This window comes from Triticum aestivum, chromosome 1A (assembly GCF_018294505.1).
Source record: "Triticum aestivum cultivar Chinese Spring chromosome 1A, IWGSC CS RefSeq v2.1, whole genome shotgun sequence".
Lineage (NCBI taxonomy): Eukaryota > Viridiplantae > Streptophyta > Magnoliopsida > Poales > Poaceae > Triticum > Triticum aestivum.
The window spans coordinates 98,263,528-98,335,616 of NC_057794.1; positions in this window are offsets into that span (position 1 = coordinate 98,263,528).

Sequence of the window (72,089 nt, forward strand, 5' to 3'; positions counted from 1 at the left end):
GCCGGAGGCGGCTCGTGGGACGGCGGCGCACCACGTGGCGGCCCGCGATTGGTCGCGGCGGCCGAGCGGACGCGTCCGGTCTGAGAGGATGTGTCCGGCGGCGGAGGAGGGAGATGGCTAGGGTTTGGACCTGAAATTCGGGGGAGGGGCACATATTTATAGGTAGAGGGAGTTTGGAGTGTCTAAATGAGGTGTAGTTTTCGCCCACACGATCGTGATCCGACGATGGAAGACATGGAGATGGATTAGATGGGTTATTGGGCTGTTTTGGAAGGGTGTCGGGCTGCAACACACAAGAGGCTTATGCGGTTGCCCGGTTAACCGTTGGAGCATCAAACGGCCTCCAAATGGAATGAAATTTGACAGGCGGTCCACTGTTGGTGTACCAAGGCCACTTGGCAATTCTTGGTCCATTCCGAGAATGTTTAACACCCTCTCACGAAAAAAGACAACAGGGGTGCGCTGGTACATGTGGGAGTGTCCGATTGCGAAACGGACAACGGGGAAAATGCTCGGATGCATGAGACGAACACGAATGCAAATGCATGACAAGAACAAAATGCAAAACGAAGAAAAAACCCAACCACGAAGGGAATCTCATAACTTAAAGCCGAAAATGGCAAGAGACGGAGTTACAAATATGGCAAGTTACATCCGGGGTGTTACATGAGCACAACCCACCAGGGCGCGCCTGGGCTCCCTGACGCGCCCAGGTGGGTTGTGCCCACCTGGTGGGCCCCCTCTGGTAGTTATTTGCTCCAATATTCCTCAAATAATCCATGAAAAATCTCCCTGAAGTTTCAGCTTGTTTGGAGTTGTGCAGAATAGGTGGCCTGACGTAGTTTTTCCGGGGCCAGATTTCCAGCTGCTGGAATTCTCCCTCTTTGTGTATACCTTGCATATTATGAGAGAAAAGACATTCTAATTACTCCAAAAAGCATTATTATGGATCAAAACATTATAAATAACAGTAAGAAAACATGATGCAAAATGGACGTATCAACTCCCCCAAGCTTAGACCTCGCTTGTCCTCAAGCGAAAACTAAAATCGAAAAACATGTCCACATGCTTTGAGAGAGAGGTGTCGACAAAAACAAAATACGGACATAGAACGAAGCATCATGTAGATTATCATAACAGCAACAAAATTGAACATAAGACTTTTATCATATACTTCTCATGAATAAGTAACAATTTATCACACAACTGAAGTATAAAGCAAAAACCCTATTAGAAACCAACAAACTATGTTGTCAGTAAACTTTGCAACTAAAATTCATCATCTTTTCAAAAAGGCTCATGTATCGGAGCCTTTAGGCAAGTCCACATACTCAACCATCATATAGTCTTCTATAATTGCTAACACTCACCGTGTACACATGAGCAAAACGTTTCAACCGGACACATAGAAAGATAGGGGCTTATAGTTTCGCCTCCCAACGTATACATGATATGTCTCCAACGTATCTACTTTTCCTAATGCTTTTCCTCTTGTTTTGGACTCTAATTTGCATGATTTAAATGAAACTAACCCCAGACTAACGCTGTTTTCAGCAGAACTACCATGGTATTGTTTTTGTGCAGAAATAAAAGTTCTCGGAATGGAACGAAACTTTGCGATAATTTTTTATATCAATAATAAGAATTTCTGGAGTCAAGACCTGTCGGAGAGGGGCACCTGGGTGGGCATAACCCACCAGGGCATGCCGCCCTCTCCTGGCGCACCCAGGTGGGTTGTCCCCACCTGGTGGCCCCGCTGACCCTAAAACCAACGCTATAAAATCCTATTTTCGGAGAAAAAATTAGGGAGAAAGAATTATCACGATCCACGAGACGAAGTCGCCACCAAGCCATGTTCTTGCTTGGGAGGGCAGATCTATAGTCTGTTTGGGGCTCCGAAGAGGGGGGTCTTCGTTCTTCATCATGACCAACCCTTCTCCATCGCCAATCCCATGATGCTCCCCACTGGGAGTGAGTAACTCCTTCGTAGGCTCGATGGTCGGTGAGCAGTTGGATGAGATTCATCATGTAATCGAGTTAGTTTTGTTATGGCTTGATCCCTAGTATCCACTATGTTCTTAGATTGATGTTGCTATGACTTTGTCATGCTTAATGCTTGTCACTTTGGGCCCGGGTGCCATGATTTCTGATCTGAACCGTTTATGTTATCATCATTATATCCATGTTCTAGATCTGATCTTGCAAGTTATAGTCACCTACTACGTGGTATGATCCGATAACCCCGGAGTGACAATAACCGGGACTTCTTCCGGTGATTACCGTAGTTTGAGGAGTTCATGTATTCACTGTGTGTTAATGCTTTGTTCTGGTTCTCTATTAAAAGGAGGCCTTAATATTCCTGGGTTTCCAATGTGGACCCCACTGCCACGGGAGGGTAGGACAAAAGATGTCATGCAAGTTCTTTTAATAAAGCATGGATGACTATTTACCGAATACATGCCTACATTATATCGATGAACTGGAGCTAGTGCTGAATAGCCCTAGGTTATAACTGTCACATGATGAATATCATCCAACAAGTCACCGATCCAATGCCTACAAATTTATCTTATATTGTTTCTGCTAAGTTACTACTGCTATCATCATTGTTACACTTGCTACAAAATTACTGCTATTGTTATTACTGTTACTATTGCTGCTGCTACTGCTACTACTATCAAAACTATCAAACTACTTTGCTAGTGATCACTTTGATGCACACACTACTGGGAAAAGGCATGCTAGTGGCGCACCAGTTTTGCCTACTAATGGCGCACTACTGGTGCGCCACTAGCATCTCGCCATTAGAATTAAATTCTAATGGCACCACCGGTGCGCCATTAGTATCTGGTGTTCTAATGAAGCACCACGTAGTGCGCCATTAGTGTAGCCCACAGTGCGCCATTAGAATACCTCCCAGGGGGCCATATGTACCCATGTGCTTTGGCATACTAATGGCGCACCAGTGGGTGATGCGCCATTAGTGTGATTATCACAGTGCGCCATTAGTGTCTTGTGTGGTGCGCCACTAGTATGAATATTAGGGATTTTTTTTCATTTCTGATATTTTCACAGGTTACAAAATATATTATTGTACATAATTTAGACAACAGCACACAGCAACAGCAGATTCATCAAATACAATAGAAGATTAGTCTCCGAATACAATTCATCATATTAGTCTCCGAATTCAAAAGACCGAACAAAGATAGAACATTACAAGTCTCGAGACCGCGAGTAGCGAGTTTGTCTTCACATTACAAGTCGATATCGATCATCTAAACTACCATCACATAGAAGAGAGCTGCAATCATTACGATGAGCATCATCGCGATGAAACTGGTCTTCATCCGGTTCCTCCAACGCTCCCTCCTCTCTCCCGCTAGATAGCGGGCGTATCTAGATTCCGCCTCCGCCCTAGTGGTGTACCCTTTGTAACTGTTACCGCTGAAACGGTGAACCTGTCTCCGACACTCCTCCCAGTCGTCGTAGACTCCGGGAACCTTACCCTTGTACACGACATACGACGGCATCTCTATCACAAGCCAAACAACAGACAATACATAAGCAATATATAAGTACGCAACAAAAGGATCGGAAGAGAAAAGCAAGACATTAATAGCATGATTCATGGTCCTACTAATAAATAGCATCGATTACATCTAAGTTGAATGACTGTCCAAACCAAAGAGACATACAAGTTCATTAAAGTTTAATTACAACATGAGCCAATCAATGTTTCAGAACTACACATAGCATCACTACGGTCGACTCGACTCATGGGACTGGAGCGTGGATGAAGCCGCGTCTGTCGTGATGGTCATGAAATCGCGGGCGTTGTCAGCCTGCATTTGTAGCGTTCCGTCTATCTCACTGTTGGATGGTTGATATCTGAGGTAGAACTGCCCCGTGGTATGAAGGACATCTTGATGGATGATGTCCGCAAACTCCGACTGGATGCGAAAGAGTTCTTGTCTGATGTCCGTTCCTGGATTGCCGACAAGCTCGCAGCCCAATCTTTGAGATTATCTGGTAGCAGAAGTTGATGATGGTCCCTTACGATCGCCCGCATGTGATGGAGGGCGTAGTAGGCATCCTTCTGACCGCTAGGCGGCTGCTTGACGCAGAAGAACTTCGTATTGTGGGCGAACACATGCTTGCCGTACTTACGAACTGCCCTGGTGAAGGTGCCTGCAGATTTGGCGTAGCCGGGGAGAACATCATCAAGAACTTTCTTGATATTTGTGTAGTCTATCTTGGAGTCACGGTTCGGGTCGAGATACGTGGCCATGGAATATTTCGGGCTTAAGAGGATGAGTGTGCAATGTGTGTCACTGCATAGAACACGGAATGTTAGAAAAAAAGAACGATCGAAATCTAAGAAATCATATGTTACGGGGCGGTTAAGGGATGACTTACTCGATAAAGTAAGCCACGAGGAAGTTATCCTTATCTGGATTTTCCAGAATGACACCTTCGAGGTGTGAACTCGCGACTTGGTGGTCCCCAGCGCTGCCCAAGAGCTTGGCACGCATGTAGAAGGGGTCAACTATCACGATGTCTGGGGTCTTGTCTCTAATGATCCGCATCTCCATACTCAGCGAAAACAGCCGAACGAAGGTGTAGTGCAGCGGATGAAGGTTAAACATAGCAAAGATGTCATCAAACCGCAGGACGATCGTACCCCCGATGGCGCCATCCACAAAGCCCTTGCCCTCTGGCACCTTGGCCATGAAAACCGGGTATGCCACATCATTCTCTCTGAGACGCCGCTTCTCCAAAGAAAGAACACTGTCATGCAGACTCCGCATAGCACCGGTTGCAGGATTGAGCATATTTGTCGGTAGCATCGCCCTACCTGCCACATGCACCCTCCTCGAGATATCCTTAGGTGAAGGTGGCCCGTCCTGAGCACGGATCGTACTCGGTGCCGGCTGGCTCGCACCCTTGTTACTCTTTCTTTTCCGTCCCTTCTTCTTCTGTTGTAATGGGACCGAGTTCTGCTCACAGACCGCCTTCTTGAGTGTGTTGGGGCTGATAATATTTGGCACCTTGGCTATCTGAGGCTCGGTGAAGTCGGCAGCTGGAGGCGTCTCCTGAGAACTGAACGCTACACGACGCCTGTTGCAACTGGGTTTCTCTGCCGTACCAGCTAGACCGCGGTCGTCTTGGTTGGGTTCTTGAGAAAGAGGCCTGCAGAATTCGTCATTGTACCCATGTTCGGCAAAGTACTTATCGACGTTGCTAAATGTATGGTCATCGTCGTTGTCGTCGTCATCCAGATCTTGTGCCATATGCATGTTCGGATCCTGTGCCATAGGGATGTCCGACATGTCCGGTAGCGTTGCGGCGGTCTTGCCATGGCTTGGCGCCGGCACGACTGGCGGTGTTGTCTTTGGGGTGGTGTCCCCCGCCCCCAAACGAATCTGGCTCTTTAGCCAAAGCAGGGGCCAGCTTAGGCAGGCGCTGAGGGTCATCAAATCATCTTCATCGGCCCCGGCGGGTTGAATCGGAGGTAACAACTTGTCGCAGCCTGGCAGCACCCGAACCAGTTGAACGCTATACACGGTGGGTGGCATCAGTTTACCGTGGAACATGGGGTTGCCCGGTTGAACAATTTTGCCCTTGGCGACATCAACCAACTCGTCGTTCACGAAGTGCAGGAGAGTGCACGGAACGTCGGCGACGCCCTGCGAAAACATGTAGGGTGTCAGGGATGCCCAGTCAAAGGCAAGGAGATGAAGTCCTCGACCGAGAGGCTTAATTAGTTACCGTGATGATGGCGTCGAGCTTGGCTAATGTCAAGGCACCGCCAACGGCGGGCATGCAACTAACAGAGGGGCCGCTTGCTGGCGAGGTGCCGGCCGACGTACACTCGGGTGCATTAAGCTCCAATGCCGGCCGTGCTGGCGTCGGAGACACCAATACCGCCGCCGCCGGAGACACCAATGGCGCCGCCTGTGCGTTGTGTGAGTTGCTGTCCATGAAGCTGGGAATCGGGGGCGGCCCCTGTTGGCCACCCGCAATCCACGTCGTTATCCCATGAATCAAGGTAGGCATAATGCCGGTGAGCGTCGATCCCAGTTGTTGTTGCACTTGCTCTTGGACAATCTCCGGAATCCGCGCCACTTGTGCCTTGAGTGCTTCAACCTCGCGTGACTGGCTTTCCGAGCTGGTCTTTTTCTCCTTTCGCCCACTAGCGGTATAGTATGACAAACATTTTGTGGACAAGCCTTTGTCGGCCACACGACCAGCAGACGACGGCTTAGTGAGCTTGTCCTTGTTTTTCATTACGTTCAACGCCCTATTTAGAGTGCTGTCCCAAGCAGGGGTGCTCTGAGACGACCCCATGCTACTGCTTTCAGTCTCCTTCGCCAGAACAAGCTCAAGCGCCCTGGTCTTTGGATCCGTGGTAAGCTCCTTTGTTATCGGGTCCTCCTTGTACCGGGCCCTGATATGGTTCCTTGTCTGCTTGTCACTGCTGTATTTCTCGAAGCAGGGCGGTAGGCCTTGCTCGGCACGCTCCGCGTCCTCCTTGTCCCATATAGGCTCCGCCACTTTGTAACCGCCGGGACCGAGTTTGTGTTCCCCTAAGTTCAACTCCCGCGTTTCTTTCCCCCACTGACTTGATTCAGAGGTTGCGGGGCTCTCGCACTTGATCTTGAACTCCTTGTAGTCCTCTTCACTGGTCGAAGGATTTTTCGCCTTGATATTCTCATAACTATCACCTTTCTCAATCATTCTCTTCACCGCGCTTCTCCAAGTAGACATGGTCGTGCTCATCCTCGCGAGGGCGGCACTGTTCACTTTATTCCCTAAGAGGCATGTGTTTTCAAATTCAGTGGGGAACTTGTATCGTTCGTGCAGCTTCGTGAAGAGGAGGCTGCGTGAATTCCCTCGGTCCTTATGCCTAAGGTTCTCGGTGTTGATCGAGACGGTGCTCCGGAGAATGCACCCGAGCTGAACCGAGTACCCCTTGACTATATGTTTGGGCTCCGTTGGATGCCCGTCGGAGTCCACTTGAGTAAATTCCTCCTTGACGGTGCGGAGCGCGTTCGGGCGACGGTCCTTCCGTTGCTTCTTCGGTTGGCTGCCATCTGTGCGTGCACCGCCATCATTAGTGGTGGCATCCTCGGCGGCACCATCAGTGGTGTCATCCCCGACGCCACTAGGGGTTGTGTAGTCAGGATCGGTGTCTTCCGCGGCGTCCTCATAGCGGTGAGGTTGTTCCTCCATCTCCTGGGACAGCTCCCAGAATTGCTTGCCGCCCGAACCACCGGCCTCATCGTTGTGGGCCATGTTTCGCTCTAAATAGGAAAAAAGTTTGGTCAAAAAGTTGGTTATTGTCAAGGAACAAGATCATGGTCTCATCATTTAGGGTTTGTCGACACCGAGGCATCCTAAAAGCTAAGCTTTTATCATTTAGGGTTTGTCGACGCCGAGGCACCCTAAAAGCCTAAGCGTACATCATTTAGGTTCTCATCGACACCGAGGCACCCTATAGAAGCCAAGGTTTCATCATTTAGGGTTTGTCGACGCCGAGGCACCCTAAATGCTAAGTTAAGTTTTCATCATTTAGGGTTTATCGATGCCGAGGCACCCTAGGTTGGGCCTAATCACTTGGCACTAATCACTTGGCTCTATTGCCACCTATGCAGCAAGAATGTCGGGGCAGTTGATCCTACTTAACTAAGTACTAAGATACCCCGGCCCATGCATTAGTCGCAAGTACCCCATATGTCCTATTTTTAGCAAAGTCATGCTAAAATTCACGGAAAATTTCAGCATGACCTTTGCTGAAAATAGGACATATGGAGTTCCCGAATTTGCCGGAATGGAAGGTAATCGACATTCCGGCAAACTCAAGGGCCTCTCGGGGTACCTGCAATATCATTATCCCCGCGTAATGAAGTCGCCAATGGGTCATTTCAGAAGATCACAAGTAGCATCATCACAAGTACAACATCATCTATAGCTTTATATTAACAAAGCATCAACACATATACAAAAGACCACTTATGCCAACAATATGGTTTATATCAGATTCAGAGTTAGAAACAGGAAAAAACGGTGCTTCAAAGCCTACTGGACACAATTTACATCTATCAGTACGGGGTGTCCTGACTAATTTCAAGTGTTCACAGGTGAACTTGTACCATGGATGAGCCTAGTGCTTCATTAGTCAACTGAACAGAGATAACAGGGCATAACACCATACATAAAGTGATGAGCATACATACTACTGTCCAAGCAAATTAACCGAATAGTATTGCGTCAAGTTCATGTTTAAAAAATTCAGTTACTGCTTGAGTGATTTGACACCAAAAATTACTCCCAAAAATTACAATGACTGTATATTGACTGCATATATTCACTGTACAAGACTGAATTCATTCAAGAAAACCTGTCAATTTCTGTTCACTGCATATATTCACTGTACAGGCTGTCAAGTTCTATTTCAGCTCAAGTTTCATTACAACACAAACACTGTAATTCATCTGCTCATAGAAAAATTAATAATAAAAATCAAATTACAATAGGGGTCCCAGGTTTGACCCCATGATACGTGCTATCCTGGGATTATTCCTCTTCTGAACAAACCATCATGCATCATTTTCTAACCAAGGCATAGCTCAGGAAATCCACTTGCTTTGACCAGAACTAGATGATTACCCCAAATCTCATGGTAAAATTAGCAAGGCAGAGCATTTCTCTTACATGACCATACCAAGAATGACACACTCAACGTCATTGCTTCAACCACATGGACAACAAAGCAAATGTTGGAAGTTGACAATACACTTTAGATTCACACATGCTCCCCTAATTATTTTGTCTGTATCTTTAGATTATCTACTTTAGGCACAATCATACACAATTCTGACTAATTCATCACTGTAGGCCAGCATGAAACACACTCCTCCAAAAAAGCCTAAAATTTCACTATTATTGCCTGTAAAAAGGCCTAATATCCACTAGTATTGCCTCTAAAAATCCTTAAAAGTCCACTATTGTTGACAATCAAAATATGATCTGAACTATAAGGAGTTAACTAAAAAATGAGTGGTTGTTGGCATGAGGGAGTAAACTGATTGTTGGCACAAAAATATTGGTTCTGCAAACATGAAAACAGTCACAAAAATAATGCACTTGGTTTGTGTTGAGTTTTTGCTTTCAGGGATTGGGTTGTGTTGAGTTGTTAACCTAAAGGTTCGGCAGTTTGAATCTCCTTTAGCTAGTTTGAATCCATGGACTACCCTGTTAGATTGGGACTGAAGATAGGTACCTGCTTATCTTTCTATTCCGTCACCAACAGTGGCTTTTCCAAGAATAATATCCCTGCATGAACATAGGTGAGAGGTTAACTAACTGCCTCAAAGGCATAATCAATGGGGAATGGTGGAGAAAGGGAGGAAGGAGGAAGGAGGAGAGGTACCTAGTCATCGGAGGGGTCAGGGTCAGGGTCGGTGAAGGGGTCGGGGTCGGGGTCCAAGCTCGTCCGGGTCCTCGCTCGCCGCGGTCGAAGGAGAGCAGGGGCGGTGGCGGAGGACAGCAGGGGCAGGCGGGGTGGGTGCGTCGGGGCCGCACTCGCCGGCTACTGCAGGGGCCGGAGGAGGCCCTCGCTCGTCGGAGGAAGGAGGAGAGGAGAGGAGCGGGTGGCGCGCGCTTGGCTGATCCCGTTCGGGGGGCGCGGGGGCGGCGGGGTGGAGTCCCGCGGGGGTCGGGGCGGCGGCGTCGGGGCAGCGCAAGACCACAGCGGCGGCAGCGTCGCCGACGGCGTGCACGCGCGGCGAACGGAGGGGGAGGAGCAAGGGGGCGGCGGCGTACTATTGGGGTCGAGTGGGGGATCTGGCGAGGGAGGGAGGGAGGCCACAGTGCGAGGGGAATAGGTGGAGTGGGGGAGGGTTAGCAATGGCGCACCTCCCCCTAGTGCGCCATAAGTATGACGATTCTAATGGCGCACCTCCCTGTGGTGCACCATTAGAATTTTGTTTTAATTACTAGCCCGACTGGTCAGGTTATATTCCACCTAACCCTATCTCCATCAGAACACGCCCACTAGCCCGACTGGTCAGCACGCAGCACACACACTAGGAGGTCGTGGGTTTGATTCCCAGGCTCCCCAATTTTTGTTTTTATGCATTTAAAATGCTGTTTGATATTTATTTGTGTTTAAATATGTTCAAACTTGTTTAAATCATAACAGCAATATTTTTTTTATAAAAACAGTAATATTTTTTTAAAAAAATATCATCAAATTTTTTATTTGAAAATATTTATGAATATGAAAAAATATCATCAAATTTATTATTTGAAAATATCATTAAATTTTTTATTTGAAAATATAATCAAATTTGTTTTTTTTGCATTTTTAGTTGCATTCATTTGTGACGGTGGAGCGGGCCAGGGAGGGTGCGGGGGAGAGGGTGCGGGGGGCCGTCGGTGGCGATGGAGTGGGGGAGGGTGCGGGCCGGGGGTCGGCGGCGGTGGCCGGTGGAGCGGGGGAGGGTGCGGTGGGTCGTCGGCGACGGTGGAGTGGGGGAGGGTGCGGGCCGGGGCTCGGCGGCGGCGGCCGGTGGAGCGGGGGAGGGTGCGGTGGGTCGGCGGCGGCGGTGGAGTGGGGAAGGGTGCGGGGGGTCGGCGGCAGCGGCCGGTGGAGCGGGGGAAGGTGCGGTGGGTCGTCGGCGACGGTGGAGTGGGGGAGGGTGCGGGGGGTCAGCGGCAGCCGGTGGAGCGGGGGAGATGGTGCAGGGGGTGCTCGGCGGTGAGGGGGACTGGATCTGGCGAGGTGGGATAGCGATCGAGATGGAGGGGGGTCGAGATCGAGTGTCCATGAAATTTAAAAACATTCATGAGTTCAAAAAGTGCCTATGAAATACAATCGAGAAATGAAGGCTGCGATTTAAATACAATCGATCTTAGCTAGCTATCTGTTCACAATCTTCTTGCCCTTCTTTTTCGCAAATGGAGTTCTTCTGTGGAACGGACGTCCTTTAGGTAGGGTGGTCCTGCTTCTTCTTGTGGTGTATGTGGCTACTTCATCGTCGTCGTCATGTTCGATCTTCGGGTCGCCGTACTTGTCGAAGTCTTGCTCATTGGCTACTCCATCCATTCCGATGATCTTCCTTTTGCCTCTCCTCACGACAACACGACTGGGCTTTGACGGGTCGGTAATGAAGAAGCATTGGTCCACTTGGGAAGCCAGTACCCATGGCTCATTTTTCGCGGTGACGATTTGGCTTCGGGTATAACCATGGTGGTGAAATACCGGTCTTCTTTTAGGACGCTCTTGGCCCATCTGACACGGAACATCGGGACCTTCTCTCCAGCGTAGCTCAGCTCCCAGATCTCCTCGATCCTTCCGTAGTATCTGTCCTTGTCGTTACCGGTGTAGGATTCCATCGTTACCCCGGAGTTCTGATAACCATCGCTCTTCATGTCCTTGTCCTCGGTGTAGAATGTGTAGCCGTTGATATCGTACGCCTCATAGGTCATCAGGTTGTGCTCGGCGCCCTGTGACAAGGCGAATATGAGTTGTTCTTCCGCGGAAGAATCCTCATGTAAATGGTACGACAGAAGCTTCTGCTTGAACCAACGCATGAAACATGAGTTGTGCTCTTTGATTATATCTCCGTCCGTCCTCTGTTGGCCTCGGTCATTGTACGTCTTCTCAATAAAGGTTTTGTGCTTTACCACCCAAGGATCGACCACGTCTATGTTTTGTAGCGCGACTAGGTTTGCTCTTTCAAAGTCGGCGAGTCGACCCTCGAAGTCGACATGCATTTCGCGGCGACCCTCATGGTGATCCCATCTAGCGAGCCTGCCGAGGTGCCTGTTGACGGGCAGACCAACGGGGTCCTCGATGCCTAGATAATTCGTGCAGTATGATATGCACTCTTCGGTCAGAAAGCCCCTGGCTATGCTTCCCTCTGGATGTGACATGTTGCGAACGTATCCTTTGATGACACCATTCATCCTTTCAAACGGCATCATGCTATGCAGGAACGTCGGCCCGAGTTGGATGATATCCTCCACGATATGGACCAGCAGATGCACCATAACGTCGAAGAATGCGGGTGGGAAGTACATCTCAAGCTCGCATAGTATCGCCACGATCTCTTCCTGTAGCCTTCTGAGTTGCCTCATGCCAACCGACTTCTGAGAGATGACGCCGAAAAAGTTGCATAGGCCAAATAGCGTTTCACGGACGTGCACGTCCATGATCCCACGGATTGCAACTGGAAGTATCTGCGTCATCAGCACGTGACAGTCGTGAGACTTCATCCCACTGAACTTCTGCATTGCTGGGTCTAGGTATCTGCTTATCTTCCCCACGTAACCGTAAGGAAGTTTTACTCCTACGTGGCAGGTGAAAAACTGCTCGATCTCCTCCTGACTTAGAGTGTAGCACGCGGGAGGGTAGTCATTTCCGGTCTTCTTGGCCTTTTTGCCTTTGCGACGACTTTCCATGTCCTGCTTCGCCTCATCATCATCATCATCATTAGTGTGAAGCTCCTCCCTGATGCCCATTGATTTCAAGTCTGCCCTTGCTTTCAGCCCATCTTTGGTCCTCTCTAGCATGTTGAGCAGGGTACCAAGCAGACTCTCACACACGTTCTTCATGATATGCATGACATCAAGGATGTGAGGCACACGGTGGATCTTCCAGTACGGCAAGTCCCAGAAAATAGACCTTGTTTTCCATACCTTCAGCAGCGGCTCTGGCGCCTTTCGCTTCTTTCCCGGCAGTGGGCAATCTTTCCAATTTTTCAACAGCTGGTCTATTTCCTCGCCACTCCTCGTACGCGGGCGTCTTCGGGGTTCGGTTTCACCATCGAACAGATCCTTGCGTTTCCTCCACGGGTCATGGTCGCGAAGCCACCTTCGATGTCCCATGAACATGGTTTTCGAAGACCCGGGATCTCTATCTAGCTGGCGATACGTTGTGTCATCCATGCACCTGACGCATCCAGAAAATCTGTGGACCACCTGCCCTGCGAGATATCCGTAACCGAGATAGTCGTGCACCGTCGTGAGCAGTGCGGCTCTCATAGGGAAATATTCTTTCTCTACGGCGTCCCACGTATTGGCTGGCATTTGCCACAGCATGTCTAGCTCCTCTTTTAGCAGCCCCAGATACAGATTGATGTCGTTCCCTGGTTGTTTCGGCCCTTCAATTAGCATACTCATGTGAATGTACTTCTACTTCATGCACAACCAGGGGGAAGGTTGTACATCCACACAAACACAGGCCAGGTGCTACATGTGCTTCTCTGGCTGCCAAACGGATTGACTCCATCAGTGCTCGCGCCCAACATGATGTTCCTTGGATCCTTCCCAAATTCTGGGTGTTCGAAGTTCAACGCTTGCCACTGGCTCGCATCCTTTGGGTGACTCAGCATCTTGTCTTTTTTATTTATCTCCGGGTCATTTGCGTCATCTTCTCGATTCTTGTCCTCCCTATCCGCGTGCCAACGCAGGAGCTTTGCTACCTTAGGGTCCGCGAAATACTGCTGCAGACGAGGAGTGATCGGAAAGTACCACACCACTTTTCGAGGAGCTTTCTTCCTCTTCTTGTATCGAGTGACGCCGCACACCGGACATATGGTAGACTCCGCGTGCTCGTCCCGATAAATGATGCAATTGTTCATGCACACATGGTATTTCACGTGCGGTAAATCCAGAGGACACATGATTTTCTTCGCCTCCTTGAAACTGGTCGGGCACTTGTTCCCCTTGGGAAGACGTTCGTGCCAGAATGACATGTTCTCGTCGAAGCATGCGTCGGTCATTTTGTGTTTTACCTTCATCTCTAGAGCCATGAGCGTTACTTTCAGGCGGGTATCCTCGGGCCTGCATCCTTCATACAATGGAGTAACCGCGTCTATCTCCAGTTGATCCAGCTTGGCTTTCTCTCGGGCGGCAGCTCTTGCGTTATCCGTCTGCTTGAGAAGCAGCTCTTGAATATGAGGGTCCTGCACCCAGCCCATCGATGGTCCATCGTTGTCTGCTCCGCTGGCATCTTCATCTTCATGATCATTCCCTTCGTCTGCTCTGGCATCTTCCTCATCATCATGTCCGACATCTTCTACATGATGACTGTGTATAGCATCATCGTCGTGATCATGTCTCGGAGATTCTTCATCTTCTCGCCCGCCCGAGCTGCGGTGGTTGTCTTGTTGCCCTTCCTCATTTCTTGCCCGGGCCCCTTGGACGACTTCATAGTCATCTTCATCACCTTACCACTGATAGCCATCCATGAAACCACGCAAGAGCAGGTGGTCCCGCACCTGCTCGGAATCTGGGTCCGCAATAAGGCTCTTCAGCTTGCATCTTTGACATGGACATCTTATCTCCATCTCGTTCTTTTGAAGCATCTCGGCCTTCGCGGAGCTCAAAAACCTATTCATGATGCCTTCGGTCATCGTGCGGACCATGGTTGCCTGCGGGGTAGAGCAAAATGATATTTTAGAACCAAGAAAAAATTTGGCATGACTTTCCCTAAAAAATAGGACCAAAAAGAATGCATAGTGCCAAAATTCTCGCCGAAACGGAAATGAATCGACATGCTAGCAAAATATTGGCAACTATCGCATTTCAAATACCGGTACCTGCAAACACAAACATATATGCAACACAACAAACAAATGCAACACCACGAACATACATAGATCTAGCTAGGCCACAAAAAGTGCATGTGCACGTTGTTGGAGTGAGCTAGGGAGAAAAAAAGTAGATTTACAACATGAAGATAGCTTTCCCCTTACTTACCTATATAAAAAAAGGTAATTTCACCACTTAATTTTGATGAATCTATGGTGCAAATGAGGTGAGGAGGAGGAGGCAGCCGACAAGCTTGGAGAAGGAGGTGGAGGGAATGAAGTGGGGAAAGTGAGTGTGTAGGTGTGGCTGTCCAAAATATCTAGCTGGTCCCAGGTTACTAATGGCACACCACACAGCCATGCGCCATTAGTAACCCAACATACTAATGTTACTAATGGTGCACCTGCTGCTGATGCGCCATTAGAAGTTTTGCAAAAAATAAAAAAAATATTCTAATGGCGCACCGTGGCATAGTGCACATTACTAGTTTAAACTAGTAATGGCGCACTATGCTACGGTGCGCCATTAGTAGTTTTGCAAAAAAAGAATAAAAAAAATAGTAGTGGCGCACTGTGTGGTCGGTGCGCCATTACTAGTTAGCACTAGTAATGGCGCACCGTGCAGTGATGCGCCATTAGTATGTTTGGAAAAAAAATTGTTACTAGTGGCGCACCATGTGCCAGGTGCGCCATTAGTGTCTTCCACACTAAGGGCGCACCAGCACATGGTGCGCCACTGCTATATAGTAGTGGCGCACCACATGACAGGTGCGCCATTAGTGTCCATTCCATCTATAGCCCTTTTCCTAGTAGTGACATAATTAATCTCCAGGTGTGGTTGAATTGACAACTCAGCTGCTAATACCTTAAAATATTCTTTGGCTCCCCTTGTGTTAAATCTATAAATTTGGGTTGAATACTCTACCCCTAAAAACTGTTGTGACCCCCTATACTTGTGGGTTATTAATTCACCTCAAAGGTGATGTCAACAATAATGACTCATGCTATCTATATTAAACTAGACATATGTGCCTAGATCTTTCCTCGCCACATGATGCTTGCCAAAGGAGAAAAATAAAAAGGAATAGAAGAAAAACTTTGACTCTTTGCATAAAAGTAAATACATAAAAGTAAGAGATAGGCCCTTCGCAGAGGGAAGCACAGGTTGCCATGCGCTTATTTGTTTGTATGCTCAACCCCTTAGTGCAAAAGAACATCACGTTGCAATGCTCCTTGTGATGGCGACCTTTATTATGCAGTCTATCACTTTTATTCTTCACCATCACAAGTTCGTGCTACGCTCAATTTTCTCTTACACTGTGTGATCTCACACTTTTAGAAGCAATTTTTATTGCCTTTTTGCACCGACAACTTACTTGAGGGATCTTGAGGTGGATACTTGAAAGTAAGATTTGGGTTTAAGGTTTTTTGGATGCACAACTAGTATCTCTTCTTAGTTCGGAATTTTTGGCCAACAAATATAGGGGGCAAGCACCACATGTTAAAGGATCCATGACAATGTGACTTTTGTGTGAATATAAACAAATATAAATCATTTAGTTGTCTCCCTTGTCCAACGTCAACAATTTTGGCATATAATATTTTGATGAGGGCTCACAGTCACAAAAGATTTCTAGGATAGTACTCCCTCCGTTCCATATTACTCGTCGCTGATTTAGTACAATTTTGTACTAAATCAGCGATGAGTAATATGGAACGGAGGGAGTATATTTATATGTGAATCTTCTCTTCCCTTATCAATTCTTTCATGAGTGGCATCATTGACTAATGCTATGTTTGTCAACCCTCCGTTCCATATTACTCGTCGCTGATTTAGTACAATTTTGTACTAAATCAGCGATGAGTAATATGGAACGGAGGGAGTATATTTATATGTGAATCTTCTCTTCCCTTATTAATTCTTTCATGAGTGGCATCATTGACTAATGCTATGTTTGTCAATCTCTAATAAAATTTTCTACTTATACTTTTCCTTGTGTGGTGTCATCACCTACCATAAGATCAGTATATGATCTTTTTGATTTACATCCTTCCTTTTATTTACTTCTTTTCTCTTTTTCTTCCTAATTACTTTTCTTTTATTTGCAACATGAAAGTAAAGAAAGCAAAAACTCAAACTAAACTTTATTATATAACTTGCACACGATTACAAGGATAGATCACTAAGAAAACTCTCAAGGAAGAAAGGATCGAACTAATTTTTATTCATCTAAAGCAAAAGATCGAACTAAAATAAGTAAGGGAAAAAAGATATTGGGATGATATGATATGGGGGCACCTCCCCCAAGCTTGGAGGAAGCCAAGGGGAGTGTCCATACCCGATACTCAGTTCTCCTTTGGTGATGAAGAAGATGATGGTGGAGATGATTGTGCCTTCAACTTTTTTATATTGTAGTTGAGCAGAGCAATTTCCTCCTTTAAATCATCGACTTCCAATTCCAGCTTCAAGATCTTGTCACATATATCCCCTTTGCTTTTCTACCTAAAACTAAAAGGAATAGATTGGTTTTTAGACTGGTTAGCTCTATTAGGGAGACTTGACTTCTTGAACTCCACGTGCATATCCCCAGGCCGAGGTTGAGGAACATTCTCCTCCTCGGAGCTTGAATCATAAATCCTCATCAAGTGAGCATCCTCCTCATAATATGTAGTTTGACCATAAGGGGATAGCTCCCCGTAGGTATTTGGGTCAACAATAAGATGTGAGACATAGCTCTCTCCGTCGGAGTCTTGGGACGGCATATTTCCAGAACTGCGCAGAAAACCACAGTAAAAGAAAACGGAAGATTTCTTCGTGATACGGTGATCAATAGGTTCAAGTATATATACATAGATTTTTTTTATCTTGGGGGACAAGCAAACGGAAGAAAAACGGAGTCCAGAAGGTGTCCCAGGTGGGCACAACCCACCTGGGCACGCCAGGCAAGCCTGGGGCGCCCTGGTGTCTTGTGCCCACCAGGGTGCGCTTCCCGGTAGTTTCTTATTTTCCTATTTTTCTAAATATTCCAAAACTGATAAAAAATATTTTTGCGGATTTTTCGGAGTCTGTTTACTTACCGTATCACGTACCTCCTTATTTTCACGATCCTGGAGTGCTCCGGAAGGACTCTTTTATGTGTTCTTTTTGTGTCAAAGTTTGGATAATGTTACTTTCAACATTAATGGGCGTACGTGAGATATAATGCTTTACTTTTGCCCATTGACAACCTTCGGGTTAGTACCTTCAGAATTATTTATTTTGATGGCTCAAGACCGATAAACCTCCTCAAAAATGTAGGGGCCTTCCCATTTTGAGAGGAGTTTTCCTACGAAAGAATCTGAAACGATAGTTGTTCAAAAGAACATATTCTTTGAATTTAAACTCATGCTTTTGGATTCTTTTGTCATGCCATCTTTTAACTTTTTCTTTGAATAATTTTGCATTTTCATAAGCTTGGGTTCTCCATTCATCTAAAGAGCTAATGTCAGATAACCACTTTTCTCCAGCAAGTTTGAAATCATAGTTGAGCTCTTTGATGGCCCAATATGCTTTATGTTCTAACTCAAGAGGCAAATGACAAGCTTTTCCATAAACCGTTTTATAGGGAGACATACCCATGGGATTTTTATATGCTGTTCTATAAGCCCAAAGTGCATCATCTAATTTCTTAGACCAATTCTTCCTGGACCTATTGACAGTCTTTTGCAAAATTAACTTTATTTCTCTATTGCTAAGTTCAACTTGACCACTAGATTGAGGATGATAAGGTGATGCAATTTTATTGTTAACATCTTACTTGGCAAGCATTTTACGGAAAGCACCATGAATAAAGTGTGAACCACCATCAGTCATTAAATATCTAGGGACTCCAAACCTTGGTAAAGTAACTTCCTTAAGCATTTTAATAAAGGTGTTGTGATCAATACTACTGGCTGGAATAGCTTCTACCCATTTATTAACATACTCAATGATACATCCATTTTTCATCATGCTTTTATATCAATATTTATTGCATTATGGGCTATTATTACACATTATGTCACAATACTTATGCCTATTCTCTCTTATTTTACAAGGTTTGCACGAAGAGGGAGAATGCCGGCAGTAGGAATTCTGGGCTGAAAAAGGAGCAAATATTAGAGACCTATTCTGCACAATTCCAAAAGTCCCGAAACTCCACGGAATTCAGTTTTGGAATATATAAAAAATATTGGGCGAAGAAAGCACTGGAGGGGGCCACCAACCATCCACGGGGGTGGGGGCGTGCCCTACCCCCTGGGTGTGCCCCCTGTCTCGGGGGCACCCTAGCAGGCCTCTGGTGCCCATCTTTGGCTATATGAAGTCTTTCGCCCTGGAAAAAAATCATAAGCAAGCTCTCGGGACGAAACTCCGCTGCCATGAGGCGGAACCTTGGCGGAATCAATATAGGGCTTCGGCGGAGCTGTTTGGCCGGGGAAACATCCCTCCGGGAGGGGGAAATCATCACCATCGTCATCACCAGCGATCCTCTCATCGGGAGGGGATCAATAACCATCAACATCTTCACCAGCACCATCTCATCTCAAACCCTAGTTAATCTCTTGTATCCAATCTTTGTCTCAAAACCTCATATTGGTACCTGTGGGTTGCTAGTAGTGTTGATTACTCCTTGTAGTTGATGCTAGTTGGTTTACTTGGTCGAAGATCAGATGTTCAGATCCTTTATGCATATTAATACCCCTCTGATTATGAACATGAATATTCTTTGTGAGTAGTTATGTTTGTTCCTGAGGACATGGGAGAAGTCTTGCTATAAGTAGTCATGTGAATTTGGTATTCGTTCGATATTTTGATGAGATGTATGTTGTCTTTCCTCTAGTGGTGTCATGTGAACGTTGACTACATGACAGTTCACCATTGTTTGGGGCTAGGGGAAGGCATTGGGAAGTAATAAGTAGATGATGGGTTGCTAGAGTGAAAGAAGCTTAAACCCTAGATTATGTGTTGCTTCATAAGGGGATGATTTGGATCCACATGTTTCATGCTATGGTTAGGTTTACCTTAATACTTATTTTGTAGTTGCGGATGCTTGCAAGAGGGGTTAATCATAAGTGGGATGCTTTTCCAAGTAAGGGCAGTACCCAAGCACTGGTCCACCCACATATCAAATTATCAAAGTACCGAACGTGAATCATATGAACGTGATGAAAACTAGCTTGACGATAATCCCATGTGTCCTCGGGAGCGCTTTCCTTTATATAAGAGTTTGTCCAGGCTTGTCCTTTGCTACAAAAAGGATTGGTCCATCTTGCTGCACCTTATTTACTTTTATTACTTGTTACCCGTTACAAATTACCTTATCACGAAACTATCTGTTAACGATAAATTCACTGCTTGCAGAGAATACCTTACTGAAAACTGCTTATCATTTCCTTCTGCTCCTCGTTGGGTCGACACTCTTACTTATCGAAAGGACTACAATAGATCCCCTATACTTGTGGGTCATCAAGACTCTTTTCTGGCACCATTTCCGGGGAGCGAAGCGCCTTTGGTAGGTGGAATTTGGTAAGGAAAATAAATAGTGTGCTGAAATTTACTGTCACTTGTTACTATGGAAAGTAATCCTTTGAGGAGCTTGTTCGGGGTATCTTCACCCCAACCAGTAGAGCAAAGAGTTGCTCCTTGACCTACTGAACCTACTGAAAATGTTTACTTTGAAAGTCCTTCGGGTATGATAGATAAACTGCTAGCTAATCCTTTTACAGGAGATGGAACATTGCATCCCGATTTGCACCTAATCTATGTGGATGAAGTTTGTGGATTATTTAAGCTTGCAAGTATGCCCGAGGATGTTATCAAGAAGAAGGTCCTCCCTTTATCTTTGAAGGGAAAGGCATTGACATGGTTTAGGCTATGTGATGATATTGGATCATGGAACTACAACCAATTGAAATTGGAATTTCATCCGAAGTTTTATCCTATGCATCTGGTTCATCGTGATCGTAATTATATATATAATTTTTGGCCTCACGAAGTAGAAATCATCGCTCAAGCTTGGGGGAGGCTTAAGTCAATGTTATATTCATGCCCCAATCATGATCTCTCAAGAGAAATTATTATTCAAAAAAATTATGCTCGACTTTCTCTCAATAATCGATCCATGCTTGGTACTTCTTGTACTGGATCTTTTATGATGAAGACTATTGAATTCAAATGGGATTTATTGGAAAGAATTAAATGCAACTCTGAAGATTGGGAACTCGACGAAGGTAAGGAGTTACTATAACACCTAAGTTTGATTGTGTTAAATCTTTTATGGATACCGATGCTTTTCGTGAATTTAGCACCAAATATGGACTTGACTCTGAAATAGTAGCTTCTTTCTATGAATCATTTGCTCTCATGTTTATCTCCCGAAGGAGAAGTGGCTTAAATATCATCCTCCCATTGAAGTAAAAGTAGTTGAACCTATTAAAGTTGAAGAAAATACTATCACTTATAATGTTGATCCTATTATTCCTACCGCTTATATTGAGAAACCACCTTTCCCTACTAGAATAAAGGATCATGCTAAAGTTTCAACTGTGGTTCGTAAGAGTAATACTAGAACACCTACACCCTCTGAGCAAATTAAAGTTGAACCTAGTATTGCTATGGTTAAAGATCTCTTGTCCGATAATATTAATGGGCATGTTATTTACTTTTGTGATGAAGCTGCTAGAATTGCTAGACCCCATACTAAAAATAAACATAGACATGTTGTAGGCATGCCTGTTATTTTTGTTAAAATAGGAGATCATTGCTATCATGGCTTATGTGATATGGGTGGTAGTGCTAGTGCAATACCTCATTCTTTATATGAAGAAATTATGCATGATATTGCACCTGCTGAGTTAGAAGGTATTGATGTTACAATTAAGCTTGCCCATAGAGATACTATTTCACCGGCTAATTATTAGAGATGTTGAAGTCTTGTGTGGGAAAGTTAAATGTCCGGCTAATTTTCTTGTTCTTGGTTCCCCACAAGATAACTTTTGTCCCATTATATTTGGTAGACCCTTCTTGAATACTATTAATGCTAAGATAGACTGCAAAAAGGATATTCTTTCTGTTGGTTTAGGGGATATGTCTCATGATTTTAATTTTGCTAAATTTCGTAGACAACCCCATGATAAATAATTGCCTAGTAAAGATGAAATTATTGGCCTTGCTTCTATTTCCGTGCCTCCTAGTGATCCTTTAGAACAATATTTGCTAGACCATGAAAATGATATGTTTATGAATGAAAGAAGAGAAATAGATGAAGTATTCTTTAAACAGGGACCTATTTTGAAACACAATTTTCCTGTCGAAATTCTAGGGGATCCTCCTCCACCCAAGGGTGATCCCGTGTTTGAGCTTAAACCATTGCCTGACACCCTTAAATATGCTTATATTGATGAAAAGAAGGTATATCTTGTCATTATTAGTGCTAACCTTTCAGAGCAGGAAGAAGAGAAATTATTGAAAACTCTGAAGAAGCACCGTGCTGCTATTGGATAATCTCTTGATGACCTTAAGGGCATTAGTCCCACTTTATGCCAGCACAAAATAAAATTGGAAAAGGATGCTAAACCGGTTGTTGATCACCAAAGACGGTAAAATCCTAAGATGAAAGAAGTGGTAAGAAAAGAAATACTAAAGCTTATGGAGGCAGGTATAATTTATCCTGTTGCTGATAGTAAGCAGGTAAGTCATGTCCATTGTGTCCCTAAGAAGGGAGGTATTACTAGTGTTCCTAATGATAAAGATGAATTGATCCCACAAAGAATTGTTATAGGTTATAAAATGGTAATTAACTTCCGAAAACTAAATAAAGCTACTAAAAAGGATCATTACCCTTTACCTTTTATTGATCAAATGCTAGAAATATTATCCAAACATACACATTTTTGCTTTCTAGACGGTTTTTCTGGTTTCTCTCAAATACCGTTGTCAAAAGAGGATCAATAAAAGAATACCTTTACTTGCCTTTCGGTATGTTTGCTTATAGACGTATGCCTTTTGGTTTGTGTAATGCACCTGCTACCTTACAAAGATGTATGACTGCTTTATTCTCTAACTTTTGTGAAAAGATTGTTGAGGTTTTCATGGATGATTTCTCCGTATATGGAACTTCTTTTGATGATTTCTTAAGCAACCTTGATCGAGTTTTGCAGAGATGTGAAGAAACTAATATTGTCTTAAATTGGGAGAAGTGCCACTTTATGGTTAATGAAGGTATTGTCTTGGGGCATAAAATTTCTGAAAGAGGTTCTGAAGTTGATAAGGCTAAAGTTGATGCTATTAAAAAGATTCCGTGTCCAAAGGACATTAAAGGTATAAGTAGTTTCCTTGGTCATGCCGGTTTTTATAGGAGGTTCATTAAAGACTTCTCGAAAATTTCCAGGCCTCTGACTAATCTCTTACAAAAAGATGTTCCTTTTGTCTTTGATGATGATTGTGTAGAAGCATTTGAAATACTTAAGAAAGCCTTGATTTCTGCACCTATTGTTCAGCCTCCTGATTGGAATTTACTCGTTGAAATTATGTGTGATGCTAGTGAATATGCTGTAGGTGTTGTTCTAGGACAAAGAGTTGATAAGAAATTAAATGTTATCCAATATGTCAGTGTACAAAAGTAGGGGTTCTCCTTTGTACCCCTTTACTTTTGCACGGACAGTCAGAGCCGCGCCCGCGGCCGCGCTGAGCAGGGCAGAGAACGGAAGCCAGAGCACGAGACAACCGAAGCAACGCCAAGACCAGATACACAAAGAGCAAGAGGGCGAGGTGGAATCTGCTACCTCTTGAGCACTGTGTTGGTTTTCCCTTGAAGAGGAAAGAGTGATGTAGTAAAGCAGTGTAAGCATTTCCCTCAGTTTTTGAGAACCAAGGTATCAATCCAGTAGGAGACCACGTGCTAGTCACCTCGTACCTACACAAACAAATAAGAACCTCGCAACCAACGCGATAAAGGGGTTGTTAGTCCCTTCAGGGCCACTTGCAAGAGTGAGATCTAATAGAGATGATAATAATAAGATAAATATTTTTGGTATTTTTATTATATAGATTGAAAGTAAAGATTGCAAAATAAAATAGATTGAAAACTTGTATGATGGAGAATAGACCCGGGGGCCATAGGTTTCACTAGTGGCTTCTCTCAAGATAGCATAAGTATTACGGTGGGTGAACAAATTACTGTCGAGCAATTGATAGAAAAGTGAATAATTATGAGAATATCTAGGCATGATCATGTATATAGGCATCACGTCCGTGACAAGTAGACCGAAATGATTCTGCATCTACTACTATTACACCACACATCGACCGCTATCCAACATGCATCTAGAGTATTAACTTCATAAGAACAAAGTAACGCCTTAAGCAAGATGACATGATGTACGGGGATAAACTCATGCAATATGAATTAAACACCATCTTTTTATCCTCGATGGCAACAATACAATACGTGTCATTTCCCTTTCTGTCACTGGGATCGAGCACCGCAAGATCAAACCCAAAGCTAAGCACTTCTCCCATTGCAAGAAAGATCAATCTAGTAGGCCAAACCAAACTGATAATTCGAAGAGACTTGCAAAGATAAACCAATCATACATAAAACAATTCAGAGAAGATTCAAATATTGTTCATAGATAAACTTGATCATAAACCCACAATTCATCGGATCTTGACAAACACACCGCAAAAGAATATTACATCGAATAGATCTCCAAGAGAATCGAGGAGAACTTTGTATTGAGATCCAAAGAGAGAGAAGAAGCCATCTAGCTACTAGCTATGGACCCGAAGGTCTGAAGTAAACTACTCACACATCATAGGAGGGGCCATGGAGTTGATGTAGAGGCCCTCTGTGATCAATGCCCCCTCCGGTGGAGCTTCGGAAAAGGCCCCGAGATGGGATCTCTTGGGTACAGAAGGTTACAGCGGTAGAAATAGGGTTTCATGGTGCTCCTGGATGTTTGCGGGGTACATGGATATATATAGGAGGAAGAAATAGGTCGGTGGAGCAATGAGGGGCCCATGAGGGTGGAGGGCGTGCCCGGGGGGTGGGCGCGCCCCCTGCCTCGTGGCCTCCTCGATTGTTTCTTGACGTCCACTCCAAGTCTCCTGGATCACGTTTGTTCCAAAAATAACGCTCCCGAAGGTTTCATTCCGTTTGGACTCCATTTGATATTCCTTTTCGGGGAAACTCCAAAATAGGCAAAAAATTAGCAATTTGGGCTGGGCCATCGGTTAATAGGTTAGTCCCAAAAATAATATAAAAGTGTAAAAATAAGCTCATTAACATCCAAAACAGATAATATAATAGGATGGAACAATCAAACATTATAGATACGTTGGAGACTTATCAGACTCCCCCGGCAAAACCCTTGCCAGGCACCTTCCGCAGCCCCGACACGAGACTTGACAGGGCAACTTGCCCAACACCGGCAGAGCGCGCCACCCTTGAGCCAAGGGGTTCCAACGCCATCAACTACATCAAAACCAAGGCTCGGGAGGCACCTCCATGGTGGCATGCAGATCTTTGTGGTGATCATAAATACACAAGATCAGATGAGGACCAGAAGATGACGATCCTTGACAAGATCCTTGCTAAGGAAATCCACGAGACCCCCGGCATGATCCTTATCGGGGACGACCGTGGTGCCATAGCAAGATCCTTTTCGGGCCCCCGACAAGACCCTTGCTGAGGACATCTGCGGGCCCACAGCCAGGCCCATGTCTGCCAAGACCACCGCAGCTCCCATGCAGCTGCTAGCTCAACTAGTTGGGCAGGCATCTGCGTGGCAACCTGCTGCCAACACACCAACTCAGCAAGCACCTGCGTGGTGGCATGCAGATCTTCATGCAGGCTCCGCCACCATGCCAGCCTAGCAACCAGCTAACGTGGCGCTACAACGCCCCGTCAACTCGGACACGCGTCGGAGCCAGGCGAGGCGGCAACTGCTGGGACGAGTGTCGATGTCAAAACCGGCGGATCTCGGGTAGGGGGTCCCGAACTGTGCGTCTAAGGCGGATGGTAACAGGAGGCAGGGGACATGATGTTTTACCCAGGTTCGGGCCCTCTTGATGGAGGTAAAACCCTACGTTCTGCTTCATTTATTCTTGATGATATGAGTATTACAAGAGTTGATCTACCATGAGATCGGAGAGGCTAAGGCCTAGAAGCTAGCCTATGGTATGATTGTATGTTGTCCTACGGACTAAAACCCTCCGGTTTATATAGACACCAGAGGGGGCTAGGGTTACACATGGTCGGTTACAAAGGAGGAGATATACACATCCGTATTGCCTAGCTTGCCTTCCACGCCAAGTAGAGTCCCATCCGGACACGAGACGAAGTCTTCAATCTTGTATCTTCATAGTCCAATAGTCCGGCCAAAGGATATAATCTAGCTGTCCGAATACCCCTTAATCCAGGACTCCCTTAGTAGCCCCCGAACCAGGCTTCAATGATGATGAGTCCGGCATGCAGTATTGTCTTCGGCATTGCAAGGCGGGTTCTTCTCCATCTTTCGAACGTTTGTAAAGTAGTATCCGGTCCCATAAATGTTTGGACCTCTTGGCTTCTGTGCCCAATAAGGGCTTTCTCCCATGCGTCGAATGAATACGAGGTGCCAGGGCGTTTTTACATTCGCCCACCTAGCTAGATAAATAAATTGTCTATTAAAGGGATGGGGATCCTTAGATCCGATCCATACCATCCTCCCCCAACGAGAGTCCATCAGAGCGCGTTCCGGAAAGATCCATTTCAGCATGGCCGACCTTCGTAGCTCCTCCTCCCACCCCCGAAGCCCTAAGCCTAGTGATTGGGAAAGGTGTTCAGTCCCACACAGTCGTTTAGTCGAACTGCAGACTAGGGCGTACATGGTGCCCGTTCGAGCCGGGCTGGCCACCTATAATGGCGGGGAGCAAGCAGAGAGGTTTCCCTGTCCCTCTATGGGGGAACGGGTCTGCCTTGTTCCCTATCTATCAACAATGCTCCTCTAAAGAAACGCTGAAGTTGGCGCCCACGGAGCCCCCAGGTGGAAGACAATGGAGAAGTCCTCTATCTGATGAACCCAATTAAAGCACTGGCTCAATCAAGATTGACAGTAATCGAAGTTATGTCGATTTGCATAATGCGGGAAGTGCAACCACTTCAATATCGTGGGCACCCCTTGTGGTGCTATAACGGGGTGGATGATGCCACCCGCTGCGGGCGTAAGGGTCTGGACAATGCTGACGCTTTAGCTAAAATTTTGTCCAAATTGTTCAAGGGTGAGGAAGAGGAGTTCACCCGCATCAAGCCACGGGATGGATTCTCCATGTACAATCCTCCAAGCTGAGTAAGTTATATCTCCCTGCTTCCATTTTTCCCGCATTATTTGTCATAAGTATTCACCTTGCCACTTTGCGGCAGGAACTGCGAAAAGCCATAAAGGAGGTCAGCAGCCCTTCTCCACAATCAGAGGACCCTGACCGGGCCCTCGACTCCGGACTTGAAGAAGATTCGGTTATATTCGTGGAGCTGATAGACCGACAGTTCTATCAGTTAAGCTGCAACGATGCCATGGTGGCCATTACGGCCGACTATCCCGGACTGCTCCCTGCATCGCACGTAAGAAAACTAAAATTCCCAACTCCAAAACTAGGATCCCCTTTTAGACACTTCACCCACCATATACACATGGCATGTTTACAGGGAAGGCATTCGGGACGCCCTGCCGAACCCACAGCAACGCGCCAACAGGAGGCACCGAGGCCGGGTAGGCCAAAAAGGAAGGCGGTCAGGACGAAGACGCCGGCGCAAAGGTATAACAAACCCCGCTCCGTGGTTGTCGTCTTTCTCGAAATGTAATGACGCCCGTGTTTCTTTAACAGAAAAAAGCTCGCCAGAATATGTTCGACGATGTTACTAATCAAGCTTCCACCAGCCGGGCGCCAGGACCGGACATAGAGGCAGAAGCCGATATGGGGCGGGCGCCGGATAATCCCCCTACAGAGGATGCAGATAGATTATCCTCTACAAACTCAGAGGTGGAAAGCGCCATGAATCATAGGCGCCGCCGGGCCGTACTCCGTGACGCTTGTTTCTCACCAGAGGCATTTGATGCCTTCAATTCTGGAGAGGCGTACCTCCGAGCTGCTCAAGATGGTCTAGCTAGAGCCACGGATCAGTATGTAAAGGATGTACGGGTAAGTAAATCTGACGATTTATATGTATCAGTAGCCCCTGAGACATGAAACAGTTAGCAGAACTGATTTAAGGATCATCTTTATTGTGTAGGTTCTTACAGAGAAGAATACTAGGTTGTCACAGGAGCTAGAGGAATGCAAGACCCAACTGTGGGCTGCTGTGGCCGCATTGCAGGAACCGAAAAAGTCACCTGGCTGTAACATTTACTTTAAGGAATGATGGTTACCATATAATGTGCGTCATGGCTGGAGATCTAACAACAGATGTTGCAGATGAATCCAGAGGACCAGCATGTTATGCGGCAGCTAGAGGTTGGCAAATGCGTGCTCATTGAGTTTAGGCGGGAGAAAAACAATCTCCAAGACGCCAATATTAAGTTGAGCGTGGAACTAAAAGACGCTCGGGGCCAGCTTGCAAACTCCGAGAAAGAGAATAAGCGGCTTCACCGCGGCATTTTCAGTAAGTGCTTGAACGAATCCTTTAAAGGAGTTCGGCGAAGAAGCCGACTAAGATCGTTATGTCTGTAGGTATGCTGACGGGTCATCCCGCGGAGGAAATGCCCGGGTCTGCGGGTGATCTTCTATCCGAGCTGTCACATATGTACGAACAAGTTCGGCAGGTGATGCAGGGTGTTCCCAGTCCTTGTGGCCATCTGTCTCCCTGCCAGAGGGCGTTGCAGAGCTTGCGGAGAAGCTCAAGGGAGCACAGCGGCGCTACCGATTATGGAAGATATCAACCTGCCGATAGGGTGCCAGAGAAGCCTGGGCCATGGTGAAGACATGGTATACCATGGCAGACCCAAATCACATGGCCGAGGTCGGACCTGTGGGGCCCGACGGAAAAGAGATCCCCGTTAGCGTAGTTTATGGGCAAGTAGAATTAGCCACAAAGTATTCCCAATAGGATTGTAGGCTAGACCACCTGTTGGATGGTATAGAGGAGGAATTTAGTCAGTCTGCATGACTATGTAATTAAAGTGACATGTATAATGCCTTCTAGCCGGATTGTAGATCATTTGTCATAGCGGACCTTTTTGCTTCAACCTCGGGACCCGATAGTCCGGAGTGTATCCGAATACCCGCTCAGTTATATAAGAACCGGGGTATGCGTGGAGACCAGGCATAGGGGTTATTGGTGCTTGAACAGACAAGTGCCCAACTAGTTATGTTATACTACATGGGTAGTAAGAAACATCTTCCAGGGAGAATAGTTCCGTTAAGGGTTCCTTTCCCTGGGTAAGCATGCCCTAAAGTGCATGTCCGGATTGCGATAGGAAACGCAGGAAAAAACATCTCGGGGCAAATATCGAAAATAAATAAAAATCATCTTTTGTTCGCCGACCGAATATTCCCTTAAGAACGCTAGCTTTCGGCTTCACCCAGTTTGAGGTACACATCCGGCTGACCCGGCAGTAACAATCACAGAGGTGCTCCCCTTATGCCCTAGACAAATTAACGGGAACGTAGGGCATAAATACAAGAGCCAGGCAACCCAGCTTGGCCAAAACTTAAGTCATATCGATGCATATAATGGCAAAAAAGGTACATGTGGAAGCATAACACATGTGCGAGGCACGAGGCCCAAATAAATAATCAAGCTTCTGTGAAAGAAGCCCCCAGGTATGATGAGTGCGGCTAGCGCATCTGTAGTGTGCAAGCGGGGCACAAGTTGGCCCTTAAAGTCCTAAAGAAATAATAACAGAAAGGAAGAAAGGAAAACAAGACAGATAATGTACATGCAAAAAATGGACAAAGGGAGGGGACGAACATAGGGTCCGGCGCTAGGCGTAGAATCTTCGGAGCCTGGCCGCGTTCCATGGGTTCGGCTCGAGTCGACTAGTCGATGCATCCCGCAGTCGGTACACTCCACCGGTTAGAACTTGGTCAATAATGAATGGACCTTCCCATTTGGGCTCGAGCTTGTTCTTTTTCTTATCCGGCAGGCGTAGAACTAGTTCGCCAACGTTATAAGTTTTCGCCCATACTTCTCTGCTTTGGTATCTGCGAGCCTGTTGCTGATAAAATGCAGAACGGGCTTTGGCTACGTCGTGCTCCTCCTCCAGGGTGTCCAGACTGTCCTGCCGATCGAGCTCGGCTTCTCTTTCTTCGTACATGCGCACTCGAGGTGAGTCATGAATTATGTCACAGGGCAAGACTGCCTCTGCGCCGTACACCATAAAGAAGGGTGTGTATCCGGTACTATGATTCGGCGTGGTCCGCAGCCCCCAGAGTATGGAGTCGAGCTCCTCTACCCAGTGCGTGTTAGACTCCGTTAAGGAACGCGCTAATCTGGGTTTAATGACGCTCATTATAAGACCGTTTTCTCGCTCGACTTCACCGTTGGTTTGTGGGTGATAGACTAAAGCATAATCGAGCTTGATGCCCATTTTGCTGCACCAGAGTTTTACCTCATCGGCTCTGAAGTTTGTGCCGTTGTCAGTGATGATGCTATGGGGGACGCCATAACGGTGTACGACCCCAGATATGAAGTCTATCACTGGTCCGGATTCGGCTGTTTTAACAGGTTTGGCTTCTATCCATTTGGTGAATTTATCCACCATGACCAGTAAGTATTTTTTCTTGTGGGTTCCCCCTTTAAGGGGTCCAACCATGTCAAGCCCCCAGACCGCAAAGGGCCACGTAATGGGGATTGTTTGGAGGGCGGTGGGTGGCATGTGGCTTTGATTTGTAAAGAGCTGGCAACCGGCGCAACGTTGGACCAAGTCCTGTGCATCTGCCCGAGCCGTTGGCCAACAAAATCATGTACGGAAGGCCTTGCTTACAAGAGCCCTGGCTGCAACATGGTGACCGCCGAGTCCGGCGTGGATTTTTTCCAAAAGGTTCCGCACTTCCTCTTCGGAGATGCACCTTTGAAGGACTCCGATAGTGCTTTTTTTATACAATTATCCATCATGGACCCTGTAGGCCTTAGATCGCCGCACTATGCAGCGTGCCTCATTTTGGTCCTCCGGAAGTTCCTGCCTAGTTAGGTAGGCCAAGAATGGTTCTGTCCACGGGGCGATAATGGCCATTATTACGTGGGATGAAGGTGTTATTTCGGTGGTGGAGCCTCCGATTGTGTCAGAGTATTCGGTATCGGGCATTTTGGCCGGGTCCGGACTATTGTTACCGGTGTCCCCTTCCCATACTACGGATGGCTTGAACAACCTTTCCAGAAATATGTTGGGGGGGGACCGCATTGCGTTTTGCGCCAATGTGGGCGAGGATATCTGCCGCTTGATTGCTTTCCCGAGCCACATGGTGAAATTCGAGTCCCTTGAACCGAGCTGACATTTTTAGGACGGCGTTTCGTTAGGCCACCATTTTCGGATCCTTGGCGTCAAAGTCTCCATTTATTTGGGATATTGCAAGGTTTGAATCCCCACGCACCTCCAGGCATTGAATGCCCACGGAGACCGCCATCTAAAGACCATGCAACAGAGCTTCGTATTCGGCTGCGTTGTTGGAGTCTGTATACAATATTTGCAGTACGTACTAAACTGTATCTCCGGTTGGGGACGTCAGGACGACGACAGCCCCTAGACCAGCCAACATTTTCGAACCGTCGAAGTGCATGATCCAATTGGAGTATGCGCCGTACTCTTTAGGGAGTTCGGCCTGCGTCCATTCGGCGACAAAGTCGGCCAATACTTGCGACTTAATGGTCCATCGAGGTTTGTATGTTATGTCGAATGGGAGGAGCTCAATGTCCCATTTAGCAATCCGGCCCGTAGCGTCGCGGTTGTTTATAATATCATTAAGTGGCACTTCCGAGGCTACTGTAATCGAACACTCTTGAAAGTAGTGTCGCAGCTTTCGGGATGCCATGAATACCGCATAGGCTATCTTTTGATAATGTGGGTACCGTGATTTGCATGGAGTGAGGACAGTGGATACATAGTATACCGGCTTTTGAAGAGGGAATTTATGTCCGGCAGCTTCTCGTTCAACGATGAGCACTGCGCTTACAACTTGATGAGTTGCCGCAATGTACAACAACATTGGTTCGCCGATGTTTGGCGCGGCCAGGATTGGGTTGGTTGCCAAAATGGCATTTATTTCTTCCACTCCGGCTGTGGCAGCGTCCGTCCACTCAAAGTGTTTGGTGCGCCGAAGGAGGCCATAAAGGGGTAAAGCCTTTTCTCCTAAGCGGGAGATAAAGCGTCTTAGAGCCGCCACGCATCCAGTTAACTTCTGGATTTGTTTGAGGTCTGTTGGGGTAGCCAACTATGAAAAAGCTTGGATTTTGGCCGGATTAGCTTCAATACCTCTACTGGAGACAATGGAACCTAGGAGCTTTCCGGTTGGTATGCCGAAAACGCATTTTTCCAGATTGAGCTTGATGTCGTATGTCGGAGGTTGTCGAATGTGAGCCTCAAGTCATCTATAAAAGAGTCGACGTGCTTGGTTTTGACGACCACATCGTCTATGTATGCCTCTACTGTTTTGCCGATTTGTTTCTCCAGACATGTCTGAATCATGCGCTGATATGTTGCCCCAGCGTTTTTGAGCCCAAAAGGCATTGTGTTGAAACAGAAGGGACCATATGGTGTGATGAATGTCGTTGCGGCTTGGTCGGACTCTGCCATCTTGATCAGGTGGTAACCGGAGTATGCGTCGAGGAAACACAACGACTCGTGTCCTGCGGTAGCATCGATAAGTTGATCGTTGCGGGGGAGGGGGAAGGGATCCTTTGGGCGAGCTTTATTGAGGTCCTTGAAATTGACACAAAGGCACCAGGATTTATCCTTCTTTGGTACCATCACCAGGTTTGCTAGCCAGTCCGGGTATTTTATCTCTCTGATGAATCCGGCCTCCAATAACTTGGCTAGTTCCTCTCCCATGGCCTATCTCTTAGGTTCAGAGAAACTTCGAAGATCTTGCTTGACCGGCTTGAATCCCTTTAGGATATTGAGGCTATGCTCGGCCAGCCTGCGTGGGATTCCTGGCATGTCTGAGGGGTGCCAGGCGAATATGTCCCAATTCTCGCGTAGGAACTCTCGTAGTGCAGCGTCCACGGCGGGGTTTAACTGTGCCCCGATGGAGGCTGTTTTTGTAGGGTCCGTTGGGTGGACTTGGAATTTGACTATTTCATCTGCTGGTTTAAAAGAGGTGGACTTGGATCTCTTATCGAGTATCACGTCGTCCCTGTCCACTACGGAGCGTAGCATGGTTAATTCCTCGGCCGAGAGGGCTTCGGATAATGCCTCGAGGGCCAGTGCGGCTGTTTTGTTTTCGGCGCGGAGTGTTGTGTCCGAATCACTGGTGAGAGTGATGATTCCGTTGGGCCCGGGCATTTTGAGCTTCATGTACCCATAATGGGGTACAGCTTGGAAGATCGTGAATGCCTCACATCCTAAAAGGGCCTGGTATCCACTGCTGAACGGGGCCACTTGAAATGTAATTTCTTTGGACCTATAATTCTCTGGCGTACCGAATACCACATCTAGTGTGATTTTCCCAGCGCGTCGTGCCTCCCGACTGGGTATGATTCCTCTGAAGGTTGTGCTACTTTGCTCAATGCGGTTCCAGTCTATTTCCATTTTTTGAAGAGTTTCCTCGTAGATGAGGTTTAATCCATTGCCGCCGTCCATGAGTACATTGTCGAGTCAAAAACAGTCCACAATTGGATTGAGGACTAGTGCGGCTGGTGCTCGGGCTGTTTAGAATTTAGGTTCATCACTGGCATTGAAGGTAATAGCCGTGTAACTCCATGGATTTATTGCTGCTACGTGGCAGATTTCGGCCATGCTGCGGAGTGTTCGCTTGCGCCTATTATTTGACGCAAATGTCTCGAAGACTGTTAACACCGTATTGTTATCCACGGGATGGTGCTCTGTGGCATTTGGGATAAGAAGATCCTCACCACTTTTGGCCACCTGCTAGAGTATCCAACATGCTCTAAGGTTGTGCGTTAGTATTGTATCCGCTGTACTATGAATTTTGCAGGGTCCGTTAAGCCATCCCTCCAGTATAGTTCCATGCCCTGTAGAGGGTTTTTGTTTCTTTGCAACTAGCTCGGGCGTCTTATGATAGTGCACCCTTTTACTTCGGACTGGGTGTATATTCGGAGCCGGATTATCCCAAAATTTTGTTTCGGTTTTCCAGGCGCTTTCCATCACACAATACTTTCGTACTATTGACGCCAAGTTAGCGAAGCGTGATATGTCACGGTGACTTAAGGCGTTAAGGATTCCCTTGTTCGTGCAATTATTGCAGAAAAGTGAGACTGCATCTTCCTCGTGACAGTCCATAACCTTGTACGTCACAAGGAGGAATCTGGCCCAATAATGATGTATTGTTTCATGGGGCTCTTGCCTGATGTGGGAAAGATCGTTTATGTCTGGGTGGGTGGGTGGATTTGAGTCTGAATCCCTACCCGATCTGAGACCCAGGGGCCGAGGAGTTTCCAATCTTGGAAGTTCGGGTTTCGGAGTGTTACCCGATAAATTTGGCCCGCTGCCTGATTCTAGGTTCAGGGCTTGGGTAATGTCCTCCCGTAAGCGGGTATCCGGCTCGGAGAGCTCAGGAATCCGGACATAGTTAGTCCTCAAAATAGTGGAAGAGTTGCCGCATTGTTCCTCCACCGCCGCAACATGATGGGTGACCAGTGGAGAGTTAATCTCCGTTTGATTGGGTTTAAGAACAACCCGATCATAGTTCGTAGCGACTCCCAAGGCGACGATGTGATCCAAGAGTTCGTTTAGGGAAGGGAGATCCATTGGATCCATCTGCTCGGCGACTTCCGAGCCGACGTGGAGGCTGTTTTGGATGACCCGAGAGGTCATCGTCGGTGCAGCGGCCGAACAGGCAGTCATGACGAAACTGCCTAGCCGGAGAGTTTGGCCGACAGCCAGAGCTCCCCCGGCGGTGATGCTGCTTTTAACAACGAGACGAGGCATCCTTCCTTACGGCGACGCCACAGAGGAACTCTCAATGAAAGCACCAATGTCGGTGTCAAAACTGGCGGATCTCGGGTAGGCGGTCCCGAACTGTGCGTCTAAGGCGGATGGTAACAGGAGGCAGGGGACACGATGTTTTACCCAGGTTCAGGCCCTCTTGATGGACGTAAAACCCTACGTCCTGCTTGATTTATTCTTGATGATATGAGTATTACAAGAGTTGATCTAGCACGAGATCGGAGAGGCTAAACCCTAGAAGCTAGCCTATGGTATGATTGTATGTTGTCCTACAGACTAAAACCCTTCGGTTTATATAGACACCAGAGGGGGCTAGGGTTAAACAAGGTCAGTTACAAAGGAGGAGATATACACATCCGTATTGCCTAGCGTGCCTTCCATGCCAAGTAGAGTCCCATCCGGACACGAGACGAAGTCTTCAATCTTGTATCTTCATAGTCCAATAGTCCGACCAAAGGATATAATTCGGCTGTCCGGATACCCCCTAATCCAGGACTCCCTCAACGAGCTTCCTTGCCGTCCCCGATAAAGCAAGAGGGGCATGTCGGTAGCGCATTAAATGCGTTTGTCCGACGGTGCTAGAGGATAGACTCAGCCAATATACACCTTTCCACCTCCTGTGAGCCACTGTGGCAACCCCTTTTGTCTATAAAAGGAGGCCCGAGGCGTACTGGAGGAGGATTTGAATCTTTCGAACTAGACACACACCCCAGCTAGTTCAAGAACTCAAGAACACTCAAATATACATCAAAGCAGGACTAGGGTATTACGCGTTTCCACGGCCTGAACCTAGGTAAACGATCCTTGTGCTGACCGCCAGACCCGCTCTTTGCATAACCCGCGCCCGCCAGCCGTAGAAGGGATCCTAGTGATTCCATAGGTGTCGTTTCCACCGACATCTTTGGTGCGCCAGGTAGGGGGCGCAATTGTGAAAATCCGGTCTAGCAGTTAGTTTAGCAGTTCTTCATCGCCATGGCTCCCAAGAAGAAGAAGATCACAATGATCGGTTCATCGGGGGCCGAACAGCCCGTACCAGTGCGGGCGAGTGGTGGGGAGGTCGTGGACGGAAGGTGAGGCGCGGCCCGTGAACACCCGTATCGCTCAAGCAGCCAAAGTCTGGCGAGCGGCGTCGTTCATGCGCGAGACGACGGGCCGCACGCCACCAAATCCAAAGACGGAGTCGCCCCCCCCCACAGGCAACGCGGGGCCCTCCAGGGCGGCATCGTGCCACCCGTGGGCGGTGCGGCGACTTCCGAGGTGCCTACACTGGTGCCCACGACGCTCTCTTCCCAGGTTGTGCATGGCGAGCAGTGTCACCACGCTGGTGACCCTGGGCGCCGCCATGGGAAGAGTCCTATGTGTCATTCACGGGACGTAGAAGGCCAGCATGCATGCTGAGGCGCAGGCAAAAACGGTGCACAACCGCCAGGCCATGATAGAGCTCCTTCTAATGTGGTTAGAAGTCGGAGTGCGTCACGGTCCACACAGCTTTCGCCGCCACCCACGCCAGCAGAAGCTTTGGCGCGCGCAGTTGCTCCTCGACTTTCCTTCTGCCGCGGAAAAGCTCGACGAGTGGAGAGCCAGCATCCGGAGCCTCGTTGGCGTTGCCAACAAAGATGAGCCGCAACCAGCGGGGCCCTTAGGCTGGCGCTCTGTCGAGCCACCGCATGCTAGTGGTGGAAGGACCGGAGGTGCTGCGGCCACGGTGCACTCTCCTCCTCCACGCCAGCCACCGCAGGTGCCGGTCCGTCGTGATGACGCTTGTGATAACATCTCCATAGTGTTGTCCGACCCACGGACCCACCGTGATCAGCGCCAAGTTCTTCGGGAGAGAGCCCATGAAGACGCACAAACCACCATCGAGCGCCGGCGCGACGCACGTCACCAGTCAGATGGGCGGGCGGGGCCCACTATGGACCACCCAGCACCGGGAGGCTCTTGCGGCCTACCCTACAAGGTGGGTTGCCCAACCTTAACCCGTGAGATGCGGTAGTTCCAGTGGCCCTCCCACCGCATGTTCAAGCCCGATGTCGGTGAGAAGTACAACGGCAAGACCCATCCGTCGAAGTCCCTCAGCATCTACACCATCACCATGCAAGCTGCTGGAGCTCGCGACGATAAGGTGCTTGCCAATTACTTCCCGTTGGCACTCAAACCCAATGTCATGTCATGGTTGATGCACTTGCCGGCGGATTCCATTTCTTCTTGGTCGGATTTGTGTCAAGAGTTTGTTGGCGCCTTCACTGGAGGCCACCAAGCTCATGGCCAGGTGAGCGATTTGCATATCATCCCCTAGAAGGAAGGTGAAAACCTGCGCAAGTACATATAGAGGTTCAACCGGGTAGAGTACAACATCCCAGATGTTCATCCCGCCGCCGTGATCAGCGCATTCCATCAGAATATGCGCAACCACAAGATGCGTGAAGAGTTGGCGATGAACAATGTCAAAGATGTGGCCGAACTTTACATTCTGGCCGATAGGTGCGCCCGAGCTGAAGAGGGGAGGAGGTACCCCGGCGAGGACACCGGTGCGGAAACCGACTCCACAGACAAAGACACAGCCACCCCGACGAAGAAGGGTCGGCGCCGCAACAGGAAGCGGAAGGGCAAGACCGTGCTTGCCGTCGAGGGATCTGAGGACACCGGCACTGCCAAGAAGGCCAAGGCAGACGACCCCGGCAAGGAAATTGCCGGGTGTGCCGCTTGCCAGGCCTTGGTGGCTGCCGACAAGCCAGGAGGTTCCGACAAGCAATACTACAAGATCCACCACACCAAGGGCCACGACCTCCAGAATTGCCGGCAAGTCGAGCTGCTTGCTGAGAAGCAAAAAGCTGAGTATGAGAGGCGGGACAAGGAGAAGGGCCAGGATGGTGCCGAGGGATCTGGCAACAAGCGTGGCAGCCAAGGAGGTCACTGTGGAAAGGATAACCAGCAAGAGAGGCCCGGTCGGGGCCGCGACAAGAAGCAAGGAGATGGTGATCATGACGAAGACCACGAGTCCGGCGAGCATGAGTTCCAGAAGGCTACGGAGGCCATGTGCGTCGACGGTGGCGCCTCGCTGCACACCTCTCACCGCCAGCTCAAGCAGTGGGCGTGTGAGATCACAGCAGCGGAACCATCACTCGATGCTTAGAAGCTACTTAAGTGGTCCAGCACGCCTATCATTTTTGACAACGTGGACCACCCTGATCGCACAACTGCGGTTGGGTGTTTGCCGTTGTTGGTCTCGCCAACAATACACAACCTCAAGGTGACGAAGATGCTAGTTGACGGCAGGGCCAGTCTGAACTTGATCTCGCCCGTTGGGATCAAAAGGCTGCAGATTCCTGATGAAGACCTCGAAGAGACGGGCACGTTTTAAGGGGTCAATCCGGGGAGGAGTCAGCCGAAGGGTAAGGTCACGCTGCCCGTGACGTTTGGAGGCGAGTTAAACTACAGGACGGAGAGGATTGTTTTCGATGTAGCCGACATCCCCTTGCACTACAATGGGATCCTCGGCCGCCCGACACTAGCCAAGTTCATGGCGGCGTCACATTGTGCCTACAACATCCTGAAGATGCCTGGGCCGATGACCATCATCACCGTCCCCTCCGACAAGAAGGACATACTGATTTGCACAGACCAATTCTACCAGGAAGCAGTTGCAGCAACTGCCGCCGAGGCACTTGCTCCTGCCGCTGGAGCCCCGGGAGAGAAGAAGACCGACAAGACCTCTCGCACCCACTTCGGCAAGCGCACCTCTTCGGAGTGTTGTGCTCCTGTCGAGGACGTGCCAGAGAGCTCCACCAGCAAGAGCAAGAAATCCATAGCTGCACCACCAGAGACCAAGAAGGTGTCCGTCAAGGAGGATGGCACGGGAGGGGCTTTCACCATAAGCTCCACCCTAGACAGCAAATAGGAAGGCGCGCTCGTCACCTTCCTACGGGCGAATGTCGATGTGTTTGCGTGGCAAGCATCCGACATCCCCGGCGTTCCCAGGGAGGTGATTTTGCACCATCTTACTGTCTGTCCTCATGCGCGACCCGTCAAGCAGAGGAGATCAGGAAGTTGGAAGCGGCAGGCTTGGTGAGAGGAGTACTCCATGTGACGTGGTTGGCCAATACGGTGCTGGTGCGCAAGGCAAATGGGAAGTGGAGGTTGTGTATTGACTACACAGATATCGATAAGGCTTGTCCCGAGGACCCTTTCTCGTTGCCGCGCATTGACCAGATTGTTGACTCCACGGATGGCTGTGATCTGTTATCATTCCTTGACGCCTACTCAGGATACCACCAGATCTTCATGACAAGAGAAGACGAAGAGAAGACAACATTCATCACCCCATGTGGTACGTATTGCTTTTTACGGATGCCTTTTAGGTTGAGGAGTGCTGGCTAACCATTTGCAAGGGCAGTCCAAATTGGTTTTGAGCCCCAGCTACATAGAAATATGGAAGCTTATATGGACGACATAGTGGTCAAAACCAAAGATAGGGCAACACTTGTACAAGATTTGGAAGAAACGTTTGCAAATCTGCGCATGATCAACCTCAAGTTGAACCCTGCGAAGTGTGTCTTCGATGTTCCGTCCGGCAAACTTCTTGGGTTCTTTGTGTCAGAGCGTGGGATCTAGGCAAATCCAGACAAGATCAAGGCTATTGAGCAGATTGAGGCGCCCAAGCGGATCAAGGATGTGCGTCGGCTCACTGGCTGCGTTGCCGCCATGAGCAGATTCATCTCCAAGTCTGCTGAGCGTGCCCTTCCCTTTTTCAAAATCTTGAAAAAGGCGGGCCCAATGGAATGGACCCCAAAGGCCGAAGCAGCGCTGCAGGATTTGAAGAAATACCTCTCCTCTAAACCGATACTAGTTGCGCCCAAACCACAAGAACCGTTGCTGCTGTATCTGGCGGCGACGAACCAAGTGGTCAGTGCCGCGCTAGTAGCGCAGAGGGAGGTCGATGAAGACGCAGTGGCAACGGCAGGACTGGTGGATGGAAAGACAGAGCTCCCCTCGGCAGGGCCTGGTGCCGACAAGGCAAGGCCCCCGACAGAGTATGACGCTGGCGGGACAGGGCCTGCGCAACCAGACGAAGTGGTGCAGAAGAAGAAAATGATGCAGCACCCATTTTACTTTGTCATCTCCCTCTTGCAGGGGGCTAGGTCAAGGTACTCTGGTGTGCAGAAATTGCTCTTCGGCCTCCTTATGGCCTCGAGGAAGCTGCGTCATTACTTCCATGCACACGAAATCACCATCGTCACCCGCCTCCCGTTGCAACTGATATTGCATAACCCAGACGCAACCGGGAGGATTGTGGAGTGGGTCGTGGAACTGTCAAGATTTGGTTTGAAGTTTCAAAGTACTTTGACAATCTAGAGCAGAATCTTGGCAGAGTTCATTGCCGAGTGGACCTCAACGCCCGATGAAGAGATCCCAGAGACCACCCTCCCCGGCAAGGAGGCAAGTCGCAACTGGATTATGTACTTTGACGGGGCTTTCTCGCTGCAAGGCGCCGGTGCTGGTATGCTGCTCGTTGCACCCACCGGAGAGCACCTCAAGTATGTAATCCAGATGCACTTTCCCAGGGAGATGTCCACGAACAACACTGCTGAATACGAGGGGTTGCTTGCCGGTCTCAGGATCACGGCGGACCTCGGGATCAAGAAGCTCATCATTAGGGGTGATTCACAGCTTGTGATCAGGCAAGTCAACAAAGATTATCAAAGCCCGTTGATGGAGGCCTACGTAGATGAGGTGAGGAAGCTGGAGGATCGTCCTGACGGTATACAGGCAGAGCATGTTCCCCGAGTAGAGACCGACATCGTCGACTACCTGTCGAAACGCGCTGCCTTCAAACTACTTGTGGAACCAGGTACTTCTGTGCTTCGATTGACTCAACCATCTGCTGAACCATCAATAGAACATAAAAAACAAAGGAAATTAGGCCCCGGCAAGTACTTTCCCGCCGAGTTCCCAGGAGCCGCTGGCAAATATGTTGTCGTCGACGCTGAGCCTGCCATGGGGCAACCGACTGCGGTGGGGCGTTCAGCCCTGGCTGTAGAGACAACCGCTCCCATGGCAGAGGAAATGCTTTCTGTCCTTGCCATCGAGCCCCGGGCTCCGGCAAGGGAACATCATACCGTCCGATTCCTCCAAAAAGGGGAACTCCCTAAGGAGCAGGACAAAGCGGAGAAAGTAGCCCGTTGGTCTGCCATGCATCAGTTCGTCGATGACGTACTGTACAGAAAAAGACCAAACGGTGTCAAATTGAGGTGCATTGCCCTAGAGGAAGGACTGGAGCTGCTGGCAGAGATACACAGAGGCATACGTGGTTCCCACATAGGGTCGAGGGCCCTTGCCGACAAGGCATTCCAGCAAGGTTTCTTCTGGCCACTCCCTGCTACCTATTGAGCACTGAGTTGGTTTTCCCTTGAAGAGGAAAGGGTGATGCAGCAGAGCAGCGTAAGTATTTCCCTTAGTTTTTGAGCACTAAGGTATCAATCCAGTAGGAGGCCACGCACGAGTCCCTCGCACCTACACAAACAAATAAACTCCTCGCAACCAACACGATAAAGGGGTTGGCAATCCCTTCACGGTCACCTACGAGAGTGAGATCTGATAGATATGATATGATAATATTTTTGGTATTTTTATGATAAAGAGAAATAAAGATGCAAGTAAAATAAATGGCAAAGAAAATAACTAAGTATTGGAAGATTAATATGATGGAAAATAGAACCGGGGGCCATAGGTTTCACTAGAGGCTTCTCTCGAGAGCATAAGTATTACGGTGGGTGAACAAATTACTATTGAGCAATTGACTGAATTGAGCATAGTTATGAGAATATCTAGGTATGATCATGTATATAGGCATCACGTCGGAGACAAGTAGATTGACTCCTGCCTGCATCTACTACTATTACTCCACACATCGACTGCTATCCAGCATGCATCTAGAGTATTAAGTTCAAGAGAACAGAGTAACGCTTTAAGCAAGATGACATGATGTAGAGGGATAAATTCATGCAATATGATATAAAACCCATCTTTTTATCCTCAATGGCAACAATACAATACGTGCCTTGCTGCCCCTACTGTCACTGGGAAAGGACACCGCAAGATTTAACCCAAAGCTAAACACTTCTCCCATTACAAGAAAGATCAATCTAGTAGGCCAAACCAAACTTATAATTCGACGAGACTTGCAAAGATAACCAATCATACATAAAAGAATTCAGAGAAGATTCAAATATTGTTCATAGATAAACTTGATCATAAACCCACAATTCATCGATCTCAACAAACACACTGCAAAAGAAGATTACATCGAATAGATCTCCACAAAAGAGGGGGAGAACTTTGTATTGAGATCCAAAAAGAGAGAAGAAGTCATCTAGCTAATAACTATGGACCCGTAGGTCTGAAGTAAACTACTCACACTTCATCGGAGGGGCTATGGTGTTGATGTAGAAGCCCTCTGTGATCGATACCCCCTCCGGCGGAGCTCCGGAAAAGGCCCCAAGGTGGGATCTCGTGGATACAGAAAGTTACAGCGGTGGAATTAGGGTTTTGGCTCCATATTTGGTAGTTTGGGGGTACGTAGGTATATATAGGAGGAAGGAGTACGTCGGTGGAGCAACATGGGCCCCATGAGGGTGGAGGGCGCGCCTGGGGGGGTAGGCGCGCCCCCTACCTCGTGCCTTCCTGGTTGATTGCTTGACGTAGGGTCCAAGTCCGCTGGATCATGTTCTTTCCGAAAATCACGTTCCCGAAGGTTTCATGCCGTTTGGACTCCGTTTGATATTCTTTTTCCGCGAAACCCTAAAATAGGCAAAAAACAGAAATTTCGGGCTGGGCCTCCGGTTAATAGGTTAGTCCCAAAAGTAATATAAAAGTGTATAATAAAGCCCAATAATGTCCAAAACAGGATATAATATAGCATGGAACAATCAAATAATATAGATACGTTCGAGACGTATCAAGCATCCCCAAGCTTAATTCATGCTCGTCCTCGAGTAGGTAAATGATAAAAACAAAATTTTTGATGTGGAATGCTACTTGGCATAATTTCAATTTAATTATCTTAACTTTGGTATGAATATTCAGATCTGAAAGATTCAAGACAAAAGTTCAATATTGACATAGAAATAATAATACTTCAAGCATACTAACTAAGCAATTATGTCTCTTCAAAATAACATGGCCAAAGAAAGTTATCCCTACAAAATCATATAGTCTAGCTATGCTCCATCTTCACCACACAAAGTATTTAAATCATGCACAACCCAAATGACAAGCCAAGCAATTGTTTCATACTTTTGATGTTCTCAAACTTTTTCAATCTTCACGCAATATATGAGTGTGAGCCATGGATATAGCACTATGGTGGAATAGAATGGTGGTTGTGGAGAAGACAAAAAGGAGAAGATAGTCTCACATCGACTAGGCGTATCAATGGCTATGGAGATACCCATCAATAGATATCAATGTGAGTGAGTAAGGATTGCCATGCAACGGATGCACTAGAGCTATAAGTGTATGAAAGCTCAACAAAAGAAACTAAGTGGGTGTGCATCCAACTTGCTTGCTCACAAAGACCTAGGGCAATTTGAGGAAGCCCATCATTGGAATATACAAGCCAAGTTCTATAATGTAAAACTCCCACTAGTTTATGAAGGTGACAACATAGGAGACTCTCTATCATGAAGATCATGGTGCTACTTTGAAGCACAAGTGTGGAAAAAAAGATAGTAGTATTGCCCCTTTTTATGTATTTATTTATTCTCTTTTTTGGCCTTCTTTTTTTATTGGCCTTTCTTTTTTCCTTTTTTATTGGGACAATACTCTATGAATGATGATCATCACACTTCTATTTATATACAACTCAATGATTACAACTCGATACTAGAACAAACTATGACTCTATATGAATGCCTTCGGCGGTATACCGGGATAGCAATGATGCATGAGTGACTTATATGAAAATATTATGAACGGTGGCTTTGCCACAACTAAAATGTCAACTACATGATCATGCGGAGCAATATGACAATGATGGATCGTGTCATAGTAAACGGAATGGTGGAAAGTTGCATGACAATATATCTCAGAATGGCTATGGAAATGCCATAATAGATAGGTATGGTGGCTATTTTGAGGAAAGTATACGGTGGGTGTATGATACCGGCGAAAGGTGCGCGGTATTAGAGAGGCTAGCAATGGTGGAAGGGTGAGAGTGCGTATAATCCATGGACTCAACATTAGTCATAAAGAACTCACATACTTATTGCAAAAATCTATTAGTTATAGAAGCAAAGTACTACGCGCATGCTCCTAGGGGGATAGATTGGTAGGAAAAGACCATCGCTCGTCCCCGACCGCCACTCATAAGGAGGACAATCAATAAATACGTCATGCTCCGACTTCTTAACATAACGGTTCACCATACGTGCATGCTATGGGAATCACAAACTTCAACACAAGCATTTCTCAAATTCACAACTATTCAACTAGCATGACTCTAATATCACCATCTCTGTATCTCAAAACAATTATCAAGTTCCAAACTTCTCATAGTATTCAACACACTCATAAGAAAATTTTATTATTATTCTTGAATGCCTAAAATAATTAAAGAAAATTACCATGCTGTTTTGTAGGACTCTCAAAATAATCTAAGTGAAGCATGAGAGAACAAAAGTTTCTGTAAAACAAATCCACCATCGTGCTCTAAAAGATATAAGTGAAGCACTTGAGCAAAAATTATATAACTCAAAAGATATAAGTGAAGCACATAGAGTATTCTAACAATTTTCGAACCATGTGTGTGTCTCTCAAAAAGGTGTGTGCAGCAAGGATGATTGTGGAAAACTAACAAATAAATACTCAAATAATACAAGACACTCCAAGCAAAACTCATATCATGTGGTAAATAAAAATATAGCTCCAAGTAAAGTTACTGATAGAAGTAGACGAAAGAGGGGATGCCTTCCGGGGCATCCCCAAGCTTTGGATTTTAGGTGTCCTTAGATTATCTTAGGGTGCCATGGGCATCCACAAGCTTAGGCTCTTGCCACACCTTTTTCCATAATCCATCAAATATTTCCCCAAAACTTGAAAACTTCACAACACAAAACTTAAAGTACAAAATCTCGTGAGCTCCGTTAGCGAAAGAAAACAAAACACCACTTCAAGGTACTGTAATGAAATAATTATTTATTTATATTGGTGTTAAACCTACTTTATTCCAACTTCTCTATGGTTTATAAACTATTTTACTAGCCATAGATTCATCAAAATAAGCAAACAACACACGGAAAACAGAATCTGTCAAAAACAGTACAGTCTGTAGTAATCTGCAGCTAACGCAAGTTCTGGAACCCCAAAAATTCTAAAATAAATTGCTGGACGTGGGGAATTTATCTATTAATAATATTCAAAAAGAATTAACTCAATAGCACTTCCAAATAAAAACGCCAGCAGTTCTCGTGAGCGCTAAAGTTTCTGTTTTTTACAGCAAGATCAAAAAGACTTTCCCCAAGTCTTCCCAACGGTTCTACTTGGCACAAACACTAATTAAACACAAAAAAACATAACGAAAACAGAGGCTAGATAAATTATTTATTAATAAAGAGGATGAAAAATCAAGGAATAAAAATAAAATTGGGCTGCCTCCCAACAAGCGCTATCGTTTAACGCCCCTAGCTAGGCATGAAAGCAAGGATAGATCTAGGTATTGCCATCTTTAGTTGGTAATTCTTTAATGAGACATATATCACCCTTAGGAGTTTATTTATTTTTATTAATTATCAAACTTCTAGGCACAAAATCTAAAAAATCATTAGTAGCAAATGGTTCCTTAATGATAGCAAAAAGATTGGGATGAATACTTATAGATTTGAGATACGCAGTTTCCTTGCTAGAGGATTCACCCTTATTTTTAGGAACATACATAAGCTTGGCAATTTTAGTTGGAGGACTAGGAGTATTCTTTACGGAAGAAAAAGAGGTTCCCAAGTTGGTAATGATACCCTCAAGTTTATCGATTCTAGTGGAATCCCGATTTATTCTTTCATTAACTATGGGTTACTGCTCCTTAATATTTTTTCAAGTGACTCCTACTTTAGATCCATATTGAGTAATTTGGTTATGGATATTTTTATCCTATTTTCAATCAACTTTACGGTAGCAACTTTATTTTCAATAATTTCAAGTTTTTGCATTACATGCTCCAAAGTTAAGATAGTTCCATTAACCAAAAGAGGGGGTGAGCCAAACAAATCTGTCATAGCATTATAAGAATCAAAAGTGTGGCTACCCAAGAAATTCCCTCTGGTAATGGTATCAAGGACATATCTATGCCAAGGCATAATGCCTGCACAAAAGTTGCAGAGAAGAATGGAAGTAGATTGCATCCTAGTAGATCTATTTTGAGCATTGCAAATTCTATACCAAGCGTCTTTTAGATTTTCTCCCTCCCTCTGCTTAAAATTAAGAACTTCATTTTCGGGAGACAACGGAGAAGATAGAGAACTAGCCATAACAACAAGCAAGTAATCCGACACACAAGCAAACAAGAAACAGGAAAAAAGAGGCAAATAGAGAAACAGAGGGAGGATGGAGAGAGAGAGAGAGAGAGGGCAAATAAAACGGCAAGGGTGAAGTGGGGGGAGAGGAAAACGAGAGGCAAATGGCAAATAATGTAATGCGTGAGATAAGGGTTTGTGATGGGTACTTGGTATGTTGACTTTTGTGTAGACTCCCCGGCAACGGCGCCAGAAATCCTTCTTATTACCTCTTGAGCACTGCATTAGTTTTCCCTTGTAGAGGAAAGGGTGATGCAGTAGAGCAGCGTAAGTATTTCCCTCAGTTTTTGAGAACCAAGGTATCAATCCAGTAGGAGGCCACGCATGAGTCCCTCGCACCTACACAAACAAATAAACTCCTCGCAACCAACATGATAAAGGGGTTGTCAATCCCTTCACGGTCACCTACGAGAGTGAGATCTGATAGATATGATAAGATAATATTTTTGGTATTTTTATGATAAAGAGAAATAAAGATGCAAGTAAAATAAATGGAAAAGAAAATGACTAAGTATTGGAAGATTAATATGATGGAAAATAGACCCGGGGGGCATAGGTTTCACTAGAGGCTTCTCTCGAGAGCATAAGTATTACGGTGGGTGTCGGTGTACTAGAGTAGGGGTACCCTAGTACCCCGAACTTGTGCACGGGCGGTCGCAGCATCCCGCGGCAAGGCTTGCCGGGTGACCGCCAAGACCCTCCGTGGTTCCCTTGAAGACCATTCAAGAACAAAGTACTCAAACCAAGGCCCCGGCAAGAGGAGCTTGCCGGGAAGGCCAACCAAGGCCCCGGCAAGAGGAGCTTGCCGGGAAGGCCGACCCAGGCCCCGGCAAGAGGATCTTGCCGGGAAGAGACAAGACCCCGGCAAGAGGAGCTTGCCGGGAAGGCCACTCAAGGCATACCAAGAAAGCTTGCCGCGACGCGCCCTGCGTCCCGGCAAGGTCCGGTGAGCGACAAGCTTCTGGACTTGACAAGACGACGACCCCGACAAGGTACTTGCCGGGGGGCCCGCTGCCACTCTGTACCCACGCTCCAGCGCACCCACCTGCATGTCGCCATGAGGCTTCCTCAGGGGCGCGTGGCGGGAGCCTGTGCAGCCAGGGGTACGCGGTGGCAAGCAGAGATGAAGAGAAGGCCATCGTGGCAAACGGTGGCGCTCCTAACGATCACTTTTTGCACTGTTTGGGCAACTCAGACGGGCATTCAATGACCTTGTCCCCTGCCGTCAGAGTTAGGTAGGGTGCACTGTGTCCATAGTAGCGGTAGCTACACCTACCGCATTCGTTTCCATTTTTACCCTTCTAGTCTACGTTGCCACCTGTCGGTGACCCCTTGAAAGTATAAAAGGAGGCCCAAGCGCAACGTAGAAGAGGTTGGGCTCATTCTAAACATCAAGAACACTCTCACGCTCGGTCTGGTAGCGTCCGTCGCTCCTGAGCAAGAATTCAATACACACAAACAAGCAGCAGTAGGGTTTTACGCATCCGTGCGGCCCGAAGCTGGGTAAAACCGCTCGCATGTACTGCCTCGATCCGCTCTTTGTGCGGCCTCCGCCCCCCTCCGAACCGAAAGGGGCCCTGTCCCCATAGGTGTTGGTGGATCAGCTTCCCCGACATCTTTGGCGCGCCAGGTAAATCTTCATCGTCTTCATCGACATGCCACCGAAGAAGAAGGATTCGGAGGCAGCTGTTCCGTCTGCGTCGCTTTCACTGCCTCCGGAGCAAATGGGTGGTAGAGTGGACGCCGGCGGAAGAATGGGCGTCGACGAGGGAGCCCTCAGTGCGGCCAAGTCCAAGGACTAGGCGGCACAGACCTCGGCGTCCATGCGCGCACCGCGCCCCTCTCAGGAGGCGCGGGACCAGCAGCGTCATGGCGTTCGCAGCGCCATACGTCCGCTGGGCCAAGATCAAGCTGGCGGTTCTCGTGGCGCTCAAGACCAACATGCACGTCAACATGCTGGCTCGAGCGAAGTACGGTCGCCTGGACGGGGCACTGCTCCTTCTAGCAAGGACAAGGCTACCCTGATCCAAGATTTAGAAGAAACTTTTGCAAATCTGCGCAAGATCAACCTCAAGCTCAACCCCGAGAAGTGCGTGTTTGGAGTCCCTTCCGGCAAGCTTCTCGGGTTCTTTGTGTCTCAGCGGGGAATTGAAGCCAACCCCGACAAGATCAAGGCCATCGAGCAGATTGAAGCACCGAAGCGCGTCAAGGATGTGCGAAGGCTTGCCGGTTGCGTGGCTGCTCTCAGCAGGTTTATCTCTAAGTCTGCTGAGCGCACCCTGCCGTTTTTCAAAATATTGAAAAAGGCAGGTCCAATGAAATGGACTCCGGAAGCGGAGGATGCGCTGCAGGACTTGAAGAGGTACCTGTCCTCCACTCCGATACTTGTCGCACCTAAGCCACAAGAGAAGTTGCTGCTGTACCTAGCGGTAACCAATCAAGTGGTTAGTGCTGCGTTAGTAGCGGAGAGAGAGGTGGATGATGAGCCAGCGACCGCGACAAGTGAATCCAGCGACAAGCAGGGGGCTTCTCCGACAAGCTCTAGTCCCGACAAAGATGAATCTGTGCAGACGTGCAAGGAGGTGCAGAAGAAGATGGTGCAGCGCCCAATTTACTTTGTCAGCTCCCTTCTCCAGGGGGCTAGGTCGAGGTACTCTGGTGTGCAAAAATTGCTTTTCGGCCTTCTCATGGCCTCGAGAAAGCTGCGCCATTACTTCCAGGCACACGAGATCACAGTTGTCACTCGCTTTCCGCTGAAGAGGATACTATAGAATCCAGAAGCAACAGGCAGGATTGTCGAGTGGGCATTGGAACTGTCAAGCTTTGGCCTCAGGTTTGAGCGCACTGCAATAATTCAAAGCAGGGCATTGGCAGAGTTCATAGCAGAGTGGACGCCAACCCCAGACGAAGAAATTCCAAAGACGAGCATCCCCGTCAAGGAGACAAGCAAGGAGTGGCTGATGTACTTTGATGGTGCCTTCTCGCTGCAAGGCGCCGGTGCTGGCGTGCTGCTTATCGCACCCACCGGAGAGCACCTCAAGTACGTAGTCCAGATGCACTTTCCCAAGGAGCAAGCAACAAACAATACTGCAGAGTATGAGGGTTTGCTTGCCGGCCTCAGAATCGCAGCCGACCTTGAGATCAACAAGCTCATTGTCAGGGGTGACTCGCAGCTTGTCGTCCGCCAAGTGAACAAGAACTACCAGAGTCCATTGATGGAAGCTTATGTTGATGAAGTGAGAAATCTAGAAGCACACTTTGACGGCCTGCAAATGGAGCATGTTTCGCGAGCTCAGAATGACACTGCTGATGGCCTGTCAAAGTGCGCTGCACTAAAGTTGCCTGTGGAACCAGGGATTTTTGTGCTCAAGCTGACTCAACCATCCGTAACACCGTCGACTGGACAGAGAAAGAAGAGGAAGTTGGTTTCTGATGACTACTTTCTGGCAGAGCTTCCCCAAGCCGCCGCCAAGAAGGTCCCCAAGATCGACGCCAAGAGTGCTGAGGAGCAGTCTGCTCCGGCGAACCTCTTGGTTTGTTCCGTTGAAGCAAACGCTCCCAACAAGTTTTGCTCTGGCAAGCTTGCCGGGGAATATCACGCTCCGGCAGAGCCGCAGGTTCTTGCCGTGGAAGCGGATGTTCCCGCAGCAACAGATATGCCTTTAGTCCTTGTTGTCGAGCCACAAGCTCCAGCATGGGCGCAGCAGATTGTCCGTTTCCTTCAGACAGGAGAGCTTCCCGAAGAGCAAGAAGAAGCTGAAAAAGTAGCCCGACAGTCAAGTATGTACAAGTTTGTCGACAGCACACTGTACAGAATAAGACTCAACGGTGTGAAATTGAAGTTCATTCGCCGGAAAGATGGACAACAGCTGTTCGCAGAGATACATGGAGGCATATGTGGTCACCACATTGGCGCAAGAGCACTTGCCGGCAAAGCATTCCGACAAGGCTTCTTCTGGCCGACAGCCCTCCAGGATGCAACTGCACAAGTAGCCAAGTGTGAAGCGTGCCAGTTCCATTCCATGCAGATACACCAACCAGCTCAAGCTCTCCAGACGATCCCTTTATCCTGGCCATTTTCGGTTTGGGGGCTCGACATCCTCGGCCCCTTCCCCCGAGCTGTCGGGGGCTTTGAGTTCTTGTACGTTGCAATCGACAAGTTCACAAAGTGGCCGGAAGTGGAACCAGTGAGGAAGGTGACAGCACAGTCAGCAGTCAAGTTCTTCAGGTCGATTATTCGCCATTTCGGGATCCCTAACAGGATCATCACCGACAACGGCACGCAATTTACGAGCCGCACCTTCATGCAGTACGTCCAAGATCTTGGCGCCAAGGTCTGCTTCACTTTTGTTGCTCATCCGAGAAGCAACGGTCAAGCGGAGAGGGCAAATGCTGAAGTGCTGCGAGGCCTCAAGACCAGAACTTTCGACAAGCTGCACAAGTGCGGAAGAAACTGGATCGAGGAGTTGCCGGTGGTTCTTTGGTCGATCAGGATGACGCCAAATCGAGCCACTGGCCAGACACCCTTCGCTCTAATCTACGGAGCGGAGGCAGTTCTCCCCACGGAACTCGTTTACGGGTCGCCTCGAGTGCTCGCTTATGATGAGCTCGAGCAAGAGCAGCTGCGACAAGATGACGCGCTGCTCCTTGAGGAAGACCGTCTTCAGGCTGCTGTGCGAGCCGCTCGCTACCAGCAAGCTTTGCGTCGCTACCATAGCCGCAAAGTTAAGGCCAGAAGCTTCGAGGAAGGTGACCTTGTTCTTCGGCGTGTTCAGTCCGCCAAGAATTCCAACAAGTTGACGCCGAAGTGGGAAGGCCCTTATCGGGTGAAACGAGTCACTAGGCCCGGCGCTGTCCGCCTTGAGACCGAAGATGGCATTCCGGTGAGCAACTCCTAGAACATTGAACATCTTCGTAAGTTTTACCCATAGGGCGCGGTTGCCGGAAGCTTTTCCGGCAACCACCTTTTGTACAAGTCTTGCCGCTGTTGCATGTAATCCTTTGTACAAAGCCGGGCGCAGAACCCGTCCACCAGTAAAGTTCATGTGCCCCGCACATCTTGTCAGTTTTTCTTTATGCTATAATCCTTTTTCGCATATGTTATCTGACACTTTGTGCAGCACCAGACCCCGGTAAGCAATAACGAGCCCAAGGCTCCATATCATTACTTTATTTCTCTGTTTCTTTCTCAAAAGAAGGAAGGTTCCCTCGCCCACAAGGTTTACCGGGGGGGAAGGAGAAGATAATGGTGTGGACCAGGCCGTTCAAGAAAGTTTCTCCTTGCCGGGAAGCAGACGACAGAAAAGCTAAGTTGCTAAAGTTTGAGCAATCAAATTTTATTTTTTAAGTTATCTCCCTTGAACGACCGCACTTTGTATGGAAAACCTGTGCGCGGAGGAACCAACTCGTAGCTAGTTGCGCCTTTACTTTGTTTTGAGTCCGCTCAACAACTTAAGTGAGCTGATAGCGCCCTTACTTTGCTTCGAGTCCGCTCAACAACTTAAGTGAGCCGCTAGCGCCCTTACTTTGTTTCGAGTTCGCTCAGCAACTTAAGTAAGCTGCAACTAGTTGCGACAAGGTTTCTTGCTGGTAGCGGCACCGCCAGCAGGCTGCTGACGTCCCGCACTCAGCGCTCGCGGCCCAGGTGTCTGCACCGGCAAGTTCCCTAAAAGCGTAGGGTAAAAAGACATACAAAGGGAGGGATCAAGTAAAGGGAATAACATTGCAATCATTCCATAAGATAGAGTTATATTACAAAAATAACTTGTCGCGCCTCTAATAAAGTGTTCCCATGACATGACTGGCAGCGACAAGAAAAGAAGAAAACGGACAGCCTAATCTACGCGACCGCCGTCAACCCTTTTGACCTCGTTCACCCTATCCACAATGGGTGCGACGAGGGCCTTAAGTGCGTCAAGGTCAGCGTCCGCCGGCAGCCTCTTGAGGACGTTGGTGAGGTTGAGGCCCGGATTGCGGAAGGCCACCTTCACCAGCACCTTCTCCAGAACTCCGGCACAAATCGAGCGTGACTCGTCGGCCAACTACTTTGGGATCCGTTCCCGGAGTTGCTGGAGCGCCGCCGCCACGCCTTTGAAGAACAGAGTGAGCTTGGCGCTGGGTTGGAGTTCCTCGTCGGAAGAGTACCCGGAGCCTTCCACCCGGGGTTATAGCATGCATGCGAGAGGTCGAGTGTCCGTCCTTTTGCTTCTCTTTCGTTCGCAGGGCTCGCATATCCTGGCCAGACTGCTTGAGGACGAAAAGGAGAAGAAGGGCGCGCCGGCACCTGGGCCCCGGCAAGCCAGTATCGCTGGGGGCTGCCAGTGCCAAGAATCGTCCACGGCAAACGAGAGCTGCCGGGGGCTGCAATATCAGATAAGTCTTTCATCCCTCATCATGCATCCTCTTATGGACCGGGGAATGCAAAACCGCGTTTCTTCCCGAAAACTGCTGTGCTCCCTCAACTCTAGGCCCTGGGGCTCGTTCCCGGGGCCAAGTTTGGTCGTAGTCGCGGCAGCAAAGGGATGAAACGAGGAGACCGCACCCACCTCGTTCCCGCCTCCGTCAAAGGCGTGAGAAAGGTCGAGCGACGTGGGAAGGCGGCAGGGCCTATTGCCGGGAGATGAAATGTCTGTCCGAGGCATACCAAGGATTTGCTCCTTGGCGTGGGTTCAACTCGCGAGACAAATAACCCGGCAAGCATCCCCTTTTCATTAAAAAACATCCCACTCAGGTACAGTCCATAGAGGATGAAAAACATGAAAGAGAGGATTACAAGTTTTAGATACAGCTAAGGCCCGAAGGCTTACAAATTAAAAAGATAAGGTGCCCGTAATCCCTTTCCTGTCCCTCTCTTCAGGAGGCAGGTCAAGGAGGCGAAAAGGGCAAAAGGAGCGCCTAGGCGAGCTACGGGTGCCAGAAGACACCAAGAGAACATCCCGGGGGCCGTCCGAAGGCTGGACGGCGATGGCGGCGCTGGAAGCGGGGCTCGAAGACGGGGCGGCAGGACGTCAGCACGCTGTCGAGGGCACCACGCCCTCGTACTCCGACCTGACGGCCTTGTCGCCAGCCCTCTTCCCCTTCCGCAGCCTCCCTACGCCAGCCGCCCAAGGAGACGACCCCGGGGAGTTCAAGGAGCCGGCGACACGGATGATGGGGTCGCCGGTGCCGCGCGAAGCGGCGCCCGACCCTCGCCGCCATCGATGAAGGGCCTGGGTTCCCTTTCTCCATGGCGAATGAGAGAAAGGGGAGCAGAAGCTGAAGAAAGGAGGAGATGAGAGAGTGCGGGTTTCTGTGCTCCCCTCCCGCTCTTTATAAAGGAGCGAGGTGGGGGCTCGGCCGCCCCGCTCAGCGAATCAAGGCACGGGAAGAGCAGGGAGTCGGGGCCAACCCACTGCCTCTGCTCGCATGGCCCAGTTTCCCACTTCCACCGTCCGCGACCCCAAGCGCATGGGAGCCGCGTGGCGGGGATGCAGAACCAAGGCGACGGATGAGGCGGCCTCGCTCCGCCTCGTGATCGCGGGGAGTGGACGTCCCGAAAACCGCGCACCGGCCCCGTCCAGTAAATGCACCACGCCCCCACGCCTACCTCCGTTTAGGGAGGAGGGCGTGAACCGTTCCCATCATCGTGGCCTGACGCATGCTCGAGGGGCTTAGCCCCGCGCACGCCGCCCGCGTCACCCACGACGCCGCGTTTGACGCGTGCCGTTCTGGGCGTGCACGGTGGGAGCAGGGAGATATGCGGCGTGACCTAGGCCGCGCGTGCCCGTGCACTGTTTTGGGCCTGGCCCAACAGCGGTCGGCACCGTGTCTGGCCCAGGCCCGGGGGCTCCTGTCGGTGTACTAGAGTAGGGGTACCCTAGTACCCCGAACTTGTGCACGGGCGGTCGCAGCATCCCGCGGCAAGGCTTGCCGGGTGACCGCCAAGACCCTCCGTGGTTCCCTTGAAGACCATTCAAGAACAAAGTACTCAAACCAAGGCCCCGGCAAGAGGAGCTTGCCGGGAAGGCCAACCAAGGCCCCGGCAAGAGGAGCTTGCCGGGAAGGCCGACCCAGGCCCCGGCAAGAGGATCTTGCCGGGAAGAGACAAGACCTCGGCAAGAGGAGCTTGCCGGGAAGGCCACTCAAGGCATACCAAGAAAGCTTGCCGCGACGCGCCCTGCGTCCCGGCAAGGTCCGGTGAACGACAAGCTTCTGGACTTGACAAGACGATGACCCCGACAAGGTACTTGCCGAGGGGCCCGCTGCCACTCTGTACCCACGCTCCAGCGCACCCACCCGCGTGTCGCCATGAGGCTTCCTCAGGGGCGCGTGGCGGGAGCCTGTGCAGCCAGGGGTACGCGGTGGCAAGCAGAGATGAAGAGAAGGCCATCGTGGCAAACGGTGGCCCTCCTAACGGTCACTTTTTGCACTGTTTAGGCAACTCAGACGGGCATTCAATGACCTTGTCCCCTGCCGTCAGAGTTAGGTAGGGTGCACTGTGTCCACAGTAGCGGTAGCTGCACCTACCGCATCCGTTTCCATTTTTACCCTTCTAGTCTACGTTGCCACCTGTCGGTGACCCCTTGAAAGTATAAAAGGAGGCCCAAGCGCAACGTAGAATAGGTTGGGCTCATTCGAAACATCAGGAACACTCTCACGCTCGGTCTGGTAGCGTCCGTCGCTCCTGAGCAAGAATTCAATACACACAAACAAGCAACAATAGGGTTTTACGCATCCGTGCGGCCCGAAGCTGGGTAAAACCGCTCGCGTGTACTGCCTCAATCCGCTCTTTGTGCGGCCTCCTCCCCCCTCCGAACCGAAAGGGGCCCTGTCCCCATAGGTGTTGGTGGATCAGCTTCCCCGACAGTGGGTGAACAAATTACTATTGAGCAATTGACTGAATTGAGCATAGTTATGAGAATATCTAGGTATGATCATGTATATAGGCATCACGTCCAAGACAAGTAGACCGACTCCTGCCTGCATCTACTACTATTACTCCACACATTGACCGCTATCTAGCATGCATCTAGAGTATTAAGTTCAAGAGAATAGAGTAATGCTTTAAGCAAGATGACATGATGTAGAGGGATAAACTCATGCAATATGATATAAACCCCATCTTGTTATCCTCGATGGCAACAATACAATACGTGCCTTGCTGCCGCTACTGTCACTGGGAAAGGATACCGCAAGATTGAACCCAAAGCTAAGCACTTCTCCCATTGCAAGAAAGATCAATCTAGTAGGCCAAACCAAACTGATAATTCGAAGAGACTTGCAAAGATAAGCAATCATACATAAAAGAATTCAGAGAAGATTCAAATATTGCTCATAGATAAACTTCATCATAAACCCACAATTCATCGATCTCAACAAACACACCGCAAAAGAAGATTACATCAAATAGATCTCCACAAGAGAGGGGGAGAACTTTGTATTGAGGTCCAATAAGAGAGGAGAAGCCATCTAGCTAATAACTATGGACCCGTAGGTCTGAAGTAAACTACTCACACTTCATCGGAGGGGCTATGATGTTGATGTAGAAGCCCTCCATGATCGGTACCCCCTCCGGCGGAGCTCCGAAAAAGGCCCCAAGATGGGATCTTGTGGATACAGAAAGTTACGGCGGTGGAATTAGGGTTTTGGCTCCGTATCTGGTAGTTTGGGGGTACGTAGGTATATATAGAAGGAAGGAGTACGTCGGTGGAGCAACGTGGGCCCAACAAGAGTGGAGGGCGCCCCTGGGGGGTAGGCGCGCCCCCTACCTCGTGCCTTCCTGATTAATTGCTTGATGTAGGGTCCAAGTCCTCTGGATCATGCACTACTAGAAAAAGGGCTATAGATGGGATTGACACTAATGGCGCACCAGACAAGCGGTGCACCATTAGTATATACTAATGGCGCACCACCTTCTGATATGCCATTAGAGTTGAAACTACTAATGGCGCACCTGGCCCAGGGTGCACCATTAGTTTCAAATTTTTTTTAACTAGTGCGCCTGTCCAAACATACTAATGGCGCATCCAGACATAGTGCGCCATTACTAGTTGTAACTAGTAATGGTGCACCTGCCGGAAAGTGCGCCCCTAATGTTGTTTTTTAATTATATTTTTTATTCCCTTTTTTGCAAAACTACTAATGGCGCACTGTTCCACCGTGCACCATTACTAGTTTAAACTAGTAATGGCGCACTGTGGGACAGTGCGCCATTAGTATGTTTTTTTTGCAAAACTACTAATGGCGCACCTCAGAAGGTGCGCCATTAGTAACCTGGATTACTAATGGCGCATTTAGAGTTGGTGCGCCATTAGTAAGTGGGCAACAACAAGATATTTTGGATAGCCTCTCCTACCCACACTCACTTTCTCCCCACTTCATTCTCTCCACCTCCTCCTTGTCTCGGGTGCCTCCTCTTTTTCACCTCATTTCCACCATAGATTCATTCAATTTAAGTGGTTAAATTACCTTGTTTTGATAGGTAAGTAAGGGGGGAAGCTATATTTATGTTGTTCTCCCTACAACAATGTGCACATGCACTTTTTATGGCCTAGCTAGATCTATGTATGTTCGTGGTGTTGCATATGTTTGTGGTGTTGCATATGTGTTTGTGTTTGGAGGTGTACCGGTATTTGAAATGCGATAGTTGCCAATATTTTGCCGGAATGTTGATTCATTTCCGTTTCGGCGAGAATTTTGGCATTAAGCATTCTTTTTGGTCCTATTTTTAGGGAAAGTCATGCCAAATTTTTTCTTGGTTCTAAAATATCGTTTTGCTCTACCCCGCAGGCGACCATGGTCCGCATGATGACCGAAGGCATCGTGAATAGGTTTTTGAGGTCCGCGAAGGCCGAGATGCTTCAAAAGAACGAGACGGAGATAAGATGTCCGTGTCGAAGATGCAAGCTGAAGAGCCTTATTGCGGACCCGGAATCCGGGCAGGTGCGGGACCACCTGCTCTTGCGTGGTTTCATGGATGGCTATCGGTGGCAAGGTGATGAAGATGACTACGAAGTCGTCCATGGGGGCCGGGCAAGAAATGAGGAAGGGCAGCAAGACAACCACCGCGGCTCGGGCGGGCGAGAAGACGAAGAATCCCCAGGAGATGATCACGACGGTGATGCTGTACACAGTCATCATGTAGAAGATGCAGGACATGATGATGAGGAAGATGCCGGAGCAGACGACGGGCATGATCATGAAGATGATGATGCCGGCGGAGCAGACGACGCTGGACCATCGATGGGCTGGGTGCAGGACCCTCATATTCAAGAGCTGCTTCTCAAGCAGACGGATAACGCAAGAGCTGCCGCCCGAGAGAAAGCCAAGATGGATCAACTTGAGTTAGACGCGGTTACTCCATTGTATGAAGGATGCAGGCCCGAGGATACCCGCCTGAAAGTAACGCTCATGGCTCTGGAGATGAAGGTAAAACACAAAATGACCGACGCATGCTTCGACGAGAACATGTCATTCTGGCACGAACGTCTTCCCAAGGGGAACAAGTGCCCGACCAGTTTGGAGGAGGCGAAGAAAATCGTGTGTCCTCTGGATTTACCGCACGTGAAATACCATGTGTGCATGAACAATTGCATCATTTATCGGGACGAGCACGCGGAGTCTACCATATGTCCGGTGTGCGGCGTCACTCGATACAAGAAGAGGAAGAAAGCTCCTCGAAAAGTGGTGTGGTACTTTCCGATCACTCCTCGTCTGCAGCGGTATTTCGCGGACCCTAAGGTAGCAAAGCTCCTGCGTTGGCACGCGGATAGGGAGGAGAAGAAGCGAGAAGATGACGCAAATGATCCGGAGATAGATAAAAAAGACAAGATGCTGAGTCACCCTAAGGATGCGAGCCAGTGGCAAGCGTTGAACTTCGAAGACCTAGAATTTGGGAACGATCCAAGGAACATCGTGCTGGGCGCGAGCACCGATGGAGTCAATCCGTTTGGCAGCCAGAGAAGCACACATAGCACCTGGCCTGTGTTTGTGTGGATGTACAACCTTCCCCCCTGGTTGTGCATGAAGAGGAAGTACATTCACATGAGTATGCTAATTGAAGGACCGAAACAACCAGGGAACGACATCAATCTGTATCTGGGGCTGCTGAAAGAGGAGCTTGACACGCTGTGGAAAACGCCAGCCAATACGTGGGACGCCGCAGAGAAAGAATATTTCCCTATGAGAGCCGCGCTGCTCACGACGGTGCACGACTATCTCGGTTACGGATATGTCGCGGGGCAGGTGGTCCACGGATTTTCTGGATGCGTCAGGTGCATGGATGACACAACGTATCGCCAGCTAGATAGAGATCCCGGGTCTTCGAAAACCGTGTTCATGGGACATCGAAGGTGGCTTCGCGACGATGACCCGTGGAGAAAACGCAAGGATCTGTTCGATGGTGAAACCGAACCCCGAGGACGCCCGCGTACGAGGAGCGGGGAGGAAATAAACGAGCTGTTGAAAAATTGGAAAGATTGCCCACTGCCGGGAAAGAAGCAAAAGGCGCCAGAGCCGGGAAAGAAGTGAAAGGCGCCAGAGCCGCTGCTGAAGGTATGGAAAACGAGGTCAGTTTTCTGGGACTTGCCGTACTGGAAGATCCACCGTGTGCCTCACAGCCTTGATGTCATGCATATCACGAAGAACGTGTGCGAGAGTCTGCTTGGTACCCTGCTCAACATGCCAGAGAGGACCAAAGATGGGCCGAAAGCAAGGGCAGACTTGAAATCAATGGGCATCAGGCAGGAGCTTCAGGCTATATATGATGATCATGATGATGATGATGATGATGATGATGAGGCGAAGCAGGACATGGGAAGTCGTCGCAAAGGCAAAAAGGCCAAGAAGACCGGAAATGACTACCCTCCCGCGCGCTTCACTCTAAGTCAGGAGGAGATCGAGCAGTTTTTCACCTGCCTCGTAGGAGTAAAACTTCCTTACGGTTACGCGGGGAAGATAAGTAGATACCTAGACCCAGCGAAGCTGAAGTTCAGCGGGATGAAATCTCACGACTGTCACGTGCTGATGACGCAGATACTTCCAGTTGCAATCCGTGGGATCATGGACGCGCACGTCCGTGAAACCCTATTTGGCCTATGCAACTTTTTCGACGTCATCTCTCGGAAGTCTGTTGGCGTGAGGCAACTCAGAAGGCTACAGGAAGAGATCGTGGTGATACTATGCGAGCTTGAGATGTACTTCCCGCCCGCATTCTTCGACGTTATGGTGCATCTGCTGGTCCATATCGTGGACGATATCATCCAACTCGGGCCGACGTTCCTGCACAGCATGATGCCGTTCGAAAGGATGAATGGTGTCATCAAAGGATACGTTCGCAACATGTCACGTCCAGAGGGAAGCATAGCCAGGGGCTTTCTGACCGAAGAGTGCATCTCCTACTGCACGAATTATCTAGGCATCGAGAACCCCGTTGGTCTGCCCGTCAACAGGCACCTCGGCAGGCTCGCTGGATGGGGTCACCGTGAGGGTCGTCGCGAAATGCATGTCGACTTCGAGGGTCGACTCGCCGACTTTGAAAGAGCAAACCTAGTCGCGCTACAACACATAGACGTGGTCGATCCTTGGGTGGTACAGCACAAAACCTTTATTAAGAAGACGTACAATGACCGAGGCCAACAGAGGACGGACGGAGATATACTCAAAGAGCACAACTCATGTTTCACGCGTTGGTTCAAGCAGAAGCTTCTGTCGTACCCTTTACATGAGGATTCTTCCGCGGAAGAACAACTCATATTCGCCTTGTCACAGGGCGCCGAGCACAACCTGATGACCTATGAGGCGTACGATATCAACGGCTACACATTCTACACCGAGGCCAAGGACATGAAGAGCGATGGTTATCAGAACTCCGGGGTAACGATGGAATCCTACACCGGTAACGACAAGGACAGATACTACGGAAGGATCGAGGAGATCTGGGAGCTGAGCTACGCTGGAGAGAAGGTCCCGATGTTCCGTGTCAGATGGGCCAAGAGCGTCCTAAAAGAAGACCGGTATTTCACCACCATGGTTATACCCGAAGCCAAATCCAAGACCGCGGGCGCAAACGTCACCGCGAAAAATGAGCCATGGGTACTGGCTTCCCAAGTGGACCAATGCTTCTTCATTACCGACCCGTCAAAGCCCAGTCGTGTTGTCGTGAGGAGAGGCAAAAGGAAGATCATCGGAATGGATGGAGTAGCCAATGAGCAAGACTTCGACAAGTACGGCGACCCGAGGATCGAACATGACGACGATGATGAAGTAGCAGCATACACCACAAGAAGAAGCAGGACCACCCTACCTAAAGGACGTCCGTTCCACAGAAGAACTCCATTTGCGAAAAAGAAGGGCAAGAAGATTGTGAACAGATAGCTAGCTAAGATCGATTGTATTTAAATCGTAGCCTTCATTTCTCGATTGTATTTCATGGGCACTTTTTGAACTATCATGAATATTTTTAAATTTCATGGACACTCGATCTCGATCCCCCTCCATCTCGATCGCTATCCCACCTCGCCAGATCCGGTCCCCCTCGCCGCCGAGCACCCCCTGGTCCACCGGCCGCCGCCGCCGACCCCCCGCACCCTCGATTCCCCTACTCAACCGCCGCCGCCGACCCCCCGCACCCCTCCCCTACTCAACCGCCGCCGCCGACCCCCCGCACCCCGCGCACCCTCCCCCGCTCCACCGGCATTACTGTTTGATGATATTTTTTAAAAAAATATTACTGTCTTATAAAAAAATATTACTGTTATGATTTAAACAAGTTTGAACATATTTAAACACAAATAAGTATCAAACAACATTTTAAATGCATAAAAAAATTTGTGGAGCCTGGGAATCGAACACAGGACCTCCTGGTGTGAGAACTGGCTGCTGACCAGTCGAGCTAGTAGAGGGAACTTGGTGTGGATCAGGTCAGGTGGAAGATAACCTGTTGGCTCGAGCAGAAATAAAAAAAATACTAATGGCGCACCACGGTGAGGTGCGCCATTAGTATGGATGTACTTATGGCGCACCGAGGGGTGGTGCGCCATTAGTATTGTGCCTGATCCCCCTTCCTCTCCCCTTCGCCCGATCCCCCCTTCCCTCTCCCCCTCGCCAGTTCCCTCTCCCTCGTCCCTCCCTCCACCGCGCCGCCGCCGCCGCTGCCCTCTCCCTCTAGCCTCTCTCCCTCCCTCGCCAGATCCACCTCTCGCCCAAACCTAACCCGACGCCGTCCGCCCGCGCCCGCTCCACCGCCGCCGCCCTGCCTCGCCCTCTCCGCCCTCTTCTCGCCCTTGCCCTCTCCCTCCCTCGCCCTCTCCTCGCCTTCCCTCTCCCTCGCCCTCTCCCCGCCTTCCCTCACCCTCGCCCTCTCCCTCCCTCGCCCTCTCCTCTCCCCCAGAGCCCAGAAAGCCTCGCCGCCGTCGCACCGTCCCGGACAACCACCTCTGCACATCGGTCGCCGGCCGCGGGGAGACACCAGCGCTTCTTCTCGCTCGGGACGCGCTGCTCGTCAAGGTAATCCTCGATTTGCTCTTCTCTTCCCTTCCCTTCCCTTCCCTTCCCTTTGATTTTCTCATGCGCTTTGGCTTCCTTTGCTCACGCAGGTGCACGCGTCAGATGCCACCAACCTTTGATTTGCTGGCCGTGGCACAAGCAGCTCTGCCTGCACATCTGGTTTGGTCTCTTAGACTAGGTATAATCCCAGCCCCCTCTCCTCTGCCCTGCTCTTTCTCTGCCTGTGCTGTTTAGGGATGGAATGCATGCCCAACTGTGCGATTGCTTAATTTGTCTAGCCATTATTCTAGCTGATTAGGTTGGTTCTTTAGCTGTCCCCATGTAATTACTCAGCCCGATCAAATTGCCTGGAACTCGTTGGCGAAAACCATTAGTAATTAGATAAGTGAACTTTTGCATCTTATTTTTCACACAAAAACCCTCTTTTGGCACTTGAAAAATGAAAATTTATTTTTTTATTACAAAAAGTTAGAACCTCCCATGTGCAATCTTGTTTGGCATGCTAAGCACCATGTTTGTGCCAACTATCGTCACATTATATAAAATTGACATGGATATAGCCATGAACTTGGTCATTTGGCTTGAAAGCCATGAACCTTCATATTTTTTAGGAGAGATGCCTCCCAAACAGACACATCTCCGTCCCATTCACATATCTTGTTCTAGAAAAACTGTTTTGAGAACCATGAAACTAGATGGAAAACTATTTGAGAACCTCAGACAGCATTTCAAATACTCCATCCAATTCAAAATAGTGCACAGTAGTTTTGCCCCAAGCCAAACTTTGTAAATATCACCAAGTTTATAGAGAAACATATCATTGACATTTTTCCCTATAATCAACCTGGTCCAAATTTACAAGGTTTGGTTTTTGAACAGAAACTAACATGCAATGTATTCTGAAATGTTAGGAATATAGTATAATGCAAAAGCACTGCCAACCAGCAATCAAACTAAACTGCGACAACCATTGGTGATTTTATCTGCTTGGTGTCCTCGTTGGCGCTAGGACCCTAGCATAGCAGCGTGCATACGTGTCTGTGCTGTGCACGGAACTGACCGATGTCAGGGCGGGTTTCACTACGTTTCAATGGTTCTGGTAGGCCGAGCCACCTGCAATTTTTGTGCATTCCATCCCTAAACACCACCACGCAATCAACTGTTGGAGTATGTCTGTTTCCCAGTGCTGTTTGGAGCAGCAGCAGGATCCTTCTTGTACTCCTAACATAGCAGGTTGCTTGTACTTCATGTTTGACAGTTTGAGTACTTCTTGTTGAAGGTTGCTGGTACTTCATGTTTGAGCAGTGAACATGACAGGTTAATTTCAGATATGACACTGTTTGGACATTAATTTGAGTAGATGAACATTTTGTGGTTCTGCTAGGACTTGCTCCAGATTTTTTAACCCTAGGATTTCTTTTCTTTTAGTTCTTTTCTTACAGAAAATTTACTGAAAATTCAGAAACTTGGAGTAACCTGTGGACTGTACTTTTGTGATCTCCTACTCCTGAATTTTCATGTCACTTGTGCTATTGCCAAGCATGACATGGCCATTTTTTATTCTGTTTTTGATGGAGCTTGGTGTGTGTTGTTTCGTACTACTAAGCAACCTATTTTGAAGTGAGTAATCAGCATGAGCAAAAATAGACGTTAGATCTTAGCGCTAATGAGAGATGAAAATGTCACATATATATGGTCTACTGCTTGCATACAGAGAACAACCTATGAAGCTGTATTTCTGAAATGTGGTGATGATCTTATCTGCAAGAATGAAAATGATGAGCTATGTTTCTAAAATGTGGTGATGATCTTATCTTAGCTGTATTTCTGAACTGGTAGCTAAGTGTATTACTTGTGATGATGCTGCTGCTGCTGTACTACTTGTGATGATGTTGCTGCTGTACTACTTGTGATGCTGCTGCTAGTTGTGATTTTGTCAAGTGATGCTGCTGCTACTTGTGATCTTCTAAAATGACCCCTTTCTCCTGAAACGTTGATTAATTTCCGTTTCGGTTGAGAAATGGGGCACTCCTAGGTCAAGAAAATTAGCAAAGGTCATGCCCAATTTTCTTGACCTAGAAGGTGCCCGATTCTCAACCGAAATAAAAATTAATTTGCTTTAGTGGTTGGATTAGTTTAGTATTTTTTTCACACACTCAGACACCCTTGCTTGCCATGTGTGTGAGAGAGATAGTGAGAGGAGACAAGAAGAAGGGGGTTAGGAAGATGTTGCCTGCTCATCAAAGCTAACCATCTCCCCCTTTTCACCCCTTTTCCTTTGTCTTTTGTGGGTTGCAAGGAAGCTACTGTCTTAGCTAGCTTAGCTTGTGCACAAATCCCAGTGTTACAATCTAGAAAATTAGCCTGCAAAGATGAGGTCCCATGCTGGCTGTACCACTGCATCATGCAACAGTGCCTTCAAGATCCAAGGCAATATCACAAACATCATAGGCAATTTGACCAAACTCACAACCTTGTATCTTTGCAGCAACCAACTTTCTAGACACACCCCTCAAGAACTAGGTTACCCTGAGAACGTGGACTTGGACCTTAGCAACAACACACTAACAGGTTCTATCCCAAAACACCTAGGCAATATCACAAACATCTCTCAATTGTTCCTTGACAATAACCAACTTTTTGGCGACATTCCTCGAGAATTAGGTTATTTGGTCAACTTAGAGATCTTGTTCCTTGACAATAACCAACTTTTTGACCAAACTTTGTTCCTATTTAGAGAGAAACATGGCCAACAACGATGAGGCCGGGGGTTCGGGCGTCAAGGCATTCTGGGAGCTGTCCCAGGAGATGGAGGAACAACCTCACTTGTATGAGGACGCCGCCTTCCCCACCGATCCTGAGACCACTGATGGTACCGCCGAGGATGACCCCACTGATGCCACCACTGATGGTGCCGCCGAGGATGCCACCACTGATGATGGCGGCGCACGCACAGATGGCAGCCAACCGAAGAGGCAACGGAAGGACCGGCGCCCGACCGTGCTCCGCACCCTCAAGGAGGAAGTTACTGAAGTGGACTCCGACGGGAATCCAACGGCGCCCGAACGAATAGTCAAGGGGTACTCGCTTCAGCTCGGGTGCATTCTCCGGAGCACCGTCTCGATCAACACCGAGAACCTGAGGCATCCTGACCGAGGGAATTTGCGCAACCTCCTCTTCACGAAGCTGCACGAACGATACAAGTTCCCCGCTGAATTTGAAAACACAAGCCTCAAAGGGAATAAAGTGAACAATGCTGCCCTCACAAAGATGAGCAAGGCCCTGTCTACTTGGAAAAGCAATGTGAAGAGAATGATCGAGAAAGGTGAGAGTTATGAGAAGATCAAGGAGAAAAATCCTTCGATCACCGAAGATGACTACAACGACTTCAAGATCAATTGCTCGAGCACCGCAAACTCCGAATCAAGTAAGTGGGGGAAAGAAATGCGGGAGCTGAACTTAGGGGAACACACACTCGGTCCCGGCGGTTACAGAGTGGCGGAGCCTATATGGGACAAGGAGGAGGCGGACCGTGCCGAGCAAGGCCTACCGCCCCTCTTCGATAAATACGGTGACAAGCAGACCAGGAACTTTGTCAGGGCCCGGTACAAGAAGGACCCGAAAACAAAGGAGCTTACCACGGATCCGAAGACCAGGGCGCTTGAGCTTGTTCTGGTAAGGAATACACCCCCGCGTAATTAGCTCCATATGGTTGCATTCTAATTAATGAAGCCAAATTTCTAAATGGTTCACATTCCTTCCGCAGGCGACTGAAAGCAGTAGCGCGGGGTCGACTAAGAGCAACCCTTGGGACACCACTCTAAATAGGGCGTTGAATGTAATGAAGAACAAGGATAAGCTCAGTAAGTCGACGTCAGCTGGTCGTGTGGCCGGCAAAGGCTTGTCGACAAAATGGTCGTCATACTATAACACTGGTGGGCGAAAGGAGAAAAAGACCAGCTCGGAAAGCCAGGCGCACGAGGTTCAAGAACTCAGGGCACAGCTGGCGCGGATTCCGGAGATTGTCCAAGAGCAAGTGCAACAACAACTCGGAGCGACGATCACCGCCATTGTGCCTACCTTGATCAAGGGGATTAGTGCGTGGATTGCGGGCGGCTAACAGGGGCCGCCCCCGATTCCTAGCTTCACGGCCAGCAACTCGCATGGCGGGGCCATTGGTGTCTCCGGCGGAGGCGGCATTGGTGTCTCCGACGCCGGCATGGGAGCTTAATGCACCTGGGTGTACGCCGGCCGACACCTCTGCAGCAAGCGGCCCCTCCGTCAACTGCACGCCCGCCGTTGGCGGTTTCTCGACATTAGCCGAGCTCGACGCCATCATCACGGTAACTAATTAAGCCTCTCTCGGCCGAGGACTTCATCTCCTTGCCTTTGACTGGGCATCCCTAACACCCTACATGTTTTCGCAGGGCGCCGCCGACGTTCCATGCACTCTCCTGCACTTCGTGAACAACGAGTTGGTCGATGTCGCCAAGGGCAAAATCGTTCAACCGGGCAACCCCTTGTTCCACGGTACCCAGATGCCACCCAACTTGTTTAGGGTTCAACTGGTTCGGGTGCTGCCAGGCTGCGACGAGTTGTTACCTCCGATTCGACCCGTCGGGGCCGACGATGATGACGTGATGACCCTCAGCGCCTGCCTGAGCTGGCCCTTGCTTTGGCCGAAGAGCCAGATTCGTTTGGGGGCGGGGGACACCACCCCAAAGACAACACCGCCAGTCGTGCCAGTGCCAAGTCGGCCCCATGGCAAGACCGCCGCAACGGTGCCGGACATCCCTATGCCACTGGATCCAAACATGCAGATGGCACAGGATCAGAACGATGACGATGATACATTTGCCAACGTCGATCAGTACTTTGCCGATCATGGGTACGGTGGCGACTTCATGGGGCCTCCTTCTCAAGAACCCAACCCAACAAAAGACGTGCGCAATCTAGCTGGTACCACGGAGAAGCCAAGTTGCAACAGGCGTCGTCTGCAGTTCAGCTCTCAGGAGACGCCTCCAGCTGCCGACTTCACCGAGCCTTAGATAGGCAAGGTGCGAAATATGATCAGCCCAACACACTCAAGAAGGCGGTCTGTGAGCAGAACTCGGTCCCATTACAGGAGAAGAAGAAGGCACGCAAAAGAAAGACTAACAAGGGTGCGGGCCAGCCGGCACCGAGTACGATCTATGCTCAGGATGGGCCACCTTCACCTGAGGATATCTCGAGGAGGGTGCATGTGGCGGGTAGGCCGATGCTACCGAGAAATATGCTCGATGCTGCAACCGGTGCTATGCGGAGTCTGCATGACAGTGTTCTTTCTTTGGAGAAGCGGCATCTCGCAGAGAAGGATGTGGCATACCCGGTTTTCGCGGCCAAGGTGCCAGAGGGCAAGGGCTTTGTGGATAACTCCATCGGGGGTACGATCGTCCTGCGGTTTGATGACATCCACGCTATGTTGAACCTTCATCCGCTGCACTACACCTTCGTTCGGCTATTTTCGCTGAGTATGGAGATGCGGATCATTCGCGACAAGACCCCGGACATCGTGATAGTCGACCCCTTCTACATGCGTGCCAAGATCTTGGGCAGCGCTGGGGACCGGCAAGTCGCGAGTTCTTACCTCGAAGGCGTCATTCTGGCAAACCAAGATAAGGATAACTTCCTCGTGCCTTACTTTCCCGAGTAAGTCCTCCCCTCAACCGCCCCGTAACATATGAATTCTTAGATTTCGATCGTTTTTCTTTTAACATTCCGTGTTTTCTGCAGTGACACACATTGCACGCTCATCCTCCTAAGCCCCAAATATTCCATGGCCACGTATTTCGACCCGGACCGTCAGTCGAACGTAGACTACACAAATGTCAAGAAGGTTCTTGATGATGTTCTCCCCGGCTACGTCAAATCTGGAGGCACCTTCACCAGGCCTATTCGTAAGTACGGCAAGCACGTGTTCTCCCACAATACGACGTTCTGCTGCGTCAAGCAGCCGCCTGGCGGTCAGAAGGGTGCCTACTACGCCATCCATCACATGCGGGCGATCGTACGGGACCATCATCAACTTCTGCTACCGAGTAGACTCAAAGATTGGGCCGCGAGCGTGTCGGCAATCCAGGACGCGGACATCAGACAAGAATTCTTTCGCATCCAGTCGGAGTTTGCGGAAATCATCCATCAAGATGTCCTTCGTACCTCGGGGCAGTTCTACCTCAGAAATCAACCGTCCAACAGTGACATCGACACAATCCTACAAATGCAGGCTGACAACGCCCGTTGTTTCATGACTCCCACGATAGACAGTGGCTTCATCCACGCTCCGGTCCCTTGAGTCGAGTCGAAAGCAGTGATGCTGTGTCTAGTTCTGAAACATCGATTGGCTCATGTTGTAATTAAACTTTAATGAACTTGTAGTATGTCTCTTTGGTTTCGAGAGTCGTTCAACTTAAGATGTAATCGATGCTATTAATGTCTTGCTTTTCTCTTCCGATCGTTCTGTTGCATACTTATATATTGCTTATGTATTGTCTGTGAATTGGTACTAACGTTTCGTTTGGCTACTGCATAGCGATGCCGTGGTATGTCGTGTACAAGGGTAAGGTTCCCGGAGTCTACGACGACTAGGAGGAGTGTCGGAGACAGGTTCACCGATTCAGCGGTAACAGTTACAAAGGGTATGCCACTAGGGCCGAGGCCGAATCTAGATACGCCCGCTATCTAGCGGGAGAGGGGAGGGAGCGTTGGAGGAACCGGATGAAGACAAGTTTCATCGTGATGATGCTCATCGTGATGACCACAGCTCTCTTCTATGTGATGGTAGTTTAGATGATCGATATCGACTTGTAATGTGAAGACAAACTCGCGGTCTCGAGACCTGTAATATAATGTTCTATCTTTGTTCGGTCTTTTCAATTTGGAGACTAATATGATGAATTGTATTCGAAGACTAAAATGATGAATTGTATTCAGAGACTAATCTTCTATTGTATTCGATGAATGCGTTGTTGATGTGTGCTGTTTATATTTTGTCCAATTATACATTTTGTACCCTGTGCAAAAAACAGAAAATAAAAAATAAAAAAACCTAATATTCATACTAATGGCGCATCACATCATAGTGCGCCATTAGTATGCCAAAGGATACTAATGGCGCATCATTAAACAGTGCGCCATTAGTATGCCGAAGTTACTAATGGCGCATCTTGTTGTCGTGCGCCATTAGTATGGCAAAGCACTTGGGTATACATGGCCCCCTGGGAGGCATACTAATGGCGCACTGTTGTATATACTAATGGCGCATCTGAGGTGCGCCATTAGAATACCAGATACTAATGGCGCACCAGTGGTGCGCCATTAGTAAAATATACTAATGGCGTGCTACTAATGGCGCACCACTAATGCGCTATTAATGGCCAAATTAGGTGCGCCATTAGTAGGCCTTTTCCTAGTAGTGATGTTCGTTCCGAAAATCACGTTGCCGAAGGTTTCATTCGTTTGGACTCCGTTTGATATTCTTTTTCTACGAAACACTAAAATAGGCAAAAAAACAGCAATTCTGGGCTGGGCCTCCGGTTAACAGGTTAGTCCCAAAAATAATATAAAAAACCGTATAATAAAGCCCAATAATGTCCAAAACAGGATATAATATAGCATGGAACAATAAAAAATTATAGATACGTTGGAGACGTATCAAGCATCCGCAAGCTTAATTCCTGCTCGTCCTCGAGTAGGTAAATGATAAAAACAGATTTTTTTTATGTGGAATGCTACTTGGCATAATTTCATTGTAATTCTTCTTAATTGTGGTATGAATATTTAGATCCGAAAGATTCAAGACAAAAGTTCAATATTGACATAGAAATAATAATACTTCAAGCATACTAACTAAGCAATTATGTCTCTTCAAAATAACATGGCCAAAGAAAGTTATCCCTACAAAATCATATAGTCTGGCTATGCTCAATCTTCACCACACAAAGTACTTAAATCATGCACAACCCCGATGACAAGCCAAGCAATTGTTTCATACTTTTGGTGTTCTCAAACTTTTTCAATCTTCACGTAATACATGAGCGTGAGCCATGGACATAGCACTTTAGGTGGAATAGAATGATGGTTGTGGAGGAGACAAAAAAGGGAAGATAGTCTCACATCAACTAGGCGTATCAACGGGCTATGGAGATCCCCACCAATAGATATCAATGTGAGTGAGTAGGGATTGCCATGCAACGGATGCACTAGAGCTATAAGTATATGAAAGCTCAACAAAATGAACTAAGTGGGTGTGCATCCAACTTGCTTGCTCACGAAGACCTAGGGCATTTTGAGGAAGCCCATCATTGCATTTATACAAGCTAAGTTCTATAATGAAAAATTCCCACTAGTATATGAAAGTGATAACATAGGAGACTCTCTATTATGAAGATCATGGTGCTACTTTGAAGCACAAGTGTGGTAAAAGGATAGTAGCATTGTCCCTTCTCTCTTTTTCTCTCATTTTTTTATTTGGGCCTTCTTTTTTCTTTTTTATGGCCTCTTTTTTTCGTCCGGAGTCTCATTCCGACTTGTGGGGGAGTCATAGTCTCCATCATCCTTTCCTCACTTGGGACAATGCTCTAAAAATGATGATCATCACACTTTTATTTTCTTACAACTCAACACTTAGAACAAAATATGACTCTATGTGAATGCCTCTGGCGGTGTACCGGGATATGCACTGAATCTAGAGTGACATGTATGAAAGAATTATGAACGGTGGCTTTGCCACAAATACAATGTCAAGTACATGATCATGCAAAGCAATATGACAATGATGGAGCATGTCATAGTAAACGGAACGGGGGAAAGTTGCATGGCAATATATCTCGGAATGGCTACGTAAATGTCATGATAGGTAGGTATGGTGGCTGTTTTGAGGAAGGTATATGGTGGGTGTATGATACCGGCGAAAGGTGTGTGGTATTAGAGAGGCTAGCAATGTAGAGTGCGTATGTTCCATGGACTCAACATTAGTCATAAAGAACTCATATACTTATTGCAAAAATCTACAAGTTATCAAAGCAAAGTATTACGCGCATGCTCCTAGGGGGATAGATTGGTAGGTAAATACCTTCGCTCGTCCCCGACTGTCACTCATAAGGAAGACAATCAATAAATAAATCATGCTCCGACTTCATCACATAACGGTTTACCATACGTGCATGCTACGGGAATCACAAACTTTAACACAAGTATTTCTCAAATTCACAACTACTCAACTAGCATGACTCTAATATCACCATCTCCATATCTCAAAACAACTATCAAATATCAAACTTCTCATAGTATTCAACACACTCATAAGATAATTTTTATTATTAATCTTGAATGCCTAACATAATTAAAGCAAATTACCATGCTGTTTTGTAGGACTCTCAAAATAATCTAAGTGAAGCGTGAGAGAACAATAGTTTCTATAAAACAAATCCACTCTAAAAGATATAAGTGAAGCACTAGAGCAAAAACTATATAACTCAAAAGATATAAGTGAAGCACATAGAGTATTCTAACAATTTACGAATCATGTGTGTCTCTACAAAAAGGTGTGTGCAGCAAGGATGATGGTGGAAAACTAACAAATAAATACTCAAATAATACAAGACGCTCCAAGCAAAACACATATCATGTGGTAAATAAAAATATAGCTCCAAGTAAGGTTACCGATAGAAGTAGACGAAAGAGGGGATGCCTTCCGAGGCATCCCCAAGCTTTGGCTTTTAGGTGTCCTTAGATTATCTTGGGGGTGCCATGGGCATCCCCAATCTTAGGCTCTTGCCACTCCTTGTTCCATAATCCATCAAATCTTTACCCAAAACTTGAAAACTTCACAACACAAAACTTAAAGTAGAAATCTCGTGAGCTCCGTTAGCGAAAGAAAACAAAACACCACTTCAAGGTACTGTAATGAACTCATTATTTATTTATATTGGTGTTAAACCTACTGTATTCCAACTTCTCTATGGTTTATAAACTATTTTACTAGCCATAGATTCATCAAAATAAGCACACAACACGCGAAAAAACAGAATCTGTCAAAAACAGAACAGTCTGTAGTAATCTGTAGCTAACGCAAGATCTGTAACCCCAAAAATTCTAAAATAACTTGCTAGACGTGAGGAATTTATCTATTAATCATCTTCAAAAATAATTAACTAAATATCACTTTCCAAATAAAAATGGCAGCAATTCTCGTGAGCGCTAAAGTTTCTGTTTTTTACAGCAAGATTAAAAAGACTTTCCCCAAGTCTTCCCAACGGTTCTACTTGGCACAAACACTAATTAAACA